This window comes from Anastrepha ludens, chromosome 2 (genome assembly GCF_028408465.1).
Source record: "Anastrepha ludens isolate Willacy chromosome 2, idAnaLude1.1, whole genome shotgun sequence".
Taxonomy (NCBI): Eukaryota; Metazoa; Arthropoda; class Insecta; order Diptera; family Tephritidae; genus Anastrepha; species Anastrepha ludens.
The window spans coordinates 52,356,710-52,428,798 of record NC_071498.1 but is presented as its reverse complement, the minus strand read 5'-3'; the positions used below and the strand labels follow the sequence as shown (position 1 = coordinate 52,428,798).

Sequence of the window (72,089 nt, the reverse complement as noted above, 5' to 3'; positions counted from 1 at the left end):
CCTGGTATGATGCTGTTAAAAGCGCCCTCTGTGTCTAAGAAGGCTACCAGAGAGTACTCTTTATCCCCTATTGTCAAGCCTTCTCTTACAAAAGTGTCTATTAATAGATCTAGCAGAATCAGCTAAATATCTACGACAATGGTTCTAACAAAACGGTGCAGTTTGTCATACTTCGCGCTCAACCATCGATTTATTGCAATACTCAAGCCACCATTTACGCCAAACGGCCAGATTTATTGGAAAAAGTAGTCAAAAAGTGGACTGACGGAAAAGACATTAAAAAAATAAATCCCATGAAATTATCTACCAGATTATAATAAAAAATTCACTTCAACAATATTTCTGTTTTGTATTATTATTTGAAGTTCTCCAGCTCTTAAAAAAAAACACCCAATACATATGTAGCTTTTGTTGCATTTTGTCTGTGTGTATGTATGCCTTTCAACTATCTTCGCTCAAGGCGCGTAAATCTAATTAACTTTTGCCTGCCTGCTACTTGTCGGGAAATGTGTAAGTATGTATGTAGATGAGCATCAGCGCACATCCGCATGGAGCAGCTACAGCGGAAACCCAACAATAATAGAAGCAATAACAAAACAGAAGAGACCAACGCGTGTTTAGTAAGCCGGTCAGGGTATTATAAATCAGATCGACTTAGCCGGGCTGACCTTCTCCACTTCAGTGCAGTCTTCTACTTCTTTTATTTGCTCACTTAATTACACATATTTAAATATCTCGTTTTTTCTAGTCCATTATTAAATGATGCACTTAAAAGTTGTTACTCTAGAAATATTTTATACAACAAAGTGAGTAACTCACTTTCTTGGCTCGTCCCAAAAACAAAAAATTCCTTTGAGCTACGAACTTTTGCCTTAGAAGTCAATTCGTACTCCACTAGATGTACATGCATACACACATACATACAAATAAATTTAGACAAAAAAGTATAGTAAAATTTATACACTTACCTGCAGCATAGCAAGTCAAAGCTTTTGCACGTAAGCGGATTTAGTGTGCATTTGAGTTGCCAAAAATAGAAAAGAGAATAAAGTAGAAGCAAAATACGAAAAAATTAAAAATTCGAATAGGTAGCCCCATATAAGAAATTAAAAGCACGTAAATTCTAACTAGCAGTATAAAACGAAAACGCTACTTAACAATGCAGTAGAGCACAGCATGGAGAAGCAAAACAAATTATAAAAAAAAAAAACTTCAAATTAACTCAAAAAGGCAAAGCAAAAGCAAGCAATGTATTTTCTGTTGATTGAGTTTCTACCGAGTGTAAAAAATGTTTCAACTTTCTGGGCTAAATTATATGTATGCTATGTGTGTCCATGTATATGCTATGCGCAGATATACCGAAATGTGCGTGTATACGTACGATATTTATGTTTGTATGGAAGAAGCTGTTGCTAATAGTGTCTGTAAATTTACAAATTTTTTTTTTTTTGTAACAGCAAAACGCTCGCTAAGTTTACTTTAACTAAAATAAAGCAAGGTCACGTTGACGAAAAGTTTAGCATGAAATATTCTTGCGCTGGCTTGTTAGAGTTTTAATTAGGCTACTTTGCGCTACGTTCGCTCATTACAATTACGGGGAAGTATAAAAAGTGTGTATAATGCGGTCAATTTAGGGTTAACAAGATGATAAGGAAAACCATTTGACTTAGTTCACTTAGTTACAGATGAAGATTTACTGAAAAGTTGTGTTCATTTTTCATTATATACGGGGTCTAAAGGTCTTAACTCGGATCAGGTTGATCATATATTTTAAAGTTATTTGATATCTTAAATTAATTTCCTCACTCCAATTAAATTAATTTCTCACTCCTGCTTGGAGTGAAATGTTCCTTGGCCCATTTTTTATGAAAGCATCTACTTTAAGACAAGAAGTAAGAAAAGCAAAAAATGCACCGTTTCCTTAAATATCGAACTACCTCTTCTACTTCAGATCGTTTATATTCAGTGATAAGGAACTTTGGGAAGTCTCAAATACAGGGTTGGCCATATTAAACTGACCCATTGAGTAACCCTATAACTTTTTACTGTAATTTCAGATCAGCTAATGACATACCGCGTTGGAAGCGTCAGTCGAAGGAGATTTATACCATGAAACAGTACACCCCAATAGAACGCGCTGAAATTGTTCAGCTGTACATTCAAAATTCCTTCTCGATTGTAAAAACGCAACGTCATCAAATCATTATAAGTGATGAGGCCCATTTCTCCTTGAACGGAACCGTAAATAAGCAAAATTGCCGTTTCTACGCCACTGAAAACCCTCAAATTATTGAAGAGGTACCTCTCCACGACCAAAAAGTTACAGTCTGGTGTGGCATTTGCGCTGATATGGTCATTGGGCCGTTCTTCTTTGAAAATGGTCAACACCAACCATTGACCGTCAATCAAGAGCGTTATCGGGCCATGATAACCGATTTTGTGATGCCGATTGTTCGTGAAAATGGTATGGAGCACTTCTGGTTTCAGCAAGATGGCGCACCACCACACACAGCACGAGCCACCGTCAACTTATTGAAGACTTTGTTCCCTGCCCGTTTGATATCAAAAAGCGGCGATTTTGTCTGGCCGCCACGATCACCGGATTTGACGCCACCGGACTTTTTTCTTTGGGGCTATTTGAAATCTAAGGTTTACGTCAACAAGCCAAAGACACTAGGCGCACTTAAGGCCAATATCCGACGGGAAATAGCCGCCATATCGGCCGAGACGCTGGCCAAAACTATGGAAAACGCCGAAAAACGGGCACATTACGCTATACGAGCTAAGGGCGACCACTTGCGCGATATCATATTCAAAAAGTGATGTAAACGAATCCCCTTGAACTAAATTAAATGTTTTTCACAATGAAACACAAAAAAATGTTTCTTTTTCCATATTTTTTTAATAATCACATGGGTCAGTTTAATATGGCCAACCCTGTACTTATCGAGAATGTGATAATTCTCAAAGAATACACAACTTTTCATCAACGTTGTAGAATTTGAATAATTTGCAGCTGTTTTAGCTGAAGGAAGGAGAAATATCTGAAATTTTGTATCACAGATATTACTAAAAACGGGTTTGAAGAAACCTACTTAAAAAGACTGAAAGTCTAAAATATTTGAAAAACTGCGCTTGGCAACTTTCCACTCAAAGCGTAATGCGAGGAGCAAAAGCTGAACCATGAATCGTCTTACAAACGAACAGCACTTGCAATCATTGAATTTTATTGTAAAAATGCGTGTTCTGTTAAGAAAGTTTATCGCGCGCTTCTTCCATTTTATTGACAGTTTAATCGACCCACTGAAGCGTCTATTCCAGCTTTATGTGACTAAATTTAGAACCCAATTTACATTACTCGACATCAAACCACCAACACGCTTACGTAGAGTGCGAACTAAAGAAAATATCGCAGCTGTATCGGCCAGTGTTAATGATGACCACCAATTATCGATTCGTCGCCGTTCGCAGCAATTGGGCCCCTGTGGAAAATTTTGCGAAAGGATTTAAGTGTGAAGCCTTTCAAAATACAGCTGGTGCAAGAATTGAAGCCGAACGACCTACCGCAACGCAGAATTTTTGGTGAATGGGCTCTTGGAAAGTTGGCCGAAGATCCACTTTTTTATCGAAAAATTGTCTTCAGCGACGAAGCTCGTTTTTGGGTCAATGGGTAGGTAAATAAGCAGAATTGTCGATTTTGGAGTGAAGATCAGCCAGAAGAATTGCAAGAGCTACCAATGTATCCAGAAAAGGTCAGAGTTTGGTGCGGTTATGGGCTGGAGGTATCATTGGACCGTACTTCTTCAAAGATACTGCGAATCGTAACGTAACTGTGAATGGTGAACGCTACCGTGAAATGATATCCAACTTTTTTTTGCCCAAAATGCAAGAGCTTGACTTGCATGATATGTAGTTTCAGCAAGACGGTGCCACATGCCACACAGCACGCTTAATAATGGACTTGTTGAGAGGCGAGTTCGGTGAACATTTCATTTCACGTTCGGGACCTGTCAATTGGCCACCCAGATCGTGCATATAACGCCTTTAGATTATTTTTTGTGGGGCTATGTTAAAGCCCATGTCTATTCAGACAAACCTGCTTCAATTAACGCATTGTAAGACAACATTAAAGCATTTATATGTGAGATACCGGCCGAAACATTGGAAAGAGTATGCCAAAATTGGACTAAGCGGATGGACCATTTGAAGCGCAGTCGCGGTCAACATTTGCATGAAATAATCTTCAAACATTAAGTTATATGGACTGTACTATCAATTTAAATAAAAATTTCATGAATTTTTCTGAATTTTACTTGTGTTTTTTTGAAAAGCTTTTCCATAGCTCTTAAAAAATCACCCTTTATATGAGTCTCAAACAGTATAGAATGCAACAGCACAGCAACGGCGGGGATAGTTTCAACGATTCCATGCTGCTCATATTAATGTCGAAGTTGGGGCCCACTTTGATAAGGTAACCGTTTTTGATAAAATCATAGAAATCGTTTAGTCAGGCCAGTATGTGAGTACTCGTTGCATTGCTCTTTGGCTGAAGATGAACTGGAGAAATGATTAATTTAAACCAGTTAATCCTAACCACATGCTTAAAAGCTGTTGCACCACAACATTTTCAATAGTTTTGACAATCTGTGTTTTTTTTTGTTAGTTTTAGTTTTTTTTTAATTCAAATATAATTCAATTTACAACAAAAAACATATAACTCAAGCGTTAAAACTTTGTAAAAAATATATAAAAATTCAGAAAATTTTCATCAAAACTTCAAACGTTTTACTCAAAATTTAAAAATTTTTATAGATTGATTTTTTATGATTATTTTCCCCAAGAAAAAAATATTTTTTGCTTTAGATCTAATTTTTAAAACGCGACCTACATACATATTCGGATATGAACAGAGAGTGAAAAATATAATGCTTTTGCACATTTGGCTCCTTTAATCTCAATATAAACATAAACATTTGTCTCATTCGTTTTTTTTGTTTTTGCACACAGTATGATTCAGTGCGATTACCGATGTTAGCGTTGATTCGGCTCAGCAGACGATCAACATTCAATCGACAACAAATGTTACCAAGAGTTGAGAGGGAATGAAGTTCACTCTTCTCCCACAAAATACTTTTCCTTTCCTTTCGCGTACAGAGAGAGGTATCAGTTATAACACGAGGAATGTCAAAGTAACATGATTCATTCGATTGAATCATTGTTTGTGGTTCTACCTTTAGTTGTTTTTTTTTCCTTTTCAAATAACAGAACATGAAGTAGCACTGCAATGGAAGAAGACGTAAGTTTATTCTATTCATTATTCAAAAACTCTCAAAAACGCTCTGATTCCCTGTTGAGCGCAAAATTTGTCTTCGGAAATACTTAATCGCTTAAGGAAATAACTAATTACACTGTGGTACAAAAAAAAAAGTTGCAAAAAAACTTTGGATCGGACATGGTGAGGGTTGTAGCTTATGAAAAACTGAAAAGAATGGTATGTATTAAATTTTGAATACACCCTCAAAATCTCGTTTTAGAGCCAAAAAACCGTTTTTAGGCATATTCATGTACAAAATACATCGTATCTTTGTCATTTTTAGACGAAATTAAAGTTTTTTTTTCATTTTCCAGCTAAAAGTTTAACCTTTCCAACCGTGAAAGAATTTTTTTATTATCTTTTGAATTCATGGAGATAGAGACCAAAAACTTTCAAAAAATTTGATTTTTTTACTTATTTTTCAACTTTGAGACTAGTTGGTAGCTTTAATTTTATATAAAACATCTATTTTCCCTTACTCCATCAAAAGTGTATTTAATTTTGCTTTTAATGACCCCTAATTCGAAAGAATTCGTTAGAAATTATCCAAGGAATTGCGTTTATAAGATTATAGTCACTTTACTAGTTTTACAAGTAATGTGATATTTTTTCTATTCTTACTTCCTCGTATTTTTTTTTTTGGATTTTATGCACTTTTCTATACTTTTTCCACAAAATTATCAGTGTGTAGAGTTTAATAATATGTTTATCTGATATTATACAATAGAATAATAATAAATATTTTCGTTATATAGAAACTATAAAATTTATTAATTCCATAAACCATTTTAATCTATTAAATTATCTAACAATATTCAATAACACAAAATATTTTTGACAATGATGAAATTAGTACATTTTAATCTTTCAAAATTTAAAAATGCTTATTTAATCTTTTTCTCTTTAACTTTGAACCGTCTTCTTCGCGTTTGAGCGACCAACAATACTCTGAAAGCATATTAATAGTGCTTTTCCCCTGAAAACGTTTTTCAACGGCTGTCATTTCCTGATGGAATCTTTCCCCTTGCTCGTCACTCGTTTGTCCAAGATTTTCAGGAAAGAAATCTAAATGTGAGTGCAAAAAATTAATTTTTATGGACATGTTGCATCCCATTGCACCATAAGCACTTAAAAATTCCTTTACGATTGCTTTGTAATCATGACTTCTATTGTTGCCACGAAAATTCTGACATAAGGAAACAAAACTGCTCCAAGCTCGTATTTCTACATCATTCAATTTCGATGGAAAAACATTGTCGTTATACACTAGAACCATTGCTTTATTGTTTTCAAAATTTAAACGATGCTTCTTATCTATTAACCAGCCGCAAATGTAGCAAAAGCTATTTCGATTTTCGCAAATCATTTCTGATCACACGTTTTTTGTATCTTTAGCACATAAACGTAATGACAGTTCCGTTTTATTGATTCCTTATAACATTGAAGATAGCAGCAAACAATTCTTTCACGCCAAAAACGAAATGAAACTTCATAGTTTATATCGATATATGAATAGTTTTGCTATGTAATCAAATTTTTGACCGCGCATACGTAAGTATGAGTGAAAATTTATTATTATTCTATAGAATCAGATAAACATATTATTAAACTCTACACACTGATAATTTTGTGGAAAAAGTAAAGAAAAGTGCATAAAATCCAAAAAAAAAATACGAGGAAGTAAGAATAGAAAAAATATCACATTACTTGTAAAACTAGTAAAGTGACTATAATCTTATAAACGCAATTCCTTGGATAATTTCTAACGAATTCTTTCGAATTAGGGGTCATTAAAAGCAAAATTAAATACACTTTTGATGGAGTAAGGGAAAATAGATGTTTTATATAAAATTAAAGCTACCAACTAGTCTCAAAGTTGAAAAATAAGTAAAAAAATCAAATTTTTTGAAAGTTTTTGGTCTCTATCTCCATGAATTCAAAAGATAATAAAAAAATTCTTTCACGGTTGGAAAGGTTAAACTTTTAGCTGGAAAATGAAAAAAAAACTTTAATTTCGTCTAAAAATGACAAAGATACGATGTATTTTGTACATGAATATGCCTAAAAACGGTTTTTTGGCTCTAAAACGAGATTTTGAGGGTGTATTCAAAATTTAATACATACCATTCTTTTCAGTTTTTCATAAGCTACAACCCTCACCATGTCCGATCCAAAGTTTTTTTGCAACTTTTTTTTTTGTCCCACAGTGTTATTGGTTTTTAAGAAATATGTTTTTATAATTCTAATTAATATAATCATAAAGTCCATCATTCACATAAGATAGAAAATATTGGAATATTTTAAAATTTTCTTCTTCATTTACAATTAACAAAAATCACCACAATCTAAAAATTTTTAAATTAGGACAGTTAAAATGCACAAAGTTCAATAAAAGTAATAAAAAATATGAGCCCCTACAGTTGCATTTATTCGAAGGAAACAAAATTGAAAATTTGCAGAGCTTTGTTATTTATGTGCTTATAAAAAATACATAAATATATTTTACGCACTTACAAAAATTGATACTTTTAAGCATAAATCTATTTTTATTATACAGAATAAAATAAATATTTGATAATTAAATAAACCCTCTTTTTTTAATTATATTACATATATTAAGTTTTTAGGTTGTTGTAAAATGTAAATTTGTTGTTATATTCAATGAATTTGCCTTTCGAATAAAATGTCTTTCAAATGAATTCCTTTTCAAGTTATGATCACAACGAACTATAAAAGCAAGAATGTCCCTCTCCGCAGTGAAGTGAGGCCCGTTCTTTTACAAGCTCTTTCGCTCAGTTGCTGAGTAAGTGCTGGGCAGTTATGCCGCAGAGTTCTATGTGAATAGCTGTAGCTTAATATTTAACAATCGGCATATTAATTCGTATTTTTTGCTTCTTGATGTTTTCTGCAAATTCCTTTGAGAATTTAGAGAACAATTGGAGAGAGAGAAAGAATTCGCCCACGGGACTGCTAATTAAAATATATTGTATTTTCTCCGTATATCTACTTAATATACAGCAAAAGTTATGGTAGAATGCACGTAATTGCATACGAGGGGCGGCTGATAAGTTCTTTACCTTAATTTATAAATGAAATATATGGATTTACATTTTTCTATATTACTTTTCCTAAGAAACACATCAAGTGAGATATAAAGGGTTTTCCAATAAGAGGTGTTATTTTGATATTCAAAGAAAAATGCTATTTTTTAATACAAATGGTCGGATGTTTATTTCATTATAAAGAAGAAGGTATGCCGCTTACAGGACAATATCTGTTTAATAAAATTTTCCATAACCGAATTGCGAAGTGGTTACCCTATGCCCTCGATAGCCTCACGAATTCCATCCTTGAGGCCTTGAATCGACCCTGGGCTGTTGGCGTAGATCTTCTCCTTCACGTCCAAAGAAAAAAGTCACAAGTTGTGAAATCACAATATCTCGGTGGGCAATTGTGATCACCTCTTCGAGAGATAACACGTTCCGGAAACTTTTCCCGTAAAAGATCAATGGCGCCGCCTTGTTGAAAATAAATGTTTTCCGGATCAATACCATCCAATTTTGGCCATGAAAAATCGTTAATCATCTCTCGATAGCGAAATGCATTCATTCATTACACCTGTTATTGGAAAAACTTGTATATTTCTTACGACAATTTTGAAATATCTGTTGTTGGCAAGTGCAACTATTGATGTAGATGCTTTCTTGAAGTAATTTACGGACTGCCCTTGGTTACGGTTTCCACTCCTTCCATCAAGTTGCAAGTCGAGGGAGGGGCTGTGCGCTGCCTTTTTGTTGCCAGCTAGTGCGAAACGCTTCTTCCGCTTGGAACTCGTTGTAGATGTGAAGCTATCTGATCGAAGGCTTATCCGCGAAGGACTGAGCTGTTTCCAGAGGAATGCCTTTAGCGAGCAAGGCCTTTAGTCTCTTGCGTCCAGCTCCGAACAGATTCACCCTGTCACCATGAGTCTTTTTAGCTTCCGGACCAGGTTCCAGAAGAATTATCTCCTGTTTCGAGGAGATAGACATTCCAATCGACTCCTGGCTAAGTAAAATATGCATCTCCTTCGGCTTGTCGGTGGAAGGACCGGGTACCCGGTCGAATTCCATTTTCTCACTGCCCCCTCAGCCAGCGATGGTTGTTTGCCGATAGTGGCTGAGGTATGCACATTTAAAAGTGAGCAGTTCGTTTTTACATTTTCAAAATCTCCTATACAATTTCCTTTTTTAAGTGAAAATGCGGTTTAGTCAACCATGGGAGCCCCCGAGGGAAGTCTAATTGAAATTGTAGGTTCGTCAGGCCTTGTACGGAGTTCGCTACTAAACTTGACTTTACCCCGTCAACCAAGCTCACCGATATACATAGCTGTTCCACAGTGAACTTAGCGTGTATTTTTAAGGTAATAATTTTAAAGCCATCCTACGTTTCCAAGACCAGGCCTTGAAAATTAGAAGGGAAGACAAAAACTGTCAAAGAAGTTTCCCTTCTCGGCTATTGGCAATCCAAAAACAGCAAAGACATGATCGTATTGAGAAGTGGTCATTGGTTCTACTTATAGCCGCGTCACCGCGATGGGCTGATCAGTTTGTGAAATCATTACAACTACTAGCGAGCCTAATGATCGTAGAAGCTATACTTTCAGCCTGTGCGTTGTAGGTTTTTTCCTTTGTGGATGTGACGAAAAGCAAAAGCCGAAAGGTTTGACTCACCCAATAAAACCCATCCCAACCATGTTTCCCTCCCGCGCGCCAACCGTTAAGTATTACTTCACGGGAGGGAGAGCGGCCTATTGCCTCTTCATGAAGATCAGCGCAGTTGTTCAACGCAGCACAGTTTGGTTTGGCTTAAATCTGTGCAGATAAGATTTAAAGCTTCCATGTCCACTAAGTACTTGGGTCAGGTGGAAGTCAATCTGTCCATTTTCGATTTATCCATTTGAAGAGCTCATAGAATTATTCCATTCCTATTTCCACGTACGAATAATTCGCTCCCGTTCAGTTTTTCGGTATGTCAGTTGTGCTGGATCTGCTCGTTGTTTTTAATCTCAGCGCATTCGAAAGCACTCAACTTCACTTAGTATAAAAAATATGCTCCTATATACATATATCCGCAACTATTTTACGGCCTTTGGAAGCGTTTGATTTTTAATTAATTTAAATAATTCTTTACCGTATTATGCCTAAGCACCACTATTTATTTGACCGCAACTGTACCTAATCATTGACTTCAATAAATTATACCACTCTACGCATTTATTTTTTATTCTATTGTAATACAAAAACAAAATTATTTGTGTACTTACATGCATCTCTGTTGTATGACAAAGTGCCCGTCTGGGTCTAATTTATAGTCCGCAATATTCTTTCATTAAATGTTATATAATAAAGTATTTTTTTATTGTTACATGTAAATATATCAGCTATTCTAAGTCAGAATGCGAATCTACTTAAGTGTTATCAGATATGCACATACATATGTCTAACATTTGCATACAAACACATATGTGGACGATACTTGCAAATACACCTATATATGCACATATCCTTATACCCATGGGTTATGGCGATAAATGAAATTAGCACAACTTACTTGGTGAGAGTATGGGAGAGCTTATGAATTTGTCGAACACGCGATACTGGAGAATGAAACCGAGTAGAACGAAGCAAGTACACATAAAAGAATATTGAATTTTTGATCAGTTTTAGCGCAAAATGATATACCGAGGTGGGACGGTGCGTATGCGTAACCCCACAAGTATGCAGCTGTACTGTGTGGGAGGCAATATTGATTAACTACATGCATACATACCTATGTGTGTATGATTGTATATTGAGGTTAAATATATTTTTGTGCTTACTTAATTTTTCTGAAGTAGGCGGCCAAGAATTAGTCCTATGTGAACCATTCAGCTATATTGGAGTTAAAGATACCATTGTGAATAAAATACTTACACATTCACAAATATTTCAATTTCAATTATTGAATTCCGTTCTTATTACTCGAATATTTATTTTTAGGCACACTTGTAAATACAATATTTATTGAGCGCAGCACCTTTAAAGGTATTTATTTTCTACACATATACAATTTCTTTAGTCTAATTGGCGGTATGACTCAATGTTTATGGGGTTAAAAGCTATTTAAAGTATAATTTATATATTTTATTAGGTGCGCAACTGAAAAATATGGTTACAAGTGAATCATTATTGCCCATTGTTGGCTACTACTTTTTCCCATCTTTCTGGTAGATATCGTATACCAACTGTTCATCTTTTGAGGCTATCCACGGATCAAGCCATTTTTTGATGTCTTCATATGAATGGAGCTGCTGGTCAGCTAGACAATGTGCCATCAATCGGAATAGGTGATAATCGGACGGCGCAATATCTCAAAAATATGGCGGGTGGGGTAGGATTTCCCATTTCAGTGTTTCCAGATAGGTTTCACCAGGTTTTGCAACATGGGGCCGAGCGTTGTCATGCTGTGGGATCACTTTTTCATGCCTCTCCGCGTATTGCGGCCGCTTCTCGCGCAGTGCTTGGCTCAATCGCATCAATTGAAGTGACACCGATCCCCAGTGATGATTTCGCTTGGTTTTAACAGTTTCTAATAAATAACACCAACTTGGTCCCAAGAAATACGTAGCATAACCTTCGCAGCGTGAATATTCAGCCGAGTCGACGACGTAGAAGCATGACCGGGCAGTTCCCATGACTTTCTCTCCTTTGGATTGCATTAATGAATCCGTTTTTCATGACCTATAACTATGCGATGAAGAAACCCCTTCCTCTTTTGCCGATGGAGCAGTCATTCACGGGCGAAAAAACGACGTTCAACATCCCTTGGTTTTAACTCATAAGGAACCCAAGTCCCCTGTTTCTGAACCATTCTCAAAGCATGCAATCGCATGGAAATGGATTGGCGGGTAACTCCTAATACTAAAGCAAGCTCTTCTTGCGTTTGACACGGATCCTCATTGAGCAATGCCTCCAATTCAGCGTCTTCGAAGGTTTTTGGTCTTCCTTCACGCGGACGGTTGTCAACATTAAAATCGCCGTGTTTGAAGCGACGGAACGAATCTCGGCACGTTGTTTCACTTAAAACAGCATCTCCATAAACTTTTTGTATGATAGCTCTCGATGCGCTTCAGCCGCCGTTTTTTCGAATGAAAGTGGAAAATCAACACTTCCCGCAAATGACGATTATTCGGCACAAAATCAGAAATTTTCACAAAACCAAAAGTATTTGATACCAAAACAAAATCACTAATGTGTCGAATCACTTTGTTTACCATATATCTAAGCTTGGTTTATGACGTTTAGGTTTTGTTGGAATCAACTAGCACACACTGCTGGCGGCATCTATTGACAGACAGCGGGAACTTAGTTGCGCACCTAATAATTATCATTGAATTTCAGCCTCCAGACGTTGCACCCATATGTGGAAGTGGGTCTTATGACAGTTTTGTATATTCATAGTTCCTGGTTTCTAGAAAGTAATCTCGACTTAATCAGTTTGTATGTGCGCAGTACGATTTACTTGCAGCTTCTGTCCTGTCTTGTATGGCAATAGACGTATCTTTCTGTGCGCTCAGCACAGCTCCAAGGTACCTAAACTCATTAAATATTTCAAAACTATAGCTGATGATTTATAAGTAGTCCGGTGCAATGACCTAAATTTCGACGTTTTTTCATGAATATTTTTTGAAAAGAAAGTAAAATGCGATCGTTTTAAAGTTTTTACATATTTTTATAGGTGTTTTGAAGTATATATTGTAAAAAAAAACTTTTTAAAGTTAATTTTAAATTCATTTGTTTAAAATTTTTGACGTCAAAGTGGAGTCCTTAAAAAAAAGATGAGTTGGTTCGGGGAAAGACACATCCTTCCAAAGTCATATGAAATAAAAAATTCAAAGAGTTTCTTATTCTGTAGACTTTGTTTTAGGTCATGAACCTAAAATATACATAAAAATAAAAAAAAACAAAAACAAAATGGCGGGCTTGTGAAAAAAGTTGTCAAAATCTAATTTTTTTTCTTCATAAATTGTTTAAATTAAATAGGTTATTATTAAAAAATTTAATATTTTAAAGGTCCGGGATCTAGACATGTGTGTCTGGAATAACGAGCTAAATTTTTAGCCAAATCGGTTGAATAGTTTTGAGTCAGTGATTCCCCCAAATTTCGAAAACATGGTTTTGAGAAAAACGCGTTTAAAGTTTCGACAACAGATTTTTTATAAAAAAATTATTCTGTTTTCTCTGCCCTCAAAATCCGTGCATTGTCAACATCGTCAGCGTAGTCCCTGGCTGTTTGTCCTAATGTAACGCCCATTGTCTCCATAACCTTGAGTACAGGTAGAAAACCCTCATTAAAGATGCCAGCGGCGGTATAAGTAGCAATTTCCAGAACGTTTTTCCCAGTAAAAGTATGCTTCGGAGCAAAATGCCATGCACAGTGATTAAAACGTACTTGAAACTAGAGCCATGGTTTACTTCAAAATCACTGTTATCTTTCTGTTTTTTTGCGCTTGTACTCACAAAATCAGTATCAGCTTCTGCAGTAAATTGATTCCCCTTAAATCATCTCTTTCTTTCGCCCTTATTCTGAAGCGCTTGTTTCCCATTTCAGAGCAGTGTGTATTCATCGAGTGCAAAACGTTTACTGATGAACTGCTCGATGGTACAGATCAGTATATTGTACCAAATTCTTATATATTATTTTGTCTTTGTAAGTCGAATTTTTTGGTACTATACGTATACCTGGGTATACCTGGGTTATACCTGGGTATACGTATTGTATACCGGATAATAAAACAGGGTACGGTCAGAGCAGCTGCTGCTGGCGTGTCACACGCTTTCATACACACTACGGCGCGCTCTCTTATTTTAGCTATAACTTTAAAAATGATGATTTATATACATAAGTAAATACTCTTGGTTGTTTATTTTTATTTGCAGTTGTGCATATCAGAGTGTATTGGATTTAGATGGGCGAAATTAGTTGTCAATCACGTCCAATTTTTATGAAAAATAAAAGAAAAAAGGGTATCATTCAGTAGCATAAAATTCTGAAACATTTAACAAACTTCTTAACTATATAACTTTAAAAATAAAAAAAAAATTTCTGTCTGAAATTTGTATAGTACGAGTATATCTTTAAGATGTTTTTCTTCCGAAAAATGTAAAAAAAAAAATTTTTTTGAACCCGTCACACCGGGCTACTACCATAAGCTATGTATTGCGTTGCGCGCGTCACCTTCCATATATTTAGTTTTTTCTTCGGTGATGATAAGTCCTTTCATCCTAGCAGATGATTCTAGATGCATAAATGTTTCATGTACAGCCTGTTTGTTTCTGTATAATGAAATGAATGTCATCTCAAAATTAAGATCACATCATAAAAGTCGAGTATTTTTCTGGTTTTCACGTTAGCCACCAATTTAAAACCAAATGAATTTAAAATCAAAAATTTAACTACGGCTGTGAAATTGCCCACTAATTATATAAGATGCCACAAAACGAACCATCCAATTTTGTTTTGAATACCTGTTTTACAAATTAAAAAAATATTATTTTGCTCCATTGTTTACTCGATGTTGTTTAAAAAAAAGCATTTAAAAATTAACATTCTTTCAGGTTTCACTATTATCAAAATACGGTACTTAACAATCAAATAATTCCTGAAAAATTGCATCATCTAATCGACCACCATGAGCACATCTACATATAAAATCTACCAAACAGTCAATTCATGAATGCCAAATTGTGGAGAAGTCCCAATATCGATGGTGAAGGTTGTCCAGCAACACTTTTCGCTGCAGCAGTAATATTCTCAACAGAAAATCTAGTTTTTGCTCTCTCAGTCGTTTTTCTATCTTCGGTAGAACCCGTTTCTTGAAACTTTTTCAACTAATTTTGAATTGTCTACTCATTCGTGTGATTATTTGTGCCAAAAAAAGAAAAAGTTTTTGGGATATGTTCTTTTTAAAGATCATATTCATTCATTCATCCATTTTCATACTATCACTAATTTATACAATCAATTTAAATAGTCAATACTTTGAATGCATTGTTCTATCGCGTAAATTTCCACATCTGCTTACTTTAAAAATCTCAAAGACATGAAGAAGGTAACGTCGAGAAATTATGCCTTACTGACATTCAAGCGTCACTTTTGAAAGGCCTTTTATATTGTATAAATAATTAGCGCTTACATCGTCCTCCAATTCCTTACATACACTTCCAATTTCTGACTCCCGTCTGGATGCTATTCCACAAGTGGCGGAACTTACAATTTTGTGGCACCTCCAAACGGCAGATGGTTTTTTTAAATGGGCGTTATTGAAATTACATTTTATTTATTTGAAGCTTTACAGATGTCTACTTTGGGAAGAAAAACATGAACAGAAAACCATAACTCCTTTCATGACCCGCAAGCTGCGCATCGAGCGTAATTAATTTTGGGAGAGTTTGAGCGTAAATATTCCCTTTTTAATTTTCTGCAGGCAATCACATTTTCATATCTGTCTTTTGTGCGTCATAACAGAAATCCAATAACCATTCCCACGCCTTATTATTGCTTTCGTAAATGATAGCTTGTCACTTCCGTTGGAACGCTGTACCACTCTGTTAACCCCTGGGCGCCCGACGCTCTAGGTGTTAATGCTCTCACGTAATTGCGTCGCACAATATTCATTCAATTTTTATTGATTTAACATTTTTTAATTCATTTTTACTACAAACTTAAATACATATTTATGTTTATCTTATTAACAACTGACATTTCAATAAGCCGTAAATGCAAAACGACAGACTACATACATTTACAACTTCCAACCAATCGCAGCAGCAAAACATATTGACCGCCGTCTTGTTGCCCTGCTTTACCCATCACACTGCATAATCTACGGCCTCAGAGCCTGCTCAATCCAATCTACATAATCAGCAACACGTGTATATACCGCAGGCCAACCCTCCAGACCGCAACGATTGCCAAAAGATACAACACCCTCTAGGTACCAACGATTTCGGGCACTTTGACGCATCAGTGGACCACCAGAATCACCATCACAACTATCCTTGGAAAATTCACCGCCCGCACAGAGCTGCGATGTAATCAGATTGACATTTCGTGATGAAAATTTACGTGCACATTCATCGTGATCCACAACCGGTACGGCCAATTCCTGCTTCACATTGCTCTGACGTGCTATATACCTCAAGCGTGAGTGAGCAAAGAGTGAGTCAGTCAAAGTCCGATGAAGGAAAATGAAGAAGACGCAAAAGAAAAAATGGGAAAAGAAGAGAAGAACAAACAAACATTACATAAGATGGCACATCGAACAATGAAAATACGCATAAAATAAAAAATTACTACATAAAATGGGCTGAATCAATATTTGTGTGTGAGCTGGCCGGCGGTGTACGAGTGTACTTGCATAGCGCAACCAGCATATCGTCCCATATTGGCAATGTACCATAACGCACGCGTACGCCTCTTTTCAATTCACTACTCTTACTCACCTACCTACTACTTGCCTACCTACTTATTTTATATTCTTACTTACTTACTTACTTATATTGTCACACGATTACTCACAAACTTACCCAGTAATGTGCGCCCCCAACCTGCTACTGTGAGCAGCTCACCCACGTTTATGGCCTGACGGCTGCTCGCCATCGGCAAGCAAACTGGCCTAATGAAATCCGTATATGTCACGTCCTCTGCCATTCGTATCAGCGCAATATCATGATGACGGTTATTGTTGTTGGGCTGGTACTGTGGATGCGGTATCACCTGTTCGTATCCCAATTTTACAACTTCTTTGTTGCAGTCCTCTCGTATGCAATCGATTTCTGTACTAATATCATACTCGCCCAGATGAATGGTGGAGCTGCAGATTGTGCGAATTGTGGATAGCGAATTTTCCGGTTTGACATCGGTTGCAGATGACAGCGATAGGTTGGTGGTTTGTGGGTTTTTCGTATTCACAGGTTAACAGAACGATGGCGGTGAAATGCAAAGGATCGAAAATTTGTGCAGTTCCACATGAGGGAAGAGAAAAAAATTACATAATAAATAAATTAAAATTTAAGTGAATGTTGGAAAATGCGCCAAATGATGTGTGAACGCAATGTAAATACTATGGATGAAATAAAAGAATATAAACAGTACAAAATGAAGGTATGTTGAAATATTTTAAGCTAAACCGGTTGAAAGCAGATTGTAAAACTGAGTAAGTGAATGTTGCAGAGGGGGTTTTATTGACAGTTAAAGTAGAGATAAAAAATCTGATTGCGCCCATATGTGGAAAGAGTAGCAAAAGAATTGCAATGAAAATATTAAGGGTGCTCAGATTGGAGGTACTTTTTTCAATAGGGTTTTTTAACAGTTCAGCTGTGACTATTGTCACACTAAATACATATTTTTTTTTTTGTATTCATTGATGTTTCATCATGGAAGTCTTATGCCTAAAAAAGGTTTAGAAACCATACAATTCAAAAGGGCTCATCGCGCGCTCAGACCAACTTAGGCGCATTTTTGGCTTAATCCATACATCAATAAACAAAATTGCCACAGTTAGGCTGAAAAGCAATCGGAAGCTATTTCAGAACAGTTATTGCATACATTCAGACCAACCGTTTGGTAAAGCCTATGGGCTGGATGAATCATCAGCCAATATTTCTTCAAAAACGAGGCGCCATTGTAACAGTGAATGGCGAACGATATCGCGCCATGGTAAACGACTTTTAGATGCCGGAAATTGAAGCCCGTGCTCTTCACGACATTTGGTTCTAACAAGATGGCGCTACTTGCCATTCACCCCGTGAAAGAATGGATTTACTGCATCGTCGTTTCGGTGAGCAGTTTAACTTTCATCTCGACCTAGTGAATTGCCCAGCAAGATCGGGTGATATCGCACTTTTGGACTTTTATTTGTGGGGTCATGTAAAGTCTGAACGCCTTCTGGATAAATCGATTTCTACTGAGGCATTGGAAGCCAACTTTATAGTACTAAAGTAAGTCACGAGATACCGACCAAACTCCTCCAGCAAGTCATTCAAAATTGGCTAGACTCAATCTACCCTTCAATCCTATCTGCAGAAGCTGTCAAGCGGAATGTGAATTCACTATTTATGTGAATGTCCGGGACTAGCCAGGGCACGACTCCGATCCTTCGGTAAGCCTTTCCTACAGCAAATAAAAGAGATCTCAGACATCGAGATAAAGGATTTTCTGTTACACTTGGACCTCACTAAATTGATCTGACTTGGAGACAAAAAAAAAAAAAATACATCATCACACGAGATAGTGGTAGTCAAACGGTGGTGGTCACTAATTAGGAGTATTTCAGTGGAAATGTTCAACCACCTCAACAACAACAACAACATTCAAAATTATGCTTAAGTATGGTGGGATAACCGCGCAGATGAGGCCAGCATTTGGAAAGGATTATCTTTAAAAAATAAATGTCATGAATGGTTCAACACAAAAATAATAAAAATTCTCCATTCAATTTGAGTTTTCTTGGTTTTATTTCAATTTAAAATCCGATAGCTTTAGATTGCTCACCCTTTATTTATTTATTGATCAACCATATTACTTAAACGCTTAAACTGAAAAAAACTTATCAGTTGTTGCTTTTAACAGATACAAAAAGTATTTCCTAAGCGCATGTAAGCCCTGGCCGCCATAGCCGAATGGGTTGGTACGTGACTACCATTCGGAAGTGTCCTACGCAACAATTCAAATCTCCCTGCATGAAACAGCAAGATTATATAAAAACATTTTTCTAATAGTGGTCGCTCACCGGCAGAAAATGTCAAACTTTCGTGTGTATTTCTGCCATGAAAAAGTTGCTCATAAAAAATTTGCGGTCGGAGTCGGCTTAAAAACTATAGGTCCCTCCATTTGTAGAACAACATCAAGACGCACACCACAAATAGGGGGAGCAGCTGAGCCAAACACCCAAAAAGGATATAAGCGCCAATTACATACATATATGTAAGTATGTAAGCCCTGAAAGAAGTGCCATTTTTCATTAGTACTATTGACAATATAACCCAAGCAATGCTCTGTGCTATAAACATTCATTATTTGCTCATCACTAAGAAGGCACTAGTGCCTTAGAACTACTGACTTGGTGGTACTTATGATACCACATGGAGATTTTAGCACCATAATTCACTACTACTCTTAAATAGTTAAGCGTCTACACTTTTGGAACTTTTTATTAAATTCCTATGCTAGTTATATTGGGATGGGTATAAGTCCAAACAGGCTTATTTATTTTGTTACAATTAAGTCCAGGCATACGTGCCTTATTACCTCATCAACATAACTTTTTAGCAATTTTAAAGTTCTCATATATTGTATTTGGAACAGGTTGTTCAATAATTTCTGCGGTTCGGAAAGAGAGGGTGTTACTACTAGCTAAAATTGTTTTTTTTTTTTTTGTTATGCTGGTACCCTCTTCATATGAGCGTATGGAAAGTCTTATTTCAATCTATCAATTAGTTCTTTGTTTACAAGCCATTTAGTATCGACGCGCCACAGTATTTTCTACAATAAAAAAAAGGAAGTTTGTGAACGAATGTTAAAGGTGTAAAAGGACGTAAAGATGGGTTGCTCAATTTAAACGTGGTCCTACAAGCCTTGAAAAAAATCCACATCAAGGACGTCCAAAAACAACAACAACGCCGGAAATCGTAGGAAAAGTACAAATGCAATTAATTTTTTTTTCTCATTTTATTTATTTTTTGTTATTATTCTTCTTTGGGTAATTTTTCTGCTTTATTTTATTTTATTTTATTTTATTTTATTTTATTTTATTTGAATTTACTTAACTTTATTTTATTTCTTATTTGTTTATTTTGTTTATTTTCTTGCAGCTATTTATTTTATTTTATTTTATTTCAGTTCAAATTATTTTATTTAAATATATATATATATATATATTTTTGTATAATTTATTTAGTGCTTTTTAATTTAACTTTATTTCATTTCATTTAAATTTTGATTTTGTTTTATTATTATTAATATGTTTTTTTCTTTCATTTTACTTGTTTCTCGTTTTTTTAATTTTATCTTAATTTAATTTATTTTACTCTTCTCTTTTTTTGCAGTGATTTAGTTTATTTTATGTCAGTTCGTATTATTTTCTGTCAATTTATTATAATAGCGCACTTTATTTTAATTTATTTATTCTTCGTTATTCAGTTCAAGTAATTTTTTTTTATTCTTATTATTTAATTAAATGTTTTTAACTTTAATTTATTTGGATTTATATACTTTAATTTTTTAATTTTAATTTTGCTTTATTTTTACTTTTTTTTTTGTAATATATTAATATAATATTTTATTTTATTTTAATTTTTAATTTTTTATTTCACTTTATTTTATTTGATTTTCATTTCAATTCTTATTTTATTTTACTTTATTTTAATTTATTTTATTTTATTTTATTTTATTTTATTTTATTTTATTTTATTTTATTTTATTTTATTTTATTTTATTTTATTTTATTTTATTTTATTTTATTTTATTTTATTTTATTTTATTTTATTTTATTTTATTTTATTTTATTTTATTTTATTTTATTTTATTTTATTTTATTTTATTTTATTTTATTTTATTTTATTTTATTTTATTTTATTTTATTTTATTTTATTTTATTTTATTTTATTTTATTTTATTTTATTTTATTTTATTTTATTTTATTTTATTTTATTTTATTTTATTTTATTTTATTTTATTTTATTTTATTTTATTTTATTTTATTTTATTTTATTTTATTTTATTTTATTTTATTTTATTTTATTTTATTTTATTTTATTTTATTTTATTTTATTTTATTTTATTTTATTTTATTTTATTTTATTTTATTTTATTTTATTTTATTTTATTTTATTTTATTTTATTTTTTTTTTTTGAGCTTAATCCATCTCGGCTATTGCCGGAGATTACACATCCCGGATAAAATTTTCAAGGGATTGTGCTCTGGTGGAGCGTAGTCCAAGTTCTACGCCCATGCGATTGCTATTGCTTAAATATTTAAAAATCTACGAACTATTGCACATGTGTCCAGTATGGTCGACTTCTGCATGTCTTCTAAGAGGTGTTGGCAGTCATACTTCTTCAAGTTTTTTATTAAATGCTTAGGCACTAATCCAGTGGAAGATATAATTATTGGTATTATATTCACTTCCCTCGCTTTGTACATCCGTTTAAGTTCTATGGCCAGAGCTGCATACTTCGATACTTTGGTGGAGTATGTGCTTTGGATGTTGCGATTAAGGGGCACCGCTATATCGATTACTTCGATCGTTTTATTTGTCTTGTCGAACAAGATAATGTCAGGTTTGTTGGCAGCTGCTGTTTGATCTGTGGATATAAATCTGTCCCAGTACAGTTTAAAATTTGCATTTTCGATTATTGCCTTTGGTTCATATTTAAAATACAAGACTTCTGCTTGTAAGAGACCGTGTTTGATCGCAAGTTGTTGGTGGAGGATCTTTGCTATATTGTTATGTCTCATGACATATTCACGGGGGGCAAGTACGCTACATCCAGCAATTATATGGTCGATTGTTTCACCGTAAATGCCGCACCTTCGGCATCTATCTTCTATTGCCTCGCCATGTATCGACCTTCGGAAATTCCTTGTTGGAATAACTCGGTCTTGGATAGCGATTGCGAAACCTTATTTTATTTTATTTTATTTTATTTTATTTTATTTTATTTTATTTTATTTTATTTTATTTTATTTTATTTTATTTTATTTTATTTTATTTTATTTTATTTTATTTTATTTTATTTTATTTTATTTTATTTTATTTTATTTTATTTTATTTGAGCTTAATCCATCTCGGCTATTGTCGGAGATTACACATCCCGGATAAAATTTTCAAGGGATTGTGCTCTGGTGGAGCGTAGGCCAAGTGCTACGCCCATGCGATTGCTATTGCTTAAATATTTAAAAATCTACGAACTATTGCACATGTGTCCAGTATGGTCGACTTCTGCATGTCTTCTAAGAGGTGTTGGCAGTCATACTTCTTCAAGTTTTTTATTAAATGCTTAGGCACTAATCCAGTGGAAGATATAATTATTGGTACTATATTAACTTTCCTCGCTTTGTACATCCGTTTAAGTTCTATGGCCAAAGCTGCATACTTCGATACTTTGGTGAAGTATGTGCTTTGGATGTTGCGATTAAGGGGCACCGCTATATCGATTACTTCGATCGTTTTATTTGTCTTGTCGAACAAGATAATGTCAGGTTTGTTGGCAGCTGCTGTTTGATCTGTGGATATAAATCTATCCCAGTACTGTTTAAAATTTGCATTTTCCAATATTGCCTTTGGTTCATATTTAAAATACAAGACTTCTGCTTGTAAGATATTGTGTTTTATCGCAAGTTGTTGGTGGAGGATCTTTGCTATATTGTTATGTCTCATGACATATTCACGGGGGGCAAGTACGCTACATCCAGCAATTATAAATTGTTTGACTATAAATGCCGCACCTTCGGCACCTATCCTCTATTGCCTCACCAAGTATCGACCTTAGGAATAACTCTTATTGGAATAACTCGGTTCTGGATAGCGATTGAGAAACCTTCTGTTTCAGAAATTAATTTTCCTCTTTTTAACCGTAAATTGGATGATTACTCGTCTATCCATTCCATTTCAAGATCATCAAAATTTCTACAGAGGACTTAACCCCCTCAGGTACTGGGAATTCCTGTTCCACCAAACTGAGCGGGGTAAAGACATTATCTGCCACAGCGATAGCCTTAAATAGAGGAAACTCATTGCTAAGAAAATATGTACGTAGCTTCGAGGTTTGCGAAAAGTGTAGACGCGCTACATTAATGATGCCTCTCCCACCAACGTTTCGAGGAAGCAAAATGACTTTGGAACGTAGTAAAATTGGTGCGTATCAGCGTTTCAATCTGTAAGATATCTGTTTGAGACCACTTAATTACTCAAACGAGTAGTTCAAAGGAGGTATGGCCCAGGTATTAATTGCTCTGCATTTTTAAAACAGCTTTTAATCGTGCCCCAATAATATTTTATTTATTTTATGTTATTCCACTTTACTTTAATTGACTTTATCTTATTTTATTTTCCACACCGCTTATTATATTTTTTGTATACCTCTCCAAATTTGTATCCCATATATCCAAATGTTAAGTCCACACCTCCACAAACACACAACACTATCAAGCCACTTCATAACGGCTCATTAGATTTACCGATACAACCACCAGTTTCCACTTAACGGTATTAAAACATTTATCAAATTAGAAGCATTTCTGAATTCCAGCCAAATATATTTATAAGCTAATGAAATATTTTACCAACTACAGCAATTTAATTAATGACACTCCACTTTAGCCCACCAATATATTATGCAAACGTGCTTATGATTGCTTCTACAGATACACATACATACATATGTGCATGTGAATCTGTGCACGTGTTGAGCTCATTACGGGTTTGAAATGGCATAAGTTTGAAGCAAATCTATTAACTTATCGTTAGATAAATGGTTATGTTCTCTATAAATACGGATAGCTTAGTCTAAAAAGTTTTTCATGAAACCAAAACACAAAATACCCAATTATTTTTTTATTGTACCTATAGTAAAAAATATTACTTAAAATGTGTTAATTCAAAATAAGTCGTTTAATAATTTCGTGTCATATTCTGGGAGTAAAGTGAGAATATTTGTTGAGGAAATTTTTACTAGCTAGCTATTAGGCATATGTTTGGGTGAGCTAAACTTTATTCCACCCATGGTTTCAATTCTGAACAGGCTGCAGAGGAGTAAATGTGCAAATATAAAGATGGGATGAGTATAACCTCAGCAGCTGCTCTTATTAACTATAGTACTTAATTTGCTTCCGTAGAATCTGAGATTTCTGGAGGAAGATATGTCGGCTGCATTCTTATGGACTAAGGCACGACCAGAGGAAATACAGCTCAATAAAATAGGACAAATACTAAAATTTGTTGAGAAATATGGGATCAGAAAAATACATCGATTCCATGAAGTGAGCATATCTTTCGGGTCACAGTGCTAAATCCCCTCATAACAATAAAATGGCACTACGAATAAGGTTTCGGGCACACAAAAGAAGTATCCTTGGGCTGGTATCACAGTTTAAGGGAGCATTGGAGTTCAAGGAGCATTGGAGATTTTTATTATTTCGGCCTTAAAGTCTAGACTAGGTTAGGTTAACAACCTTGCTCTACTCCCAGCTACGGCTGGATAATTACAGACGAAATGTTCTACTTCCTCTTCCTCGTCTCTATAACTTCTGCAGTATTCAAGCGGAAACACTCCCAACCTAGAATAGAGCCTACCTAACAGCCAATGATCCTGATCTTTTCTTATCTATTTGGGGCAAACTAGCGTGGTTCTAACACACGTATTTTCTTCTCTCCACAACCTATTGGCCTCCTGGAGAATAGTATTTTGTATCCTTAATTTGCAAATTCCAATATTGCCTCTATTTTCAAGCAGTGGAAGATAGTCACCCTTTATGGCTAGCTCATAGGCCTTACAATTTTCTTCAATATCTTTATTTTTCGGAACCCTTATAAGGCTGATTTTAAGATGTAACATGGTGCTGGATGGCGTTTCAACTAAAACTTCAGATTCTCTTAGGCTTTGATTATGCTGCTGTCGGTTTTTCAATCGAAGGTCAGAAATCAGAGCTTGCAAGCCGCCCGCACCACATAAAACTTATCCATCCATGTAAATTGAAACAAATAAGAAACTTGTCAACCTTAAACAAGTGTGGATCCCAAGGCATTGTAGTGTTCAGAATAATGAAGTCACTGTTGCTTACGAGTTGCTGAGTTTTGGTTCTATGACTTAGCCAATGAGACTAGAGAAATTATGGAACACAAAGGGCACAATAGTCGTTGATCCAGCGTCAGCACTTGCCGAACAAAGCAAGTGTCATTAACTTAACTAAAGGAATTAACTCAAAGAACGAGCGACGATTACTGGTTGAACTCACCGCAAGACAAAATATAGGGAGGCCATATTTGGATATCACAGGACAGCATTGGCAATTCGAATGTGCTTCACTAGTGGAGGTGTATGAGAAATCATAGCACTACCTTTGTTTTTGCTTAGCTTTAGCTAACTAAACCAAAAGGCCACATTTCTGAGCCAAATTAATAAATGGAGAATAAATCACCGCAACCACTTGATGATTCAAAAAGAAATTTGAAGAGCGGTTAACTAAGTAATACGAGGGGTGCCCTTTATATTTCGGAATTAGAGAGCAAAAACAAATTTGAATCATCGAAAATCACTTTATTCTTTTTCAAAATATTCTCCATGAATATCCATACTCTTTTGCATGCATTTGAACCAATTGACGAAGCACTTTTGCCACTCTGAATGAGTTACCTCCAAAACATGCATGAATGCCGCAACCGCTTCTTCAGGTGTCGAAAAACGTTGACCTCTCAGTTTGTTTTTTACGTACAGGAATAAAAAGAAGTCATTCGGTGCCAAGTCAGGACTATATGGCGGATGACCCATTAATTCGATGTTTTGGGAGCTCAAAAATGCAGTTGTTTCAGCCGATGTGTGAGAGCTCACATTGTCCTGGTGAAGAGTGATCCGTCTTTGGCGATTGGTTTTCCTAATTTCTTGGAAGACAACTGGCAAACAAATGGTTGTGTACCACTCAGAATTTACTGTTCTGCGTTGTTCTAGTGGTACGGTTGCGATATGTCCAGTTTTTCCGAAAAAACAGGCAACCATTTGCTTGGAAGTGCTTCGTGAGTGAACAACTTTTGTTGGATTTGGCTCATCTTGAAACACCCTTACAGTCGACTGCTATTTACTTTCGGGCTCATTCGCGTAAATCCATGATTCACCACCTGTCACGATGTCATAGACGTGTTTCGAAGCCCCGCGATAGTATTTTTTGAGCATTTTCTTCGACCAATCGACACCAGCGTTTTTTTGAGCGATTGACAAATTGTGTGGGATCCAACGCGAACAAATTTTTTTGACAGACAAATGTTTATGCAATATTGAATGTATGCTGGTCCCACTAATGCCTAAGATTGTCTCAATCTCACGATAGGTCTCACGACGATCTTGCAATATCAGTTCGCGCACAGCATCAATGGTTTTGGGAACAACAACTGATTTTGGACGACCTTCACGAAATTCCTCTTGGAGTGAACTACGACCACGATTGAATTCACCATACCATCGATAAACAATGGTCCTTGATGGAGCTTCATCGCCAAAAAATTAATTAAGTTCATCTATGCAATGTTGCTGAGTTAATCCACGTCGAAAGTTGTAAAAAATAATCGCACGAAAATGTTCACGATTTAATTCCATTTTTGGACCGAGATGAAGCTTTTAAGTTACTGTAAACAACACAAATAGCGCTGGTATTTCAAAACGTTCTGAGTACGTAAAAGCCAAAAAATGTCAAACTTGGCGATACAGCTGTCAGTTGCCAGGTTGCAACACCAGGGTTGCCAAATCCCGAAATATAAAAGGCACCCCTCGTAGCCCCTATTTCCGCTTTTCTCTATCCCAGTCTCCTTGCACTTTTCACTTAAATTCAATAGGAATTCATTAATAAGTACTTAGGTTTTCATTAAAGTTCTTCCGGCCTATGTAAAATTAATCCATCCTACCCAGGCTGGGCGTAAGGGAATTTCATGTAATTTGCCTAGACTGGCCTTTTATTTAAAATTAATTTATGAATGCGTTTAATTGGTTTTCTGATCGAATTGATTATATTCAAAAGTGTTAACACAAACTGCAAAGCACTTAAATTTCTTTTTAGTAGAATACACGAAATAAAAACGTTTTCCCGCATGAATGCAATGTATGTAAATTATTAAGCCGAAGGAAAAAAATGCGAAAATTAACTAAAAAAATATCTACAACGCAGCGAAACGAATTTAATGTGAAAATGTGTGGCAGAAAAACTTAACATATTCTCGTGCAAAAATATATAATTTGATTGGCCTGATACAAATTATAGACATTTAAAAAAGTTACACTGTTGCATACAAACATACAAATTAGATGTTAACCGGCTTCGCCACAACCGAATATATATAAATTTTGAATATATTCAGCCTTTGAATGCATAGGCTCTCATTAAAATGGAATACCTCAATTCCTTATGAGCACTTAATTGGGAACATGCGGTAAGCAAATAATTATTATATTTTTATTTACGTTTTTTTGCCGCTTCTCTATGCAATATTATGATTTATGATGAAAATTCAGCATTTACTGCTCAAATAATATTATATTACAATATTTTGAGTATTGAGCATTGAAAATCAAACTTCCTCCAGCCATTTCACTTTGAAATCAATTACACTCAATTGGTATGGTTTCGTGGCAATGGAAAAAAAAAGGAAAAGGAAGGATATTTTTGGAGCGTTTAGAAAATGGATAAAAAACAGCGTTTTTTTTTAACATTTATCAGTACTGAACGCAATTGATCCTCATAATGACGTGTCGATTCAAAATAGTTTGAAAAGTTCAGCGTTTTAGAAAAATTATGCATCAGCGCAATTTACACAGATTAAAAATATTGAAAAAGGAAGCAATGGGTAATGGGTGACAACCGCCAGGTGACGCTCTAAGTCAAATGATTTGAGTTCGGTTGTTTTTGTTTTTGTTAGGTTACCACATTTTTGATTAAGGGGGGAGCCTGCTTTAGAGGCATCAAAAAATCGATTTTTTCGAGGATTTTTTTGGGAAGGAAAGAAATATTCGATTGAAACGAAACTTTGTGGTTTTATTGTTATATATTTCAGCAGTCTTCTCAAATTTTTTCATTAAAATATATGTCATATTATGCCTGGTACAAGCATATTGCCGAGGCGCCTCGAGTGTGCATGTGTCGTGCGGCGGGAAAGTTGCAGGTCGCAATTTTCATCTGAAACCAAAAACCCAAAAAGTTTTTTAATTTGGTATAGTATAGCGTCTAGTTAAACCAAGAAAATTAAACAAAAAGTGAGAAATTCAATAATTTTTCGCTAATTAAAAAAAAAAAGAGTAAATTTTGGAAAAGCAAATTCACTTGTTTAAAAAGTGGGTTAATCATAACTTTCTTAAGGTTTTTTAGGTTCAACTAGAAGAGAATTTAATTCCGAATACAATCAATGCTATCTCGTTTCGATAGGACGTTTAACTTTTCCCCTATCTTTCCCGCCAATTAGGAAAAATCGCAAAAATAAAAAATCGAGAAATCGCACTTCGAGCGATGTGGCCGCTCGTATACCTACTCGACGCTTGCTCACAATTTCTTCTGTAACTCCGAAAATATTTTGAATTTGCTTCAGAAATTTTGAGGACACATTCTTGGATAGTTTGGGAAGATATTTATGCAAAACAAAAAAGAATGATTTTTAAGCCTCTAAAGCAGGCTCCCCTCTTAATATTCCTACCAAAATAATATCGCCATTCATTCATAATTGTAAAAGTTACACTGTTTTTAACAAATCTTCCTATGCACGTATTTTCGATCTTTTACAGTTTTAGAAATGGTTTAGAATTTGCAACAACGAGCTTGTATTAAATTTTGCGTAAAAAATTGGTTTAATGATGCGAAAACCTTAGACATATTGGGAAATATTTTCTGTAATTAAAATAGCCACTTACGAGAGGGATGAATGCTCCAGAAGACTCCGTAAATCTATGATAATGAAATAATTAATTTTGGTGACGATGATAGTGTCCCAGACTTGTACATTTTCTTTTGACGTTGACTGAATACGCAAAACTAAGCACGCGAACTTCACTGGGGTAAACTTCACTTCAATCTTTCATTCACTTTTTCGATCTACCTACTAAGTAAATATGACTTCGTTGTGCACCAACTACTGAGGACTTACTGCATGAATTCGAAGTGTAAAATAGGCGTCGCTAAAATGCAGTTAACGGTATATTTCCAGATGTTAGAAATAAACAAACTACAACGCACCAAATATGAAGGAAGAAGAAATGAAGGTTAAATAAAAGGTGAAGTCCAAAATAAATAGGACAGGCTTCATAAAAATGTGCTCGATGGCACCGTCTTTTTAAAGAGTTAGTGTGTTGAAAGTTGCATCCTTAGCTGACTCCCAGTGAGAGCTTGGTAACATTCGGTTTAGTGGACGCGAAGTTATTGCGTCTAAAGTGTCAGTTTGTTTGTGCCATCGGTACAAAAATTAGTTTCGAACAAAGAGCTAAAATCCAATTTTGATTTCAAAGCGGTAAAACGTTTACCGAAACATTTTAATTGATGAAAAAAACTTTATGGCGATGATTGTATATCTCGTGCCAGGATTCATGAGTGGTTTACACGTTTCAGAGATGGGTGAGAGGACATAAATGACAATGAACGTACGAGCCGCCGAAATCAGTAATCACCGAAAACTCCATCGAAATTTTTGGAATTGGAGTTGAATATCTCCAAAACATCGACCTATCGCATTTTAACTGATCATTTGGGCTTACGACAGGTCTGTGCACGTTTCATTCCGTACAAGTTAACTGAGGACCAAACATTGCTCAGAATCGAACATTCGAAAGACTTCATTAAAGAGGCGAGAAAAGACGAGAACTTCCTTTACAACATTGTAACTGGTGAGGAAACGTGGTATTTCTAACATGAACCTGAAAATAAGCGTCAAAGCGCCGAATGGATGGCCCCAGACGAGCCACCACCCAAAATAAAAAACATCGCATCTTGGAGAAGTCAAAAATCAAGTCGATGCTGATTTTTTTTTTACGATTCCAAGAAAATTTTCCACAAAAAGCTCGTGTCAACGGGCCAAACCATCAATCCAATTTTCTATCTTGGCATTTTGCAGCGTTTGTTGCCGAATTCGCCCCGAATACCGCGAAGGAGGAAGCTGGCGCTTATTGCATGATAATGCACCGTCTCATCGATCTCCTCTTGTGACTGATTTTTTGACTATAAATCGTATTTTGACCATCAATCACTCAGCGTATTCGCCTGATATGGCTCCCTGTGACTTTTACCTATTCGAAAAATTGCATTTGGCTATGAAAGGAAAACATTTTCCGTCCGTAGAGGCCATCCACAAGGCTTGTACCGACATCCTGAAGGACATTCCTGTCAATGACCTGAAACTCTTTCGAAATACTTTTAGATCGCGCAAACCAATGTATCGAGGCCAGAGGAGACTTTTTTGAAGAAATAAATTCGAAGTTTTCAGAACAAAGCTCCTGTCGTTTCTATTTTAGCTCGGTCTTGTTTATTTTGGGCTTCACCTTGTATTTAATACATAATGATGACTTTATCTCCATTCGCAAAATGTAATTAAATGCATGTTCATATACACTGCGCAGATGCCAATAGACATACATATATTTCCAGGTTCCCCTAAATAACAAGTTAAACAGGTATTGTATATTACATTTTAAAGGCTTTTGTATTTAGAGTATTTAGATTCTTATATAATATGCAGAGAAGTTTTCACTAAAATGGCCTATATCTGAATTTGATATGGCTCATGCCAAGTAGATTTCAAATTATTTTTTTTTTGCAAGGCAATTTAACACGTCGGGTATAAAAGGTTTTAGCGTTGTTACAATTGAGCTTCAGTTTTTAAGCTCGAAACCTTTTTATATCTCAGTTTGAAATGTAAAGAGCTCGCACGGGTTTGTATACATTTACAATTTCCACTGGCTTGTTCTTATACATCCAACTATAATAGCCCGATATTCTATTATATTCTCTCAAAGCTATAACCTTTGATTTGGTTAGATTAACTTTCCAACCCCCATTTTAAACTGTAACTCGCGTTGCGTTGATCATTGCTTGCAAGCTCGTCGGTGACTCGGCTAATAGCATACATCAATAATCCAAATATTATTTTGCCCATTTTGGGCCCTTCTGGGAGGACATCATTTAGATCATTTAGATATAAAGAGCAAAATGTAGGCCTTATAGACTTCCATCTCTTACACATTGATTTACCACGAATGATTTTTAAAGCTACACATTATGAAATTATATACCCTCTGTAGTATTTCACGCATAATATAATTTATTATCTATATTAACAAACTAAAATTTGTCTCATCTTGAGTAAAGACATCTACTGAAAGCTTAGCAAAAATCGTCTAACCTTCAACTAAAAGCTTACATAAAATTTAGAAAAATTCAGCAAATTTTCATATAAATTTCGGGCTTTTTAAGTTGAATCTTTAGAAAAGTCTCAGGTACACAGCTTATGAAATTCTAGTAAAGTAACTTTAAAGCGGCTAAAAAATCGCTTCGAAATCTTTCGGCGGCTTTTTGCACTTTATTCTATTTAAAACTATCTTTTTGGTGGCAGAAAATGCGCAATCTCAAAAAAATTAAATATAATTAAATTCTATTTTTATAAATTGCGTTTGTTAAATGCAAAACACCGCAAAAGTCGACCCCAAAAATTTGTATATATACATATTTTGTTTTTGGTTTTTGGTATACCGAAATTCGGTGGGTTATAATGGCATACGAAATGCTAGATTTTTAATTTAATAATTAAAAATTTAAATAAATTAATAAGAACTAAAACAATTTTAATTAAAAAGTTCAAAAGTTATATAAAAATTTTTTGAATTTTATTAAATAAATAAAAATGAAAAAAATTTTAATTAAAAAGTTCAAAAATTATATGAAATTATTTTTAATTTTCCAAAATTTTATGTAAAGTTTGAAAGTTTGCTTTATAGGGCTAAAAAGTGAATGACTTTGAAAAATAATAATGAAAAAAATTTCAACTCTAAAAACATTGTAAATATTCAAAGAAAACCTCGTACACTCAGGTATATGAAAACTTAATTAATTTGATCATTCAAAAATGTTTATATCAATCCTTCGAACTTTTTGCGGTTTTTGATGTACGAGGTGTGTTCAAAAAGTTTCGCGAATTTTGAATTTTCGCAAGTTACGTATATTCGAATTTCGATTTTTTTGGGACGATATGTTGGTACTCATGTTTCTCAGTCATGCCGACGAGTTCGGCCATTTTGAATAATCAGTTAATTGGTGACAGCTGCTTTGCGTGCACGTGTTTCGGTTCGTCTTCGATTATAACCTATTCAAAAAGATGGATCAAAAAACCCTTATCAAATTTTGTGTGAAAAAGGAAAATAAGTGCACAGATGCATACTGAATGTTGACTGTGATGTCATACGGAGAAGCTCCTTTGGACTAAAGCAACGTTTATTGGTGGTACAAAATTTTCTCAGAAGGCCGAGAAGATGCAAATGACGAAAAGCGTGCCGGACGTCGGAACACTTCAACAGCAGACGAAAAAATTGATGAAGTGAAGAAAATGGTATTTGCTAATCGTCGAATCACCGTAGCTCGTGCCATTCGATTTTTTCCAATGATTTGGACATGAGACGAGTCGCCGCAAAATTCGTATCAAAACTGCTCAATTTCGAGCAAAAGCAGCATCGCATGAACATTGCTAATGAGACGTTGGACTCTGTCCGCGATGACCCAAATTTGCTCCAGAGGGTCATAACTGGTGACGAATCGTGGATTTATGGTTATGACGTGGAAGCCAAACCTGGAAGCTGCCGCACTAACCAAGACCGAAAAAAGCGCGCCAAGTTCGGTCGAATGTAAAAATTTTGCTTACCGTTTTCTTCGATTGCAGGGGCGTTGTGCATCATGAGTTCTTGCAACAGAGTAAAACGGTCAAAGAGGAATATTACCTGCAAGTTATGCGCAATTTGCGCGAAGCAATCCACCAGAAACGCCCGAATTTGTGGAAGAACAAAAATTGGCTTTTGCATGACGATAACGCCCCTGCTCTGCAAATTGTTGCTTGTGCGCGACTATTTGGCCAAAAACAAAACACTAATGATGCCACAGCCACCGTATTCCCCAGATCTGGCCCCCTGTGACTTTTTCTTGTTCCCTAAAATGAAGAGGCCCATGTAAACATGACGCTACGCTACGACTGACGAGATAAAGACGGCATCGAAGGAGGAGCTGAACAAGATAAAAAAAATGATTTCTTGAAGCGCTTCGAAGATTGGAAAAAACGTTGGCACAAATACATAATATCTCAAGGGGATTACTTTAAAGGGTACAACTTAGATATTAATGAATAAATAAATAATTTCTGAAAAACACAAAATTCGCGATACTTTTTGAACACACCTCGTACATTCCTAACGCGATTGTATTACAAATTAATTTCGCTCCCTTCAGAAATTATTATAATCCATCAGTAAAAAAAAATTTTATTATTTTCTACTCGCATACTGCATTGCTGTTGCTTTATTGTTTACCTGTTTCGTTCATTCGTCTGAAAACTACCTTCATTAGCGTATCTTCATGTTAAAGTAACAAAATATTTGCGCCTAGGCTTCCAGGGCTCGCCCATGTGATTTTAGAAAGTTCATTATTATGTAAAACTATAAAAAATGTTCGAACTTGACTCAAATTTTCTAGCGGTGCTTTTAAATTGACCAATATTTACCAACTTGATTGACAGGATATTCAATTTTCTTGTTTATTAAGTGCACCTGAACCTAAAATATCTCCTTTCTGTTTTCCTGCTCAAGCCGTCAAGACATATTAACGTTTTTTTGACTGACGGAAATTCAACTAGCAGCGCACGAAGATTACCAACTACTTAGGCTGACATACAAACATAGAAATTATAATAGCTTGGTGAAGTGTGTATACAATTTGCGCACTCGCATACACACACAGAAATGTAAATGTGTACGAGTATGTCTATGCGTGCATTCAAGTATTAATTTGTGCCTCAGAAACGTATGTAATGGGTGTACGTATAAGTGTGTGTATCTATAAGTATGTGTGTGTATGTTTATGTACATGTATGCGTGTATTATTTTGCTTAAGTATGCCAGAGCACGTTTACTTACAGTGGACCAACTTCCGCTTCAATGGCTCCCACAACACAGTGCCCCGCTGTCAGCACATAGCGTTGATTTATCAAGCTGCCGCCACAATTGAGTATGGGCTTCCCATTTTCTGTGATAGTAGGCAAGTGCGAAAATAGCAAACAAGCAAACAAGCAAAAACAAAAATAAAATAAAAAAGACAACAAACAAAATCAGAAACAAAAACGAGTGAAAAAACATTGTAAGCATAAAAGGCATTGAAATTCAAATCAATAACGGCGATTTAATCTATCTATAACAAACAGCAGCAGCAAACTGAATGCTGAGAGTTGCTCGCCACCACTACATGCCATATATATGTACGAGCACATATTATACATATGTACATATATGCATATCTACTTACTTTGTGTATATTCAAGCAGCACCATCCAGGGATATTGATCCAGTGCCGTGTCTTTGCCATTGTAAATTTTATCATCCAATGAATTTGGACCGCAAGCAGGCGGCACCGGTAGCACATCGCCTTTGCCATTGCTCGGTGATGGTGGTTTGACAATAGACGGGCGACGTGTTGTCGTAGTGCTTGTGACGGGCATTGGATTTGAGCCATCATTCGACGATGTGAAACCTTTATCAGGCGTACAACAGACATACGGTGACTGGCCATAACCATTGGTACATTGGGATTTTTGCAGAAATTCACGATCTCTTGGTGCGAGGTCGTAGCGTCGCACCACTTCAATAAGACTAGGGCATTCGTATATTGAGACACAATAACCTATTTTGCTATTCGGATTGTTACAGCGAGCTATTAACGTATAAGAGTTGAGAAAAATATTTGAGTAAGTAAATACAAACGCAATAGAATTAAGAGTAAATATACAAGAGAAATATAAGTCAGTATAAACTGGCAATGAGTATTGAGGCAATGAGGCAATGAGTGAGTAAGCGCATGCGCGTAAAAGAGAAAATTTCCCAACACAGCAAAAACGCGAAGCATTGTCGAGACGAAGTAATCATACTCGTAACAACAGCAGCAGCAGCAGCAAAAAAGCAGTAAAAGTAGTAGCAATAGCAGTGCGGTGTTGGGAGCAGCATCCATGCGGTGCCACCAAGCATCATCCCGTCTCCGTTGAAAACGTGCCTCCCTATAATAATGGCATGAACACGAGCAAAAACACCAATTCGCATTGATTGCATTGAACTTTGGCTTTGTTTGTATCGTATTTTTGTTATTTACTTATTTTCTTAGTGTTTTTTTCGCTTTTTTTCATTCACTTCTCATTTGTTTGCGTTTTTGTAACTTTCGTTTGCTTGCCACTGCCATTGCCCGCTCCAATGACTCACCGACTGGGATTTGCGTAAATGTGCGCGATGACACCAGCCGGTCGAGTAAGCAAACTACATACCAGCCAAGCGTACAATTAAACAAGCAAGCCCAGCAATCGGCCAACCAGCCAGCAAGCCAGTCAGCCAGCCAACCGCTTGAGCTACACACAAACAAATCCAACAATAAACCATTTTATTCAACTCAATTACACTCGCTACTTTATGTTGTAAGATTACTTGTAATGATAAAACTAAAGTTAAATACAGAAGAATTATGACTAGCTGCTGGTGGATTGGTGGGTGGATGCTCTTTTTGTATTGAAACTGGAAAATGTTTCGTTTTTGGATTGATAATAGGTAGTCTTATATGTACGTATGTATGTGTGTATGTATATAGTAAATGGGCATCAAAGCGAATGACAAGACATTTATATAGATCGTGTGGCGGTAAATTAACTTGTTTCGGGCAATAAACCCAAATTAACGGGTTTTCTGATTTCAAAGTGTTTGCCAGCTAATGAAACAAATGTTGGCATTAGATTCTTAATTTTATCTCCCAGCACTAAAGATATTGCATAGTAAATCACATTGGGTTAGGACATTTTATTATCGAAAAAATGCTAATTATAATAATTATTTCAAATTGTGAGGAAGGAAATGCTAATTAAGTTGGTTTGCAGCAAAAATTTGCACCCGAGGCAAATATTCAATTCCTAGGGTTGTTTTAAAATAAAGCAAGTAAAATTTAGATTCTTTAAGGTTTCACTATTTTAGTTCAAAATATGGTTCTTAACACTTATATTTCAAAATTGGGATCATTTAAAAGTCCACCAAACCACCTTTACAAGTAAAATCCGCCAAACAGTCGATTAATGAATGGCCAATTGTTGCGAGCGTCGAGATATCGTTATTCAGCAATATTTTGCGCTAAAGCAGCGATATTCTCAAGAGAACCTTCATTTTTTGGCCTACCAGTTCCTTTTTCTATCCTCGACAGAAGCAGTTTCTTGAAAATTTTTCACTAACCTCTGAATTATCGACTCATTTGGACGATTATTTCCACCAAAACAAAATCAGGAATTTTGCGATATGTTAGACCATTTTCGATATGAGCTCCAATAATTTCAACGCGTTGTTCTATCGTTTAAAGTTGTGCATTTGTCTATTAGACAAATGTCAAAGGTCACTTAAACAAAAGGTGCTGTCTAGGAATTATTCACTACTGACATCTTGGCGTCACTTTTGAATGACCCTTTAGAAATGTTCGCTGAAAGTACTGAAAATACGCGTGCCAATCCATGTATATCTCACGAACAATTTGAACAATACACGTACAAAGTGGCGCAAAATTAATCACCCATCGAAAGATTTATAGTTTTTGCAAATGACGTCGTACGTCAATCATATTTGACTGTTGTGAGCTAGACAAGAGCAGCCAGTGTACAAACACACAAGTAATGGAGTGCGTAAAACTTAAAATGGAGATTTCCAAGACTGAAAATTATTATTATTATGTTTTTATTTTAAAAAAGTTAATAAAAAAAATTGGATGATTAATTTTGCGCCCCCGGGTATATGTACATTAAGATGAAGCAATTGTTTTTTCGTAATCGTTGCTAGCTAATTCGGATTCTACACAAAATTATGAGGAAAAGAGTCCCTTAAAACAAGGCTCTAAAGTCATTTTTGACCCCCAAAATTTTAAGTGAAACTATCTTTAATTAACACTTAAACGTGCAAGGTATTCCGTTATAAAAAATATATGCATACATATATGACTTGCAACACGGCGTTTAAAATATAACGTTAGAATATTTTTTAAGGACAAACATTTTTTTTTTCGAAATAACTAAAGAAAATGCGGTTGTATCTTTGAAGATGCGATAAAGATTTGGAGATTAATATTCACTCAAATACTAGGCATATCCCGGCACATTGGAATATTGAAGGAAACGCAAAAGCAGACGAAATGGCTAGAGGAGGATGTGACATGCATAAAGTTCTTGCAGATCGGTATTCACACCACGGGGAGCAATCAATAATGCAATATCCATAAAATACTTACAAATCGTGGATTGTCGATGGAGGGATCAGATGACATGCGAAGTCAGCAGAACGTTATGGCCCACCTACAACCATAACCAAATGTCAACAAGCGAAGGGATGCCTACAGCCTCACGGCACTGCTAACTGGTTTCTGGCGCATAGGAGAGCAAGTAACCAAAGAACGTATCTCTCACTGACTTACTATCATAGTTGTAATTCTCTGGAGAAAAAGAAAACTATCTTCCACTTCCTCTGTGAATGCCTTGCCCTGTGGAAAGCGAGGACCTTAAGCATTGCAAAACGCATTTGAAAATCTGAAAGAGCTGACTTAAGCAAACTTTTAAGGCTTCTTAATCGCACAGACTGGATATAGTCGTGAATGAAAAATATATTTTTTTTTTTTTTCATTCATATTTAAAGTCAATCTTTAAATCTAAAACATACTCATCAAAAACAGTTTTATAATGTTTTAAACTTCTAAATGACGTATCTAAGTGCTACAAAGTGCACCTTATCTGGGTGCCAGGCCACAGGAATATAGCAGAAAACTGCAAGGCGGATGAACTTGCACGAACCGGTACAACGCTCGATCTCCAACCGGATAATGCCCATGCCTATAGCCACTTGTAAATTACTTATAGACAGGGAAACCATCAAAAAGGTAAATACAAGCTGGCAAAACCTCACAACATGCGAACTAAGCAGACAGACATGGCCGAACTGGAACAGCGGTAGATCGAAAATCTTGTTAAGATTTAACAAAGAAGCTATAAGAAAAATGATAGGGGTATTAACTGGTCATTGTTTAATAGGCAGCCACGCTAGAAGGTTAGGACTCCCGTACTTTGATTTCTGTATAAGCTGCTTAATACAGAAGAAGAGGAAACAGTCAGACACCTTTTATGTGAGTGTGAAAGCTTAGGCTGCGCACTCTTGATACAGGATTTCCTGAGAAACTCTTAACCCGTAATCTTTTTCCACTTGAGCTACTCCTCTTGTACTGCTTTGCGGGCTATTATAAATAGTTTTAATAATTTTACGCTCAATTCGCTGCGACACTTTTTTTGGTCTGCCTGTAGATCCTTTCAACTCCAGTCTTCCTTGGTTTATGATATGACATATACATATACAGTTCTAATTTTGAGGGAGAACATATCTCTGGCTGATTTGCCTTTGTAGTGATTGAAATACACTAATTGAATAATATTTTTTGAAACTCTTTTTCCTGGCATTTTTTTTATTCAAACCTGAGATCACTTGTAGCACTGAAGACAATCACTTTATAACTAAATAATTCTTATCCCTTTCACATTCCATGCCATTTGCAAAAAAACCCAAATGAATGACATTCGCGGAAAATAACTGCATTTTTTGTTGTTTTCATTAGTTATGCAAATATTTTTTTGACACTTTTTAAATAGAGTAAACATCGTTTTTTGTTGTTTTTTTTGTAATGTGTGTGTTTATTTATTAACTGATGGCGCCTAATAGTCGTAGACAAGTACAGTAATGGAATGTGTGTATACATTTTTTGTTTGCCTTTTTATTTGTTGTTGGAATTTTCGAACAAAAGCTAAAATTTTTAAATTTTTCTTCACTATGCAAAGATATTCTTGAGAAACTGTATATTTTCACTTACGAACTTTATTTGTTCTTTTTTCAGTGAGTTCAAATGAAAAATTCATCTCACCCAACGATGGAATTAACTCGGGAAATGTTTCGCGCGATGATTTATTACGACTTTTGAAGTAGACTGACGAGACGAGAGTGCATTGTTCAGCTTACTTCGATTTTTGGGGTTGAAACACCACACTTAGCCATTGTGAAATGCTGGTCCAACGAGTTCCAACATGGTCGTCGAGCCTTGCAAGACAAATTTCGTAAAGGCAGCTCGAAAACGGCTGTTGTAACAGGAATAATCGATGCTGTACGCCAATAGATAACGCAATATCATCGATCGGATCGGAAAGTGTTGATATTTTACGTCTTACAAAGCTAAAAATACAGAACAGATTGAAAGAAAATATTTCAAAAAAACGCTAGGCCTCTTCGATTCCCCAAGCGTTAGCTAGTGGCGAATAGGTGAACCAACTGGTATAAATATACATACATATGTTGGTAGCGGTGGAAAAGAGCTGCAGAAGAATTATATTGGCCTGGAAGCACTTAATGAGTACCTACTTATGGGTAATGAGACTGCGTTCACAGAGGGAAACATTTGTTGCTTCAACTCGTTACTTATGATACTCATGCTCTGTCAACACCCTTTGTGTTCTCGTTCTTCTCAATGTTGTTGTTGATTTTAGACCGAAAACTAAACAATTGTAAGCAATGGAGTTGCCTTGTGCGGATAAGCAAAGTTGAAGCAACTAAAGTTTCCCTGTATGAACGCGGTGTAATGATTTCTCTTGAAAGAGATTTGGCAGCATTGAAAATAATGAATTATACCAGTTTTAAGAGATAGCACCATACACACTAGCAAGGAATCTTGCTCGATAACTTCTTTTTGCTTTCAGATGCAAATTTATCGTCAAGCGAGCAGAGAAGTAGCATATCGATGGCGCTTACCATCTCATCAACATACTTCAAGCTGATTAACCGATAACTGGTAAGCGCATATGTAATGAAAAATTTTCGAGTACGTTGTCCAAAACTATTTAAGTGCTAACTTTCAAGGAGAGGCATTTATTTAAGCACCTCAACTGAAGCCTTTCAATATTAGCTTGAAGGCTAATTGCATCAACTGTATTTTTATTTATAAATTTGTGTGAAATTATAAAAAATGTGTGAAGTTACTACGTTATCTGTGGTACGCCTAAAATGTGATATTTTCTGCATACGCCTCTTGATATTTATGTAGGTATATTTTACTAGTACTCGTATGACCAACTTGGATATTTCCAGCGTCAATTACATTTATTTCAAATAGCAAACAAATAAATTGAAATTTTTCGTATTATTCCCTCTAGCAGTCAAAATATCTAATTTCACATTAATTATAGATTTGTATATATGTACACACACATACAGTACCGCTCAACTGAATAGGTTTGAACATTATTTCTTCTATTTTTTCTTTTCTCTTTGTTCCTATGGCATTTTTTCCTTCTTTCTTTTTTGTTTTGAACATTCATTTGTTTACTCATAATATGAGAAAAAAATGTAACGGGTTCTATGCAACGGTAAATCAAAATTTTGCTTTCGTCGTGAAATTCGCAAGATATGTGGTCTATTTTTGGCTCATCTGATTAGGTTTGACAATTTTGATTTCACTTTTTGATTGACTGCGTGATTGAAAACATATAATTTCTTTGGTCTACTTAAATTTAAAGTAATTGCTACCATTTTTTTTAATATGGGTCGGGAAAAATCTTTAACCGATTTTGAAAAAGGTCAAATTAAAGGCTATATTGAATCTGGCCTAAAACATAATGAAATAGCAAAGAAGACTGGCCAAAACGTGGTAAGCAATTTTCTTCGTAATGAAGCCGATTACGGGAAAAAATGAAAGGAGGAAAAAAGTATGCTTCAACTGCATCAGAGAGGCGACTAATCCTTCGAACTGCTTCGAATTCCCACCTCTCTGCCAGTAAAATCAGGGATGAATGCGGTGTAAATGCTAGTTTGGCAACGGTATAACGAGTTATTTGGAGTGCTAAACACTTAAAGAGATTAAAAATATAAAAAAACCTACTCTCAATGATGCACGGAAGGAAGCGCGACTTTGATTTGCGCTGGATCACATGACATGGAACAAGGAGTGGAAGGCTGTGGTCTTCCCCGACAAAAAAAAGTTCAATCTCGACGGACCGGATGGCTACAACTATTATTTTCACGATATGCGAAAAGAGGAATGCTTTTTGAGTAGTCATCACTCCTGTACAGGAGGCGTAATGGTTTGGGGAGCCATATCGTTGTATGGAACTTGCGAGCTGCAGTTTGCTTCATCAAAGATGAATGCAAATGTCTACAAGACTGTGCTCCAAAAGGCTTTGCCCCAGTTTTCTGAAATTTTTGGACCTATTCAATGGACGTACCAACAAGACAACGTCCCCATCCATACAGCCCGGGTTACAAAACAGTGGATTAAGGACCAGAATGTCAACTTACTCGAGTGGCCGCCATACTCCCCAGACATAAATATTATCGAGAACAATTGGGGACTTTTATCCAGGAGAGTGTATGAAGAAGGAAGACAATTTCAAGACTCGGCGACCCTGGTTGAAGCGATTAGAAAAGCCTGGTCAACTATTTCACTGAGTGAAATTGAAAAATATTACGATTCCTTATCAACTCGAATGTTTGAAGTAATTAAGAATAAAGGTGGTCATACCAAATATTAAATAATGCAGAAATAGTGTATTTTATTATTTAAGTTACCAAGTGCCATGAAATATTGCTGCGAATAATTTTTTTTTTATAGTTTTGTTGGTCAAACCTATTCACTTGAGTTAAAAATAATGTAGACTTTCTGCTATGTTTTTGAAAATATAATAAAAAAAAAAATATAAAAACCAAACCAAAAAAAAAACAAAAACTTTCGTATTTTATAAATAATTGATCGTTTTACTTAACAAAATTTATTTGGTTTAAATCCGAGTGTTCGTTATGAAGATATTATGTTCTAAGTCTAAAAAAGAAGTCAAACCTATTCAGTTGAGCGGCACTGTACATAGATGGCATGCAACAAAAGAACGATGCACAAAATCGGTCAAAATTGGCCCGACTGGGGATTGTAAAAGATCATCATTTTCTGACAGCTTTGACCTCGCTGAATCGAAAAATGACACTTAGAATGTTGTAAACCCTGGGGAAAGTGTTGAAAAACCACCCTCATCCCTTAATCTCAAAATATGAATATAAACTGTAAAACATTTTAATACAAAAATAGCACGAGTTTTATTCTCATATATTATTTAATTTTATAAGCAATTATAAGTAAAAAGATGTAAAATCAGATACACCCTTATCAGTTTTAAAAAACCACCCCTTTGCACCCTTACATTGAGTGAAGTAATTATCTATTGTTTTAATCATTTTTTTCATCCCAAGATTATTGTCATTAATAATATTTTTTCTCTCAAGCGAGCTGATAATTACCCCATAGAATTTTAATACCCCCTGGTATTTTTGAAACCACCCCTATTATATCCTTCTTACAAAATACAATCAAAAGTGTCCAAAAAGCCGAAAGTTGTTTCTTTTTCTAATCCATATAATCTTTGTCCTATACGAATGTTAAAAAGACTCTAGTAAACTTCAAAATCCCCACACTAAAAAAACTCACCCCCTTTACACCCCTTATATAAAAATAAATCATTAAAATTCCCAAAAAAGCGTAAGAAATCTATTCTTTTTTGCTTTCGTTACTTGCTTCTTGACCTTATTTCAAAAACATTCTAATCAATTTAAGGAGCACCTGATGGCTTAAAAAACAACCTTTTTTACATCCCTTAAAAAATAAGTAATAGTCAAAACTTATATACTGATAAAAAAATAGTGTTAATATTGTCAATTTTTTTAGCAAAACCACCTGGTAAAAATAAACAAGAATCTGTTAGCCCCTGGTCATATTACAAAACTACCCCTATCATTTGCTTAAAAACACTAATAAGGTTCAATCCTTTTTCTATAGTACCCATCCCTTTTGCAATAAGAATAATAATTAAATCATTAAAGTTCACCAAAAGCAAGAGGATCCTATCACATCAGAGAACGAATTTTCTTTTCACCCCTTATAATAACTCTAACTGATTTATATAGATATACATGTGGGTGTTATCAAGTTAGAATGGCCAGTAGGTACTTTGCTGACCATGTTGACTCTACTGGAGACTTTAACTGCCAAATCGCAAAGGAAACTGCAAAATTAAATTATCATAAATATGGCATTGATTTAGATCTTCAGAACAGTTTACTTCTAAAAGCCCAAATTCGTTCCAGACATTCGAATAGCTTAAAGTATTACGTGTATGTGCTTATAAATAAAACATTGGAGGGCCTTCCTTCAATAATTGGACACAGTTGTGGCTGCAAAGTTGGTAATAGGGTTAATGGATGTTGTGCCCATGTAACATTAATAATTTGGTACTATGGTTACGCAAGATTTGACGACATTCAAAAACCTGGAATACATGAAAATGTTGTATTCCCACCCGGGACTGCAGACTGCATTGATGAATCAGATACGTCAGATGAATCACAAGAAGAAGAAGAATGAATACGCTACATCTAATTTACAGCTTCGGAGGATGAATTAGACGTGATCATCTTGCCAAGAAGCAAGTAACGAAAGAAAAGAAGAATAGATTTCTTACGCTTTTTTGGGAATTTTAATGATTTATTTTTATATAAGGGGTGTAAAGGGGGTGAGTTTTTTTAGTGTGGGGATTTTGAAGTTTACTAGAGTATTTTTAACATTCATATAGGACAAAGATTATATGGATTAGAAAAAGAAACAACTTTCGGCTTTTTGGACACTTTTGATTGTATTTTGTAAGAAGGATATAATAGGGGTGGTTTCAAAAATACCAGGGGGTATTAAAATTCTATGGGGTAATTATCAGCTCGCTTGAGAGAAAAAATATTATTAATGACAATAATCTTGGGATGAAAAAAATGATTAAAACAATAGATAATTACTTCACTCAATGTAAGGGTGCAAAGGGGTGGTTTTTTAAAACTGATAAGGGTGTATCTGATTTTACATCTTTTTACTTATAATTGCTTATAAAATTAAATAATATATGAGAATAAAACTCGTGCTATTTTTGTATTAAAATGTTTTACAGTTTATATTCATATTTTGAGATTAAGGGATGAGGGTGGTTTTTCAACACTTTCCCCAGGGTTTACAACATTCTAAGTGTCATTTTTCGATTCAGCGAGGTCAAAGCTGTCAGAAAATGATGATCTTTTACAATCCCCAGTCGGGCCAATTTTGACCGATTTTGTGCATCGTTCTTTGTATTGTTTTTACTCCACAAAATTCCCCACTTAGTAACAACTTACCCTTCACAAGCAATTATATAATATCATATTCAATTTCAATTGTTTCGTTTCATCTGCATCTGTAATCTACATATCTATCAACATCAGTTGTAGCAATGATGGGAAAAGTGTGTACATATTTAACTTTAGTTTACTGAGTATGCAATTAAAATAGAGTTGCATGACTACTTACATTTAAGCAGGAAATTCTTAAACAGATTAGGTGAAGTAAAATTTTCTCAATGTTTTCTGCTCTATGTCTTTCGTGAGTCATATCTCATGATGTGTACAGGCTTATCGGGAAAGTCCGCGAAGATAATTAAGAGTATTAACTCATTAATTTGATTATAGGTATGATATGATGGTCAAAAATTTATACTTTTCGAGATACTCAAATTTAAAGATTATTTGAAAAAATATAAATAGTTTTTCTTTTATGTACCCACTTTCTTTCAATGTGAAGGTTATTTAAAAGCTTTGCTTTTTTTGTGGTTTTTTACCCTTAATAAATATATGCATAAAATTTTAACCAAGCCATGACAACTACAAATGGCTGGTTTGAATTTACGATTTCTGACTAATTATTTACTACTTCACATTTTAAAAAGTAGAATTCTTAGCTATCCAAAAATATAAAATCATTCAATGAAACAAGTAACCCGTGGACGGATTGCAGGCTCAACAAGTGGAGTGTAAAATTTCATAAGAAGAAAAAATACCAGTCTAACGGTTAGACGCGATAGAAGTGAAACCTTCCGTAAAACAAACTGAAACAGAATGAGACGAAAGCAGCATTAGGAGCGGGGTAATTATAGGTTCATTATAATATTGCTATAAAGTTCATATTTTATTTTCTTCATTTTATTATTATTCATCCTCAATGTTTTCAATTTTAACAAATGATACGAGTGGCTTATGATAGCTAAAATACGATACAAATGCTTTGGTTTCGATGTTGTCAACATATCTTTGAAATACCGCGTCAATTGTTGTTTTTGATCGTGTTGTCGATTCAGTGCGATTGTTACACATTTTTAAATTGAATGTTGTATTGAGAAAGTCAATTAAAGGAACCGCTGTGTCCAATGCAAAATTTACGTTAAAATCGCCACTTAAAATCATTGGAACTTTATCGTAATCTTTTCTAAGTATCCGCGATACTTCTGGTGTATGGCCCGCACACATATGTACTAGCATACCTACAAACATACATACGTATGAGGCTTAAACTAAACACCAAAGCAAGTAATAGGCAGTGTAGTATACATACTACAATACTCACTATACTAGCGTGGCTCAGCAGTATGCAGCCACACATATACGTATATCAACATATAACGCTTCGTAGCCAAGAGTGGGGAGGCTACGAAGCACCGCACAAAGAGGAGACGGAGAATAGGGAACGCTGTATAACTGTGTTCTATCTCATTCTCCCGCAGGCTATATACTATACGATCTATATGTATGTCTCTTTTTAGTGTCGCTTTTTCGTTTCATCGAGTCTGAAATCACTCCCAACGATTCTAAAGAAGTTTTCACTTCAAAAAATTATCAAAATGCGTGGCTAGAAACAAATTGCAAATTTAAACGTGTTTATTCCTTATAATTCGTTGTCGATATAAGCACCGTTATTCATTTCCAGGTAAGCCTCTTTATTGCATCGGGTAATTTATTTATTCTTTATTTTTTACATTTTTTGTACAGTCGAGTCCCGATAATTCGAAATGGCAAGGGGATCAGTTTTTTTTTTATTTACATAGAAATTCAAATTATCGCGATTTCCATTAAACAAGGCTCAAAAAAGAAGAATTTAAATAAACGAGGCTTTTATATTTCATCATGTATACTTAATAAATTTAATTTTAAGTACATTCAATTGTACGCTTTTCATGTTAAATTTATAATAACAAAATACGTAATTTTTTAATAACATAAAATTGGTTTTTAAAAAAGTCTGTTATTTTCGATTGTTTGACACTTTTTTCTTTAAGTTTTTCTATTTTATTTTCCAATTTTTCCAAATAAGGCTATCGCCACTGTCTTGAGTAGCATTTGTTGATAGAAAATGTTTCAATCGGTGAACTAACGCTATGGCTTGTGTGGTTGTTAAAGTTTCATCTCCTTCGGCGTCACCATCATCCTCGTCACTTTCATTACTGACATGCAAAACTTCTTCCAAAATATCGTTATCTGTTACCATACCAGTTACAGCAATGTCATTGTCAACGTTAACATATTCCTCGAAAGATCCGGCATTTTCCGAGTATTCAGATATAGCTTCCCGCAGATAATCTATGTTTAAATGACTATTTTCTAAATAGGTAATCATCGTTTAATGTTTTATTGAAACCACAAGCACGGAAGCAGTTTCGAATGTACAAAATGCTTACATTTTTCCAAGCTTCGTAAGCAATTTGTGTAGCTGCTAACATTGTGCAACTAAACTTTTTCTTTTGATCAATTCTGTTAGATTAATAAACATTTCCTTGCGGTATAAGGCTTTAAAATATTTTATAATGCCCAGGTCAAGGGGCTGCAGCTTAGATGTGGTATTAGGTGGCAAAAACTCAATCTTTACGTGGCTCAGATGAGAATTTATGCTATGCGCCGTACAGTTGTATATAAATAACAATATCCTTCGACTCTTAGCTGCCATGGTGTCATTTAATATTATATTTCAAGCCATTCGTTAAAAATTATTGATGTCATCCAGGCCTTCTTGGTGTGCCGACAATGCACTGGAAAGTAAGAAATGTTTTTAAAGCACCTTGGTTTCGCTGACTTCCCAATAAGCAAGGGCTTAAGTTTTTTGGATGGCACCCATGTTTACGCAAAATAACAAAGTCACTCTTTCCTTACTGTGCTTGCCCCCATGCCATTTTTCATTTTTAAAGCAGTAGGTTCGATCTAGTAAACACTTATAAAACAACCCAGTTTCATCTGCATTAAATATATCCTTAGCTTCGTAGTTTTTAATCAGGTCACTTAACTTTTCCTTTCAGTCAGAACAAACGCCTTCATTAACAAACGCACTTTCGCCGCACATTTTTTTTAAGGAGATATTGTTTCGTTGTTTACAACGATCTATAGCTAGCCACTGCTTACCTTTAAACCTGTTATATTCATAGCTCTGACAAAAAACAAAGCTTTTTCTCTTAATAGTTCTCCACCAATGGGAACATTACTCTCACAGCGGTGCGTAAACCTCAAGAGTACAGATTTTTCTACATTTGGATGTTCAGCATGTTTCTGACGTTGCAGTGTACTATGAGATGATGTTTGCAGAATAAACTCTCTTTTATGTAAAACTGACGTGATTGTTGATGAAGCGATATTAAATTGTTTTGCCAAGTCAATTTTTTTTTTTTGTTCCGTTATCAATGGCTGAAATAATGTCTTGCTTTTGCGCGATTGATAAGGTCTTATGCGTACGCCTATTTGCCATTTCTAAGAAATGATGTTCCGCTTAGAATAAAACTCGACAAACTAAACGAAAACAGTGTGAGAAGCGCAAAATTCAACATGCACAACGACATTAAGGCGTCATAGCTGTTTGCAAAACACAACGGTAATTAATTTACCGACAAAAACTTTCAAATTGCAATACGAAATATAAGAGGTTACGAAAAAAAAATTTCAATTTACAAGAGGTTTAATATTCTGAGTTGTGAAAAAGAGTACGAACTAACGAGGAGCCCAAAATGTATGGAATTTTTACAAATTAAAGCATTTTTTTCAAGGCGATAGAATTTTTTTCGATTTATCGCGGTTTTGGATTTAGCAGGTTACAAATTATCGAGTCTCAACTGTATTTAGATATTTATTTATCATCAGTGCATAGAACCGACTATTCAAAGGCTAACTCATAATTTTTTTTTATGTTTTTATATATTCCTCCATATATTGGGATGTAATCAGATAATTCGATTAATATATTTACGTTTTTTTTAGATTCCTTGACTGAAAGCTGCATTGATGGCATATGGTAATTGTACTACTGTGTGGCGAAAAGTAAGGAGAATTTATTTGTCAAACTTCGCGGGATTAAAATTTCGCTCTAGTTATTTTTTTCATGAGTTGGCAACACTGTTAATACCATCTGGACCAACTTTCATGTGAATGGACCAACTTTCAGTAATATATTTACGCTTGTGTTTACCAAACGACCAAGAGTGCATTTTTCGATTTTTACAATGTCTGATTTGATTGAGCAGAGAAGTGCCATCAAATTTTGTTTGCGGAATGAAATTTCGGCTGCGGAAACGTTTAGCATGTTGCAGAAGGCATTTGGTGATTCGACCATGTCGCAGAAAAATGTTTATAAGTGGTACAAAGACTTCAAAGAGGGTGGAGAACGTGTTGATGACTTGGAGCGCTCCGGACGACCATCGACGTTAACATATGACCAACTCGTCAATAAAGTGAAGGAGTTAGTGCTCAAAAATCGTCGGTTGCCTGTTAAAGACCTTACTGATATGATCGGAATATCAGAAGGATCTGTGAAAACCATTTTGGAAGACCATTTGGGCCTACGAAAAGTCAAATCTCGTTTGGTACCGAAAACTCTCAATTTCTTGGAAAAAAGTCGTCGCGTTGATGTGTGTGAAACAATGCTTTCAGACTATCAGGATAAGCTCAAATGCATCATTACGGGAGATGAGATTTATGCTTACGACCCTGAAACAACCGACAGTTTTTTTCGATTTTCGTGGTGTGGTGCACTATGAACTCCTTCCACCTGGCCAACTGTTAATAAGGAACATTATTTGAGCGTTATGCATCGTTTTCGTGAAGCAATTCGTCTAAGAAGACCAGAATTATGGGCCAACAACTCTTAGTTTTTGCATCACGATAATGCAACGTCTCACACTGCACTCGTTCTTCGTGACCATTTCGCCAAAAATTGCACGCATATCGTTCCGCAACCACCGTATTCGCCTGATTTGGCTCCGTGTGACTTCGGGTTATTCCCAAAACTAAAGACACCACTACGGGGAACGCGTTTCGAGTCGATTGAGGAGATAAAAGCTGAATCGAAGAAGGTGCTGATGGCAATACCGGAAATGGACTATTTAGCATGTTTCGGGGATTGAAAAAATCGTTGGCATAAGTGTATTTCATCGAGAGGGGATTATTTTGAAGGGGATGAAATTGATTTACAAGAATAAATAAAGATTTTTCATTTTACAACCAAATTCACCTTACTTTTTGCCCGCAGTAGTATTTAGCTATGAATAAGCACAATCAGTCTGGGGAACTCAAGTTCCTGGTAAGGATATTGAGAAATATCCAACATAGCTGCAGCTGAGAGTTTTAAAATGAATGAACAGGCGAGGCATTTTCTTCTATTCTGAAGTTATTCTAAACTAAAGAGTAAGCACCAGAGGCTATAAGTTGACGAAGGCTATGAGAAATTTAAAGATCGAAGTGTTATAAAAATCTTTTAGGTGTACATAGAAGATGAATTTTTTTATGATGAAACAAAAGTAGGAAATATATTCAACGAATCTTAATGGATCTTTTTTTTTGTTTTTTTGTCGGGACAACAAGTGCAGGACTCAGACAATAATTAAGTCCATTGTACTACACTTGGATCTTGATAATTTTACTTTCGTTGAAAAGAAAATTGAAAGTAGCTTATTTGCATATAATCTTATACCTATTGATCAACAAAACAGTAATTCCAATTGAAAAAATTGTGAATATTTAAAATTTTTCAACATTCCTTCAGCAATATTAACACTTTGTAAATATCTTTTGAAAAAGTTTTGTATTTCCACGGAAAAACAAGTAAAGGGTCTTTAAAAAGATGCGCCTAGATGTTGTTTCAAAATAAAACAAGTAAAAATGTACGTTCTTTCAGGTTTCACTATTTTTATTTAAAATATAGCTCTTAGCAACCAAATGTGATCAAATTAGATCATTTAGTTATTGTGAACGTCAAGATATTGATGTTGAAGGTTGATCAGCAAGACTTTGCGCCACAGCAGCAATATTCCCAACAGAATGTCCACTTTTTGGTCTGCTAGTCCTTTTTTTATCTTCGACAGTTTCTTCAAACTTTTTCCCCAACCTTCGAATTGTCGACTCATTCGGTTTATTATTTCCACCAAACAAATCACGAATTTCGCGATATGTTGTTCTTAAATAAGTTTCAATAATTTTAAAGAGTTAATCTATCTGTTAAAGTTGTAAAATTGACAAATTTCAAAGATCACATAAAAAAGTTTACTGTCTAGGAATTATTCACTCCTCATATCTATGCGCCGTTTATAATGTTAGGGGTGAATTTATGCTTTTACCTGTGAAAACTGGGTTTTTCAACACTAAGTACAGATTTTGAGGGTCAATTACGTCTAACTAAATTAAAGACAATACTGATCAAAGCCCTGGTGGAAAACTTAGTATTTGTTAATTCAAATCAGTGGAGTATTGCATTCTTACATACTAAGATCTCAATTCAGATGGATTATAAAATTAACTATGAAAGTAAGTATTGTTTATAAATATATTTAATATTTAATATTATAAAAGAAGGGAATCTTCTGAGCGAAGCTCTGTGCTATGAAATTATATTTTGAATTCTAAAGCCGACCTGGTGATAGATACAGTTTGAATTGTTCGGAATCAGTTTAGCACCAATTGTTTTTCTGTGCTCTAAAATTTCGCACTTGAGTACTGTTAGAAGATCGAACCAGGTTTGCATCGGTTATTTTCGATGACTGAGCTCAGGGACCACAATATGCTACAACTAACCAATACATGAAGGTCTACTCATAAAAGGAAAATACCTTACAACACTTTCCCGTGCCGTAAGGCTCAATAAATTTGTTCAAAGGAAGTCAGAAGTACCATATTGCAGTACGCTAAAGCCCGCTTGAGAAATCAAGCTCAAATATGTACATAAACCATAAATGAGTTCAGCCTGAAGATTAGGCAACTTTCACGCCCTTCTCACTACATATTTGAGGTCCTTACCCTCCTAAACTCTAATCAGATTCTCAGTGAGCGTTCAAAAAATAAGCCCATTTTCGCTTTCGACGCTGAAACTAACTTGGTTTGGATTATCCTGTTTACATATTAGAAACATTTTTCTGATTAATCTAAAACTCCAGAGTAGTACAATAAGTGCTCAGATGCCCGATGATTCACGATTTCTATGCTTTTGTCGATGATTTCGGCTATTAGCCTGCAAGAGTGTGTCTCATCTTTATATAATATTACCAGAATCGAATTGGTGGAACCTCTGCTTTGCTATTCAGCGATCAAAGTATTTTTGACATTTCCTCACGTGAATTGAAAAAATTTTGCAAACAAATTTATATTCAGATTTATTCAATGTTGAAAACTTTGGTATACAGTTTTTAAAAGTCAAATGAATACCTTCGGTTCTTTTCAACATTTTTAAAAATTGTGTCTCCTTTGGTATAAAATATAAATACATTTTTTTTGGAAAAAATTTATATTTTTTTATTTCTGATATCTCCTTATCATACCTGGACCTTGACGGTGGTAGTTGGACTTGCGTGCATCTGTGAAAGGCTGGGGTATGCCAACAAGTGCTTAGGTACTCCAAAACTGTCACCCATATTGGAGAGGCTAGCCTAGAGATATCAAGTCCGTCTCACTTGCTGAGTAACTTGCCGGTAGGTTATCAACGTTCGCAAGTACAGAAGCATTTGTCTCATAATGAGCGGCTCCCTGAGTATTCTAAAGTCTCCGTGTGCAAGACTCAGGCACGAGCGATGGTCATACTACTGAAGCCCCGGTTGTTCAGATGGTTACCACAGGTCCGGACAATCAGCAAGCTACTGAGGTTAAAAATCCTGTCCTAAGGCAGACAAAAATTAGGAGTGATTCCGAAAGTAGTCTACTAGATCGAACAGTGTTTGGCAGCGCGGTGTATACCACGGACGAAGAGGATATCTCTTGAGTATCCGCAATGTCCAAGGACCAGACTGTAATGCCGTCCGCTGATCTAAAGACCAAGCCGCATGATACTCCATCAAAGAGGCCCGGCAACGAAAGAGGAAATCTTGAGAAGCTGAGCAAACGTAACTCAACTTCGTTTTCTTCACGGGATAAAGCGCTGAGAAAGAAGCACGCACACAAAGTCCGAAAATACGAGAACCAGCATGCTTTGAGTACGACAAGCGAGTCAGAAAGCTCCTTGCGAAAGCCGGAATAGCCTTCGAAGTTGAATTCCTCAGTTCGAAGAAAGCCATCGGAAACGGAGACTGACGTCAACTTGAGACATTCAACTTCAAAAGCTGCAAATTTGGTAAAGAAAAGGGGCAGCCACATCGTCAAAAAGACAAAGATCTAATGACAACCGGGCGTCTGAGAATAAGCGGAAGAAACCATCTCCAAGTTTAAACTTACCAACGAAGTTACAAAGACCCATTATCAACCGTGGTCAGCCGGAAGGTAAAGTCACCAAGGAGAAGTGGCTCCTGGTAGAAGAGAAAATAATTCGACTTATTCTCACAGAGATCAAACAAGGCTTCAATAAAAATAAAGTCAAAAATTATAATCATATTTATGTGTCGAAAATTTTGTTTCTTCTTCTTCCTAATTGGCGCGATAACCGCTTATGCGATTTTGGTCGAGTTTAACAAAGCGTGCCAGTGGAACCAGGAGGTATTCCTATTCCTCTGCTACCGCCAGCTGCTATCATATCGAATACCTTCAGAATACCAACAACAAATCGATCGAAGCGAACATTAATAAGCAGACACACAGTAATTCAGATTAACTTTCCGAAATTAGAAAGCATATTATCAGCTATTAATAAAAAAAAATTAAAATAAGAAAAAAAATTTTAGGTGTCCTGTTTCCACAAAGGGTACACAAAATGTTCATCAACAAATTTTTACAAAAAAAAAACTTTTCTAAAAAAAATGTCTTAGAAATTATAATTTTCCTAAAAAAAAGAAAAAAAAAATTACAAAAATGTTGGAAAGAACCGAATATGTTTCCTTTTAAAAAACTATACCAAAATTGTCGGCTTTGAACTAATCTCAACGTTGTTAAATTTTTCCCCAAAATTTTTGCAGTTTACTTTTTATTTTACTCCAGCCTACAAATAAACCATATTTCGGAAAAATTTTAGGTCATGCCCGAATTACTTGGTTCATGTTGCATGGAATTTCATCAATACTAAAAAATATTTATAATTATCATACCACCGCAGCAGGAAGTATCCTCCCTGAAAAACCTGGAGAAATACTGCGAATTTATTTCCAAACTGAGTGATGCATAGTCTAATTTGAAATGTTGCCCATTTCGAAGTGCAAAACGGAACTCCATATAGTCCGGGATCAAGGGGTCGATTTTGGACTGCGTTTTTATACCCTTAAATTTTTGATTATACTTGTGATTTAGATTTCATGAATAACGAAAGTGAACGTCAGTTGGCGCACCTGCGGTGGGTGTGATTGTGGGATGGTACGAAACGTGTCGAAAAAAAATTTCTACTAACTCATTTTATACCGGCTGAAATTTTTTTCATGTATTGTTGATATTTAGTAGAATTAAAAAAATAGTCAGCTGCGCGGTAGAGGGGGGAAAATACGTCAGCTGAACAGGTGAATTTGTAAAAAAAAATTAAAAGTAAAAATACTTAATGCCGGTTGAAATTTTCAAATATTATAGTATTAATAAATTAAAATGGAAAAATAATCGTCAGCTGATTGTCCGTTGGGGGAAAAGACGTCAGCCGAAGCATTGAAAACTCCGCGCGCCGCCGAGATGTATGAACGCAATGACACATTCTTGCTTCGGCTGACGGTCTTCCCACCGCTATAAACGCAGCTGACCATCAGTATTATATTTTCATATGTGTCCGAAATTATGTAAAAAAAGTTTAATCGGCATAAAGTAGTTTACTTTTTAATTTATTTTACAAGTTCGTATTTTCCCCCCTCTACGGCGCAGCTGACAATTATTTTTTATTCTACTAAATGTCAACAATACACAAAAAAAATTTCAGCCGGTATTAAATGAGTTGTTAAAAATTTTTTTTCGACACGTTTCGCAACATCCCACGCACGTACTCACGCCCCTGGTCCGCGTGATTGTTGGCTTCGTCATCCATTGGATGGACTCTGCCTTTAGTATTGAAATCAGTCAGCATGAAATGATGAGGTCAAAATGACCCCTGGCTCCCGGACTAATAGTATATGGGATCCATTCTATGATATATGGGGTCCATACTGAATTGGGTTCATAAATATCAACAACCTGCTACGACTTTTCGCCTGGTCGTACGAATTTCAACTTTTTGTCACCCTGTAATACAAAAATTGCTTTACCTAATACAAAACAGTCAAAAGACTTTTCTCGAAGCCTAATATCACCTTTAAATTAAAGTATATGGTAAACCCATGCGATGTACACATAGAGAGATATAACTCACTTAAGACATCTAACAGAAAATACTCTCAACTTTTTACTTCATCAAACAAATGTTCAATCTAAGTTCCTTTTTCCTAATAATGTCTATATGTATGTGTGCGAACATAAACGTATGCCTTACTTGCAAATTATTTTCTACCTACTCATAGCCGTTGAACCTGTTGATGCCTCTGTGCTCATGCACTTTATTTTATATGCTATTTTTAAAGTTTTAGCTCTTTGTTGGATTTGTAAGCAACGCCGCACTGCTTAAAATAGCCGCTGAATGTTTAATGCTCCAATTCCCCCTTTAAACACTTGTTACATACTCCCTGCCTCCTGTGGTGACGATGTCACACGCTGTCATATGCTCACTTAAATGGTGCTTACATGGCAGGTTCGTGCGTGTGTATGTGCATACAATCACACTTGTGCGAGTATATGATGAGCATGAATATGAAAAAAATACACTACTACTGTACGCATTGCAGGCGCAACTTACCCTGCGCTGTGGCTGTCGAAAATAACGCAGCGACAAAGGCAAAGAAAAATGGCCATTGAAGCGTGCTAAATTGTGTGGATTTTCCCCTATTGGATATTCGCATTTTGCAGAGGTTGATATTTTTATTTTTATATTTGTATTTGTTTTATTGGGTTTTTATAATTTTTTTATTTTTGTTTTGCGGGCAAACAGAGACACGCAATGGGTCGGGGAACTTCACTTCTATTTTATTTTTCTTCTTTAAAGAGTGTGCGTATATAGATATGTTTGTATGCTATTTTTAGTCTTTTTTCTATTTTGCTTTATTCGAATATATCAATTTCAATTCAATTATTTATCACAACAAATTATCACAAATTCACTATATAATAATTCACGCAATTACTAAAATTGCTGTTGTTTTTGCATATATCTCATTATAATTATTTGATTTATTTGCACTACGACGTTACATAGTAAAATTATATATAAATAATTTTTCGCAATTATTTAAAATGCCTTATAACATTCACCTTAATTCTACATCAACGTTTACTAAGCAACTGAGTCAATGCGAAGACTGACTCTATTTTATAAACTTGTATGTATGTATATATTCAATATTAAACTGACCGATCGACAACGAAATATCATCGGCTCAGCGCAAGCTAAGATAATCAAGACAGACTTGTACTGATAGGCACATATCAATACCGGTCTGTACATGTATGTGTATGCAAGTGATGTACTCATCAGTGCCTACTGTAGCCAAGATGAAATCGCCACAGTTTGCTGGTTTTCCGCCTTCATCCCGCCAAATTTATTGATAACTAAACTTGTCATATTGGCTGGTGTGTTTGTTGTCTTTCTTTTTGTTACTTTTCTGTTTATGTTCTTTCGCTACATCACACACTTACCTTAATGCGTTGAGTGCGAGTTGATGAGCTGCTGCTGCTGCTGCTGAGATTCCTAAAACTCATTACCAGTTCTGAATTGTGTGCGTACACTGAGAAAAATGTTCAACTATTACTTGTTTGCGCAAAAAATGTGAATGATTAACGTGTTTATGGCATCGAATAACGAATTTCTCGTACTAGCGTCTGGAGCAAATTTCTTTAATGGATTACCGCTCATCATAGATATAGTAGGCACTTTGCAGAAGCAGTAAGTATAATTTTTTAATGATTACTGGTAAAAAAAATACATTACCAGTAAACTTTTACTGATTACTGAAAAAAATTCCAGTGAAAATGTTTTTACTGATCACTGGAAAAATTTTCAGTACATATTTCTTAAAAAATATTTTTTTATTGAAAAAAAAATGTTTCACTAAAAAAATAACTTTTTACTGATCACTGGAAAAAATTTTACTGAAAAATATTTTTTTTACTCAAAATTTTACTGAAAAATAATTTTTTCCTGATCACTGGAAAAAATTTCAGTAAAAGTTTGTTAAAAAATTTGTTAAAAAATTTTTACTACTACTGAAAAATATTAATATATATTTAAAAAATATTTTTTTATTGAAAAAAATTTTTTCACTGAAAAAATTATTTTTTACTGATCACTGGAAAAAATTTTACTGAAAATTTTTTACTGAAAAATATTTTTTTTTTTAATTTTTTCCACTGATCACTGGAAAAAATTTTACTGAAAATTTTTTTACTGATTACTGGAAAAAAATATCACTACTACCGTACTCATTATTTCCTTTACTGAAAAAAATTTTTTTTACTGAAAATTTTACTGAAAAAATATTGTTTTACTAATCACTGAAAAAATTTTCAGTTAAAATTTGTTAAAAAATATTTTTTTACTGACAACATTTTTTTCACTGAAAAGTATTTTTTTGCTCATTTTTTACTGATTTCTGGAAAAAATACATTTTACTGATTACTAAAAGAAATGACAGTAAAAGTATTGATGATTTAATTTAACTTGCATTATCAGTATAATATTCACTATTTATTGGTAGGCAATATGTAGTGCACTCTCAACAGGAAAATTAAATCATTTATGTACTCAATAAATACTTTTAAATCTGTCTTATCTTCTTTTTCTCAGAACAAAAAAGGAACGTATGGCACACTTTATACAAAATCGAAAATATTCAGCAAAGCGTGAAATAAAAGTGATGTTAAAATGTGTCTAGTATTATGAACGGGTTGAGATCATCAATACTGGAATTTTTTTTTAATTTTTACAAATGGCGTCGTACGCCAATCATATTTGACACTTGTGGACTAGTCAGCTACAGTATGCAAACAGAAACGCAATGGAGTGCGTAAAGGTCCAAATAAAGATTTCCATCACCTTAAATCATTTTATGTATTGAGGAAAATTTAATCAAAAACAAAATCGATGATTAATTTTGCGCCACCTTGTATTTACTATATGATTGGTCTAATTTATAATTTCTATTCAACCCGAAAAATTGCGAAAAAGAACTTGCACTTGAAGGTGTTTAAATAAAAAAACCAAAAAAATTACTGAATGAAGTTCGGATAATAAAATTCACAATATTTGTTTTTTTCTTAATATTTAAAAAAAATGTTAATAATATTCCCCAAAACAGTTATTAACTAGTGGAAAACAGTATTTAAAACAAAATATATTTATAGATTTTATATTTATAGTTTAGCAAACAATAGTAATCTAGTGAATGGAGTTATAATAATAAAAATTAACAAAAAAATTATTGTATTTGCAAAAATATTTAAAAAATTTTTTTTTTCAATTTTTTTCTTTTATTCACTAAAACTGTTACTCAATTGTGCAAGATAGTATTTAGAACATAATAATTTTATAGATTTTATATTGATATTTTACAAAAAAATCCACTCTTGAAAATTCATAATTCAACAAATAATAATCATCCAGTGAGTGGAGTTGTAATAGGAAAATTTTAAAAAATAATTCTTTCGAAGAGGATTTGGAACTTTTTTTTACAATATATTACAAAGTAAAATGTTAAGAAATAGTTCCTCATCAAGTTGATCTCCTTGCCGCGGGGATGAGGCTGAAGTGTTGGTTCAACCCCCACATCATGGAGGTTAACCCACCATGAACTAAGAGGGAAGCTCCCTATGGGTATTGGTTAGCCATCCATCCGCTGAAAGGCGGTGGCCCTTCAATCACCATGCGGAGATTACCGTACCGACGATCCCACTGTTACAATTGGCGCCGGTTAGCACGAGAAAGAAACAACTGGCGCGCTTTGTTAAACACGGCCAAAATCGCGTAAGCGGTTATCGCGCCAATTAAGAAGAAGATGATCCCACTGTTACTCCTTAGCCTGGTATCCTATCATTTCCTTCCCATGCCCCCCTAATCCAGGGTGATACGCGTCACCGTGCCCAATGGATGTTTTGCAGCCAGGGGTATCCGGCTGTATTCTAACGGCGCCCTCCTGAAACTGGGTCACCTCAGGAGGTACAATGACCTTGCCATGGTAGAGGGGACTGCCATGACCGACGTTTCCCCACGTCCCCCGCCACGTCGAGTGGGTACCTGGCCATCGCGACATTGAGAGTAACTGCAGAGCCGTTGAACTAGCGAGACTCGGCACCAAGTTAAACTATGAGTACGCAGCCAATGACATAGGCATACCCTTACAAACATATCTACATATCCTTGGAGAAAGCGTAAGGAAAGCAAACGAAAGATGGCGAGCCACCTGCAAACTCGCCCATCAACTGTGGCCGCCTCTCAATGCTAAACGCACAGAATCTTTGCTAAGCCAAAATAAGCACAGTCTTAGTACACTGATTTCAGTCATAACGGGAGTGTGTCCCACAGGATAACCGCTTCAACCTAACCTAACCTAAGAAATAGTTCTTTAGAAGAGGATTTTTTAAACATTTTTTGTTTTCTTTATTCACTAAAACAGTTACTCAATTCGGCAAGACACTATTCAGAAGAAAATAATTTCGCAAATTTTATATTCATACTTAACAAAAATATTAAGGATTTTTTTAGATAGATATACTCTTTATTTCCTTGTGATTTGTGCACTAACAATGATGATAAAAAAGTAATATAATAATAATAGATAATTTAAATTTATTTAATCTGAGTATTTAAAAATCAAAACTTCCAAATAATTTAATTACTTAGTCCAATTAGATTTGATTTCATTTTCGTAACTCATCTTGACTTTTTTCTGGTCGAGCTGTATAGCGATTAGTCAAAAATCAACCTACCATAACGAACTTATGAAACTAGAGCTCTAAAATTCTTAAGTTTCAAGCTTACTACGATTTTCTCAGCGAACCTTCAGCTGCGTTGAGTCTTGACTAACTTACCCTTAGACACCCTGATACCCTGATCTAATTGGTACGCAGTTGCCTAGCCTATAAAGAGTTCTTAATCTGGGCACTTTTTGTAAGAAAAATTCAAATTGATAACAAGCAATACTATAGCCAGTTTATTTCAATAAATTCAAATTGAGAATTTTTATGAGTTTTTTAAGCTTTTAATTTGAATTCAAATTAACAAAAGCGGTTGTGCATAGGGCAATGTATGGGACATATAATGCAAAGTAATAAATGATTCATGGTGAGAAACTGGATTTACATTCTCTCGACACAAAATGCATTGTTTTCTGTACTTTTTTTAAGTTAATAAGAAATTAATTGGTAGGTATTTGCGCATGATACTTTGCGTTTTCTACATAGAAACATGCACACGCTAGACCTACTTGTATTACACACAAAATTATTTTATTTATTTATTTTTTTTTTTGGCACATTAGTATCTTGTATTCGCACATGTGCCTGGGATAATTTTGTCAACCTGAGATTTTTAATTTCTTTGCACTTTGCGTTTGTTCTTTTCTGGTTATCTCTGTTTATATTGGGATCTTCCCAAACACTAATTACTTGTTTTTTTTTCTTTTTTTGTTAAGCATTTCACGCCTGTACATCACTTCGATTTCAAACTGGTTCCATTTCGTGCGCTTCCCTTCATGCACACTTGCGTGAAATTTATCAATGTCATCGCTGTTGTTAAAAGCATTTTATTATCTTCACGGGGGAAAAATGTGTGTTTATTGTGCTTCTGAGAAAAAGTTTGCACACTTGGTACGTTACTCTGATCGATCTGTGACCTGTGCAAAAATTACAGTTGACTGATTAATTGATACGCGCAATGAATGGCAGATACTCCGCTTATAAAAGTTGTGATTATAAAATTCTTGTATTTAATGTAATAACAGCTTCTCTGCTAACAAAACAAATTAAAATTATTCTTTTCTTTTTGCATTTTTGTTATTGAGATGGAATGCCACATGCTGAAATTTGATTTCTTAAAGTAATGTTGACGAACCTTCCTTCGAGAAAGTCTTCAGCGCTTGCTTGGCACTGGCTTATATACCACGCTCGTGGAGGATGGTGAGGGTCGCTTTCATCTCTAAGGTTGGCTGAGATGACTACACCAGCCCCAAAAGCATTAGACTCATCAGCATGACTTCTTTCACGCTGAAAAATCTTGATCGATTAGTGGAATTGTATATACGTCAGAAGTGGCTGAAGGTTGACCCTCTTTCTCCATTTCGGCACTGCAAAACCTTGTTGTTAGAATAAAGCTAGCCATCGACAGGAGGGACTGCGCTATAGGCATTCATTTTGGATATAAAGGGGCCGTTTGATAATGCCACTTTTGACGACATGTGTGCTGGTAGGCATGGCGTAGACCGGGTGCTAGTGAATTGGATTTGTTCTATACTAGCCCAAAGAATCGTCACGGTGCGAGTAGAGGAAGATCTGCTGGTGTCAGCCGGAGTTAATAGAGGCTACCTCCAAGGTGGTGTGCTGCCTCCATTGCTCCATTGATCGATCCTCTGCTCACCACATTCAATGATGCTAGAATCTATGCACAAGCATATGCGGACGACGTTGCCTATTTAGAAACAGACCCTCCGCTTATGAATATGTGTAGAAAAGTGCAGAAAACTGTGGATATTATTGACACTTGGTGCTGTGCAAATGGGCTATCGGCAAACCTTACCAAGACCGGTATTATCCTCTCACCAGAAGCTAAAAGAGTCAGAGTCCAGCTATCGAAAGAAATCAAATATCTTGGAGTAATCCGCGATAGTAAACTCCTTTGCAAGTCACACGTTGACACATCCAAAACACGGACGGCCTTCTGACAGTGCAAGGTTATCTTTGGGAAAACGTGGCGTCTTTCTCCTAGCAAGATCCTATGGATCGACACAGTGTATCAGTGGTCTGGTTGAGTGGACTCTCTCTGGTGGAAGTCCGGAAACTTTATTCGGGCTACAACGCACTGTGGCGATCTGTTGCACCCGAGCTTTTCCGGCATTAAATGTCCTGGTTAATCTAAAACCACTTGTTGTTTTCATCCAAAAAAAACCTTGAAAATCATCTGCGGGCTGAACCACGATAGGAACTAGTTGGGCCCTTTTCCGGCATTGGACAACAAAGAAGGCCTAGATTCGATTCAACGATTCTCTCCATGCCACTTGACTCCATGCCATCAGGAGTCGTACTTGAAAAGAGATATAGTGTGGTCCTGCCAGAGGCTTACTTCTGGTCAAGCTCTGGAAATGAGCTCGGCAAACCCTGCTTTCACATTTTCGCGGATGGCTCCAGGATCGATCACAGTTGCGCCTCTGGTGTCTACGTGGAATCCAGCAGAAGAAAACTTTACTTTGCTCAAGGAATGTACGCATCTGTGTTTCAAGCGGTATGTATGCTGTTCAAGAAGCAACTAACTTTTTAGAAAACAGGTGGAGAGCCGCTCATGCCCTTGCACAGCCCTCCAATCACTTCAAGGGTAGCTGAGCTCTGTAAATCTAAGCTGAACCACGTCGGGTAACGAGACCTCTGACTCTTTAGCTAGGATGGGCTCTGATACCAACTTCTTTGGCCCGAAGCCCATTCTGCCATTCCCTTCTGCAGCCAACAAAGCCACGGTTAGCAAACGGGTTAATTCAATCCACAAGTAAGCTTAGCAGGCGAGAGAGGCTGCAGATGGGTAAAACTGATGTTACCAGTCATGTCTGGCTGACTGTCGTAAATCCTCCTGTCATTAAGTAGAAGGGACTGTGGGCAGCTGGTTGGACAGATGATGCGCCACTTTCTATGGACGAAGCACGTGTCCACAGCATACTCTGTCCAGCATGCGGAGAGGAGGATGAGACATCGGACCATGAGACCGGGGTGTCTGCCCGGCATTCGCTCGAATCAGGCCTGGCACTGGTATTTCGCACTGATGTATTAAGAAGGGACCACTTTGGTTTCTTGGCATCACAAGATCTACACAGATTTCTTCGGAGGTCGGATGGATTTAAAGAAAATTAAAAAGGGCGTGAGTGCAGTCTTGTTGTTGTCTGAGTGTTGCACTTACAAGTTGCCCCGACAAAAAAACAACCCATTCAAGCAAACTGAGTACGCTGATAAACGGTGATTTTATAAAAGTAGATATAATAGTCATAATCCTCAATTGCATTTTAACTACCTTGTCTACTGTTCATCCGTCAACTGTTGCGGTCCAATGATGTTATTCATCGGGAAGTTTTGTATGTAACATTTTAAATGCCTTGCTCCTTTTACATATTAATTTTAAATGCTATAATAATGGTTAATTTTTTTTTGTAATTTTGTTTATATAAATTTAATATTTGTTTAATGAACTAGAATAATTTGTTTAGAAGTTTTGTTGCTTTTAGCTAAAGAAAATGGGGCTTTTGAAAACTTAAACACCAAAAAAAAAAGAGAGGACTGTGGTATTAAAACGACACCAGATGCTAATTAAATCTATACGAGTCCAGAAAACACAGCCACTTAATCAAAAACAAAATCTTTTTTTCTGCATCTCAAAACCAATCAGCGATTTTTAATAAATTCGCAGTGGTCTTAACAAATATTTCACACTTTTACTATTTTATTAAATATTTTATTAAAAATTCCAAACTAAAATTGCTTGAATTGCCAAAATGAAGTAGAATAAATAGCTTGTATGTGTGTGCAAATGTGTTTCTTCCATGAAAAATCTCCTCCGTTCGGAGGTGGCTTAAAAACAAAAAAAAAAATATCAATGTGAAAAAACATCAATAAATGAGTGTAATCGCCAATTGTATAAATAAACGGTTTTTGTATTCGAATAAATGCCCACCGACCATGGTCTCCTCTCTTTTTGTGGACTTCATATGAAGTCATTATCACTGCTCGATTACTGGAAATTTTCCTTTTATCTCCACCAGAGACTGCATTGCTTTCGATGCTATGCTCAATCAGGCATTCAAAAGTATTTTAAGAACCACAAAAATAATATGAATTTTATTCGTAAATTGCAGATTTATTGCCACAGCTATGCGCACATTCTTCGCACTCTCATCAGTCAAACAGCCAATGGCTCTGATGAATGTGATTCGAAATGAATTCCATTCCAAACTGGTAAACTGGTATTGCTCACTGACATTTAAAACATTTATATACGAGTACATATATACATGCATACATAAATATATTGAATTTAAAATATCTGCACTCCTCGCTGGCTATACGATTCGTCGAAAATCAGCTGAGTTCAAGCCAGCCGTCCAAGCGGTCTTTGGTAGGAATACAAGCGAGTTGCAAATAAACTTAATTAGCTGCTTGAAATTCTTTCCGAAGTTCATTGGCCAATTAGACGAATGTGCTAGCTAATTGTGTGCGTCTGTACTGCGAAGCAGGCGTTATGAATGGACTCCAGCCATGGTGGTTGCCATTGCGCTGTATTTTGTGTAAGGTAGTGGGGTATTAAGTACTGAAATTTTAAGAATTTTAAGACATGGACGGCTTATAAGAAATTTTGTAATTTATATTAAACACATTTTTTTTAATATTTTGTACCTCAGTTGAGAAAGTTGAGGAAATAAATTACCCGCTAAGTGGCGTTAAAATCAAGGTATTTTTGAAAAATCTGACCAACCAGCCAATTAGATTAGAGCTTTAGATTAGAACACACATTTGGATGATTATTTTCACAAAAAAATCCTAAATTTTGCGATATGTTGTCCCAAAGATAAACAATTTGTAATAATTTTGTTTGTATTATTTATCGGGTAAAATTGTATGCTTGACCCTTTTAAGTTTGAAATAGACTTCCGAGATCGCTTTTTCTTTCATAGATTACATCCTTACAAAGGGTTTTTTGAATAGTCCGCTATTTCGGTAGATGTCACTTTTGAAGCTGTCATTTTTTGATATTTGGCAAGTAGAAACTACACCATTAAAAAAATGGAACGATATACGCTAGAACAACGCATTGAAATTATTAAAATGCACTATAAAAATGTTGACAATTTGGCAGACAGTTCGAAAAACTCGGACATTTTTGGGTCATCGTGAAGCACCTTGTCGGACCGCAATACAGAAATTGATGAAAAAATTCGAGCTGTTGGGACAAGATAGTGATATGAAGAATAAAACCCGTGCACATCGCTCAAGAATAGCCGAAAATATTGCTGTTGTGGCCAAAAATGTTGGTTTGGAAATTATTTGTCCATTCTTCGTCGTTCTTTGGAACTAGGCATTCCACAAACGTCATTACAACGTATTTTGTATAAAGATTTGGGTCTTAAGGCTTATAAAGTCCAGTTAACACAAGAACTCAAGTCGGCCGATCATCAACAACATCGTGTCTTTGCTGATTGGGTCGTTGAAATGCATGAAAATGATCCAGAATTCCATCGAAAAATCATCTCGAGCGATGAGGCCCATTTCCACCTCGGTGGCTTCGTCAACAAGCAAAATTGTCAAATCTGGGGCTCATAATATCTAAGAGTTTTTGAAGAAAAGCCTCTCTATTCTCAACGTGTGCCTGTTTGGTGCGATTTATGGACCGGCGGAGTCGTCGTACGGTGAATGGATTGCGCTATCGAGAGATAATCAACAATTTTTTATGGCCGGAATTGGATGGTATTGATTTGGACAACGTTTATATTCAACAAGACGGCGCTACGTGCCACAGAAGCAACGAAACGAGTGATCTTTTACGGGAATAGTTTCCGGACCGTGTTATATCTCGAAGAGGTGATCACAATTGGCCACCGAGTTCTTGTGAGGTAACACCTTGGGACTTTTTTCTTTGGGGCCACGTGAAATATCTACGCCAACAGCCCAGGGTCGATTCAATACCTCAAAGATGGAATTCGTGAGGCTATCGAGGACATAGGGCAGCCACTGTGCAATTCGGTTATGGAAAATTTCATGAAAAGGATATTATCCTGTAAGCGTGATCGTGGTGGTCATTGGTGTCTTCCTCTTTATAATGAAATAAACATCCAATCAATATATTAAAAAATACCAAAATAACACCTCTTATTGGAAAACCCTTAATTAAAAGAGTTTTAAATAACATCACCACATTTTGAAAACTCTGCCCCAAAAGTTGATAAAAATCCACATGTTTCGATGTCTTTTAAAATTTGAAATGTAATGAGACAAGTTGCAAAAAAAAAAATTGAACTACAGCAGAAAGTAATACATTAGATATTGAGGCGTAGGCGAAATTGTTGTTCTCATAAACTCTTCTTTCAAATATTTAAAAATACAGTTATCTATCGTAAAATGCCATTAGTGAATTAGGATTTTTTTTTTAATTTCGATTTTTTTAAACCATTAATTGTGGGTTTTTTTCTCGAAAATCTGAAAAATATTCCCAAGGCCGCCATATTGTTAATTTTAAAAAAAGCTTCGATCAGGCACGAGATTATCTATTAATAAAATTAATTTCTCTGGTCCGATTGAAGGAATCTCCAAGGACTTGTGATGATCACCGCAAGGGCCTTCTGGAGAAACGGGCTCCACGCAAACAGCGATAACTTTTACAATTATTGTTATTTCTTTTTTGAAAATTTGCTTAAATCAAGTCGAAACATGGTGTATTAACGCTATGCTTTTATTTTTGTAAAATAAAGCAATTGACTAGCAAAACAAAATTAGTGAAAATCATCATTTTTTCGGGCCTCTGACTACTCCTAACCCCTTAAATCAACGCGATTTTTTAACCTTCGACTTTTGAAAGCCACACTTTATTTAATGGGAAATAAAACGACACACCTGAAAGCTTTATAAAAAATTTTTGATTTTTAAATTAAATAAGAAGATACAAATTGTCAAAACTTTTGAATAAGTCGCTGTGCTATAATTATTTACCCAATTGTAGTTAACACCACAGATAAACTCGCAACCATCACCGAGTTTAAGATAAAATTATGTCTAACAAATTGGGAAAGCACTTGAACTGTTAACGCCCTTTCTTTTATAAAAATATATTTACTGTCAATTGTTCATTTCTCTTGTTCTGAGTAAAAACGAACTCCGGATACGCCTATAATTCCATCCTTATTATATGGACGGAAACTTATATGGAGTCGAAACTAATACGATGGACGCTTTTATGGCTATACCTGTGGCTAAACAAAAAAACCAAAAACGAGTTCCTTCTACTAGCTTCCAGTATTCGCCATCGCTAAAACTACAACGGGGCAAAAAATTATTAATAATCCAAATTTGTTTTTGAATAACCTTTTACTAAATAAAACAAATATTTTGAGTGATGGAAATCTTTATTTTATTATTATTTATTATATATTGCTTGTCTGTTTGTATACAGGGTGCGCTATCTTTTATGCCGGTATGAAAATATTGAATAATTTTGAACAAAAAAAAAACTGATTTTTATAATTGAGGTATTTTTATTTGGTTTGGTTATTTACAATTTATTAAAACTATTTTTTGAATACAATATCAATCAAGTGGCCACCTTTATTGCCACCTTTTTTCTGCGTTTGGCCTCACCTTGTGAAGCATTTCGGGTTTTATAGCGTAGTTTGCCTTAAGCTGGTCAATAGTCTGCGGCCTGTTGGCGTAAACCTTACTTTTCAGATAACCCCACAAAAAGAAGTGCGGGGGGTCGAGTCCAGTCGATGTCGCCTCTTTTTGACACTAGACGTCCCGGAAATTTTCGTTGCAGAAATTCAATTGTTGCATTCGCTGTGTGGCATGGCGCGCCGTCTTGTTGAAACCCGTAACCGTCTAAGCCTTTCTCACGCATTTGCGGGCAAACATAATGAGCCAACATCCATCGATCTCGGATTCCATCGACCGTTTCGCTTTCTCGTTAAAAATATGGCCCATTAATGATTTTGGCGCACCCGGTCACGCAATGGCATTTCATGGATCTCATGTGGATTCTCAGTTCCCCAAATGCGGCAATTTTGTTTATTCACGCTGCCAGAGAGGTTAAAATGTGTCTCGTCAGTCATTAAAATTTGCTTCCAAAAATTGGGTTCAATGTCAACCATTCGAGCTTCGACTGTTTGGCCGTATTCCAAGCGACGTGAATGGCAATATTCGTCTGTCGGCAATATGTTTTGTGCCAATTGCACTTTATACGGAAACAAATTTAAATCATCCTTTAAAAAGCGCCGCATTGTGGTTTCACTGACGCCAAAATGATGAGCGCGACGACGATTTTGCGCCACCCTGTAAAAATAAATAAATAATTGGCGCGTACACTTCTGTTAGGTGTTTGGCCGAGCTCCTCCTCCTATTTGTGGTGTGCATCTTGATGTTGTTCCACAAATGGAGGGGCCTACAGTTTCAAGCCGACTCCGAACGGCAGATATTTTTATGAGAAGCTTTTTCATGGCAGAAATACACTCGCAGGTTTGCCATTGCTTGCCGAGGGGCGACCGCTATTAGAAAAAATATTTTTATTAATTTTGCTTTCACCGAGATTCGAACCAACGACCTCTGTGTGAATTCCGAATGGTAATCACGCACCAACCCATTCGGCTACGGCAACCGCCCTGTACTTCGCCAAAAACACTAAAAAATGTTGTCATTTATTCGATCTCTATCCTTACATCACTTTTTAGCAGAGGCTAGCAATGAAGAAAATAAAGCGAAGAACATAAGTCAGCTGTATTTGTCATACATGCAGCTGAAATTCCGATTCTAGCGTAAAAACTTAAAAAGCTGTGAAAATGGCGATGAGAAAAAGATGTCGCTAAAAAAATTATTAAAAAAAAATCGATATTTATATTGCTACTTATTTAAAATGATCGATTATATAAAGAACACCTTTTAAATAATAGGATATAATGGAAAACTGTAGCGGTGAGAGAGTGACAAAAAAATATTATTTATTTATTAAAATTAATTACAATTTAAAATTTACAGTTAATGAAAGCACTAAATGCCAGGGCTATCGGCTTCGAAAAATATCATAAAAATTCTTTCAATATTTGGAGGAAAACAAGGATATTTAATATTTTCCAGATAATAACTTAATAATATTCCTTAACTTTTTTTATTTTCGCCAATACTTACTCGAACAGTGGAACTATCTAAACGAGAAATTTTGGTTCCAATAACCAGCTCAATAATTTAGTATCAAAGAAATAAATTAGCCCGCATACTTTTCAGTAAATGGTTTTAGTTAATATTTTTTTTTTTATTGAAAGAAACTAAAATTATGGTTTGTTATGGCATTATCGAAATTGAAAAGGTAAAAAATTCTTCACTAGATTTTGACTCATTTAGAATTGTTATTAGAACATTGTCTATCTAAAGTGGAATAGAGCTTCAAATTAGCAGAGAAGTGCAAAATCATACCTTCCTCTTTTTCCTCTAGAAAGTCTCTGCAGAAGTCATTTGCCTGACCGCCCATTTTCAGGACCGACACGCTGCCTATTTTATCTAATCAGAGAAATCGAGTGCGTTTAGCATTGTGACTGGGTGACAATTATCAGATGATTCTATACATAGGTGGGTTCAGTATGCCAGCTTTTGTTCACTATTCATCCAAATTTCTCAAAAATAAGTAGCTTGCTTCTTTGTAAAAGTATAGCTATATTTTTGTCTATGCTTCCGTTAGGAGGTTTGGTGCCGAGCCTCGCTGGTTTACTGACCTATAACTCCATTCGATGTCCCCTTGGGGTTACTCTTCTATCTGGCTAAGAGATGTGCTTTGGACTGCTTTGCGAGGGATTTTAGGTTTAAGTATTTGTTTATAGAGAAGTATTTAATTTTAAGTAGATAAAGCGGATCGGTTACGCAGTCTTGTCATTTCCTCCATTTAACACCAACTTCAAATGCTTTTATATGGAAGAAAGACTCAACAGAAAATTTTTTTTAAAATCAACACGATTTTTGAACCACTTAAAACTTGTACTTTGTTACATCTTATTTCAGTGGAAATTTTTTTTTCAGTTTTTTTTTACAAATTTTTTTTCCAAAATTGTACTAAGGAAAAAATTTTTAATTTTGTTGAAAATTTGCCGAATTTCACAAAGTTCATACAAAGTTCGAAACTTGGCTTTATATGCTTCAAGTTGTAGTATGAACTTTATGATTTATTCTGACGCTGCCCGTAAAAGATTGACACTTACACCCATTGTTGGGTATTTGGCCAAGCTGCCCCTCTAATTTGTGGTGTACATTTTGCTATTTTTCTATAAACAAAGGGGTTTACTATTTCATGCCACCTCCAAACGGCTGATGGTTGTTTAAGAGCATATTTTTTCATTGCAGAAATACATTCGAAGGCTTGTAATTACCAGACAATCATTTTGGTGTTTCATACTTACAGTGGATTGAGAAGTCGGATCCTACAGAATAATACTCGTAGTCATTCACATGCCCATACAGCTGCGGCGCTCGCCGCTCTGTTTAGCTGGCTAGTATCCCGCCAAATCTGAGCATTGCATATTCCTCTACTGAAGTTCCATTACATTCAACTTCACAAGGTGGCTACTTCATAGACTATTTCAAAAGAGATATATTTTCCATAGCATTACCTACATAAAACTTACGTAATAAAATATTAAATAAAATCAAATTGGTTTTATTTATTTCGCTTTCTTACTAAATGATTCAACTTGCCAAAAAGTCAACTCACACAAACCAGTTGGGCAGCTGATTGGCCAATGTTGGCTGATAAGTGTAAATGATGTTTCTTTTGAAAAGTTTTTATATGACTTGGCAACCCTACTATGTAACTACATTGCAACCACTACTTCAATGCCAGCTACAGCTGTTGCCATTTCCGCAACTATTCACTTACTTCGCCATCAGCATTGAAAGTCTGCCGTTGCTTTCGCCGGAGGTCAGTGCAAGAGAAAAGAAAACAAAAATGCCGCTAAAAAGGATTGAAGTAGTCTTAGGAGTCTGCGAGCTTGTAGAATCAGAAACGCGTGCGAAAACTTTTTGGCCAGTCATTAACATTTAAACAAAATTTTCAAATGGAATGAAAACGAACGCGCTATTCGCCATTAAACTACACTTAAGAGAAGGTGGCGATGGTGTTGGCGTAGCTACTACATAGTATTTACCTACATAGTATTTACCTACATAATAGGTGCTTCGTATATACATAGGTATGTATGATACTTATGTGTGTATGTGTGTGTGCTTGAGTATGCTTGCGCTAGTGGACTCGTGCGTTTGTGGTGTTGCTAATTGCTGCCATAAATATTTTTGTTAAACTCGTAACACAATCAAAAAAATTAAATAATTCCAAAAATATACACACACACATATACAATGTGGTAGTTGCAGCTAGTAGAAGTCGGAATGAAAAATATGTTGCAAACATATTTATGTAGTTGGTTATGCATGATGGTTTGTGTGCGGCAAAGAGTTAATTTGTCAAACAGCAAAGAACAAATACATCATAGAACTGCTAAATTACTCGTATATAAAAAATATTTCAGTCCATTTCCAATCTACGTACTCGTCCATGCACCGGGTGTTCCCAACAAGCGCATGTTTTAAAAAATTAAATAAAATTATGGCTTTTTTTTAGAAAAAACCGAGAGTTCGTATTAAATAGAAAAACACAAATAAGAAATATTGAGAGCCAAGAAGTCAGTTCGGTGAGAACAGAGCAGCTGAGTAGAAGGCGCTGAGTTGATTAGACCACCACAGACACTTGAGTCATTGATTCGGAACGAGGTACTACTTGGTGTTGAAACACAAGAAGACAAGCTAATAACATGAAGCTGGATATGGTGGACCGAGACGTTGGTGAATAGAATTGGTCCTTTTTATGGATGCAGTTCCCGACGTAATATAGAAAGTAATCCCAGAAAGGGTGTCTCCCCAGAAGAAAAGGATAGATAGTTTTACTGTCTACATCACTCAACGCCGAAAGTCGCTGTAAGTGCGAAGGCGTTTTGAACCTTACCCTACACAAAAAAACAAAAAACAGCTGCTGCAGAAAGAACTCGAAGCAATACCCCTTCACATCTCTTGAATGCCTAACGGACAATGTCCATAAAGGACACTCGCAAAATTCGAAAGTTATATCTTTATTAGCATTAGAAGTTCTAGTGCCTGCGATGTACCCATGGCCCGAGAGATCTCGGAACTTTGCACGTTTATACATTTTCCCAGCGCGCACTGAGTTGACGTGCAGCCGGGCTTTACAGGAGCAGACCACCGATTTTTAAGGAAACCCCAGTCCTCTCAGTTCGCGGGGAAACCATCTCGAGGGTCAAAAGGGACAGACCAGCTCATCCGTCCAGCAATTTTCTGCTGTGCCACCGTAACCAGGAACCCAGCTGAACCTAATATTGATGTATTCAGATGCGCCCGAAAGAGAACT

General features: G+C 35.4%; 1 protein-coding gene across 1 annotated transcript; it reads right to left on the bottom strand.

The window, feature by feature from the left end:
- Window positions 1-15,970: 15,970 nt before the first annotated feature.
- LOC128871113 (serine protease 7) lies at window positions 15,971-56,022 on the bottom strand. The gene is made up of 5 exons (XM_054113304.1): window positions 55,488-56,022; window positions 34,629-35,033; window positions 34,244-34,352; window positions 16,921-17,207; window positions 15,971-16,522 (listed from the first exon to the last, which is right to left on the bottom strand). Exons 1-5 carry the CDS (start codon window positions 55,588-55,590, stop codon window positions 16,218-16,220), a joined length of 1,209 nt encoding a protein of 402 aa, XP_053969279.1. The 5' UTR covers window positions 55,591-56,022; the 3' UTR covers window positions 15,971-16,217.
- Window positions 56,023-72,089: the final 16,067 nt, after the last annotated feature.

Bases quoted from the DNA above. Each gene is read 5' to 3' on its own strand.
- LOC128871113 (XM_054113304.1), bottom strand. From the start codon at position 55,590: ATGCGAATATCCAATAGGGGAAAATCCACACAATTTAGCACGCTTCAA. The intron at 35,034-55,487 runs GTAAGTTGCGCC...ATACGTTAATAG, and splicing joins TTCGACAGCCACAGCGCAGG to CTCGCTGTAACAATCCGAAT. The intron at 17,208-34,243 runs GTAAGTAAACGT...CACAATCTGCAG, and splicing joins GAAGCGGAAGTTGGTCCACT to CTCCACCATTCATCTGGGCG.